Source organism: Pieris napi, chromosome 7, assembly GCF_905475465.1.
Source record: "Pieris napi chromosome 7, ilPieNapi1.2, whole genome shotgun sequence".
Classification (NCBI taxonomy): domain Eukaryota; kingdom Metazoa; phylum Arthropoda; class Insecta; order Lepidoptera; family Pieridae; genus Pieris; species Pieris napi.
The window spans coordinates 7,042,646-7,114,734 of NC_062240.1; the positions used below are offsets into that span (position 1 = coordinate 7,042,646).

General features: G+C 33.6%; 4 protein-coding genes across 4 annotated transcripts in view; 3 read left to right on the plus strand and 1 right to left on the minus strand.

Moving 5' to 3' along the window:
• The window catches only part of LOC125051232 (mitochondrial uncoupling protein Bmcp), a 6,980-nt gene extending 5,989 nt beyond the window's left edge, over positions 1-991 (plus strand). Inside the window, exons 6-7 of the mRNA XM_047651444.1 lie at positions 107-233; positions 634-991. Of these exons, the coding sequence (XP_047507400.1) occupies positions 107-226 (120 nt within the window). The 3' untranslated portion in view covers positions 227-233; positions 634-991. The remainder of the gene's footprint in view (positions 1-106; positions 234-633) is intronic.
• A 3,185-nt stretch (positions 992-4,176) lies between these two features.
• LOC125051301 (centrosome-associated protein CEP250-like) lies at positions 4,177-11,018 on the plus strand. The gene is made up of 8 exons (XM_047651517.1): positions 4,177-4,730; positions 5,120-5,251; positions 6,571-6,662; positions 8,180-8,272; positions 8,432-8,492; positions 8,679-8,759; positions 9,316-9,498; positions 10,203-11,018. The coding sequence occupies exons 1-8, from the start codon at positions 4,590-4,592 to the stop codon at positions 10,374-10,376; spliced, it is 957 nt and encodes a 318-aa protein (XP_047507473.1). The 5' UTR covers positions 4,177-4,589; the 3' UTR covers positions 10,377-11,018.
• Positions 11,019-11,472: 454 nt separating this feature from the next.
• LOC125051300 (putative leucine-rich repeat-containing protein DDB_G0290503) lies at positions 11,473-28,061 on the plus strand. The gene is made up of 17 exons (XM_047651516.1): positions 11,473-11,614; positions 13,125-13,170; positions 17,964-18,056; positions 18,903-19,028; positions 19,400-19,468; positions 20,477-20,557; positions 21,171-21,311; positions 21,500-21,571; positions 21,830-21,919; positions 22,994-23,059; positions 23,449-23,559; positions 23,844-23,940; positions 24,357-24,475; positions 25,456-25,607; positions 26,145-26,490; positions 27,086-27,205; positions 27,568-28,061. Exons 5-17 carry the CDS (start codon positions 19,436-19,438, stop codon positions 27,667-27,669), a joined length of 1,530 nt encoding a protein of 509 aa, XP_047507472.1. The 5' UTR covers positions 11,473-11,614; positions 13,125-13,170; positions 17,964-18,056; positions 18,903-19,028; positions 19,400-19,435; the 3' UTR covers positions 27,670-28,061.
• Positions 28,062-30,689: 2,628 nt separating this feature from the next.
• LOC125051253 (beclin 1-associated autophagy-related key regulator) lies at positions 30,690-36,339 on the minus strand. The gene is made up of 7 exons (XM_047651464.1): positions 36,061-36,339; positions 35,485-35,907; positions 34,916-35,043; positions 34,365-34,512; positions 33,798-33,971; positions 31,832-31,979; positions 30,690-30,916 (listed from the first exon to the last, which is right to left on the minus strand). Exons 1-7 carry the CDS (start codon positions 36,267-36,269, stop codon positions 30,833-30,835), a joined length of 1,314 nt encoding a protein of 437 aa, XP_047507420.1. The 5' UTR covers positions 36,270-36,339; the 3' UTR covers positions 30,690-30,832.
• Between the last annotated feature and the right edge of the window lie 35,750 nt (positions 36,340-72,089).

A 72,089-nucleotide genomic window follows, 5' to 3' on the forward strand; every position in this document is an offset into this window, starting at 1 on the left:
TCGAATTGAAATAAATGATTTGACTTTGACATAACACTGAGGCCTATAAAGTATTGTATTGGAAATCATTGGATTATTTGTCATTCAACCAGTTTATTTATTGCAGACAGTACGCAGTGAGGGTGCGCGTGCGCTGTACAAAGGCTTCATACCAACATGGCTCCGTATGGGGCCGTGGAATATTATCTTCTTCCTCACCTATGAGCAGCTTAAGGCGCTCTACTAAACATAAAGTATGTATTAAAACAATAAAACTATAGGTAAGATAATGGTAGGATAGATTTAAAGATTCAGAGTTGTATTTTATTTTTAGAAAGATTATTTCATACAAAATTATATATTTGTTTTATTTTATTAAAATTTGTAATAAAATTAATTTTACATATGAAAGGGTGATGATATATTAGACAATACTTTGTATACCCCAAAACAATTATATATTTAGTAAGAATCAAACTCGGAACCTCAGAGCTTAGTAATACATATATGATATATCTACTTACCCCTTTATAAATAAAATCAGGCTTTATTTCATTTAGTACTTTTGTCTCTTTCTCTCAAATCGTGTTTATGCTGTGTTGCACTGAGACAAACATAAACATACTTAAAGCATTTTTCTGTTCTGTTTTTCAGATCTCCACGGAATTAGTTCAATTTCTAGTTTAAGTATAATTTTATTGTTTACTAGAATCTGTTAACTAGCCAAATATTATGTGTATTCGAATATACTAAAGTCAATTTAATACCTACACTAGCTAAGTGTAATTACTAAAATTATGAGGTTTGGACAGAAAGTTTAAAGAATTTATCAGCGTTTATCTTTCAATATTTAATAATTCATCAATTTTATAAGCTGGCAACGCACTTGCCTTCTGTGATAGCCAGCCCGTTTATCGCCAGTTATATAAAAAAATCACATGAATTTGAAATAGTTAATTTATATACATATGTACAAACAATAAGAAAAGAGAAATAAAATAGGATGCGTGTACCTATGTACGCGCGTAAGAAGTTATACTTCTTTGGCATCATTAAAAATAGTTTTTGATTGCATGCAAATAATTAATTACAATTAATTAATCAAAGACTGGCAAAGGAGTCATTATAGTCAATAAAGTTCAGTTTACATTTGAAAAATTAAATAAATAAATATTTATTATTATTCTCTTACATTAAGTGTAACATAAATTCTATTATTATTCGAATGTTGTTTTTTTAAATTATGTCCAATGCCGTAGCATCTTCCGTGGGCAACTTCATTCTGTTAATTTTGTGTCACGGTGCGCGCGCATCGTAAAATTTCACTTTCATAAATTTTTCATAACGCGCCTAAAGAAGTATAACTTCAAAAATATTATTTTTAATATTCAGCATAATAATTGACTTTGGTATACACGAAACTATAGATTAGATGCAAACATATCAACTTTATAAGGCACATAGTGCAGTACTTTCTATAATTTTAAGTTCGCACGGTTTCTCCTTGACGCGCTCAAAATTATACTCTAAATTATTCGTATAGAATCTAAAGTTTTTTCCGTTAAAGATACATAAATTTTTATTTTTGGGGGATTTTTTTTAAGTTGTTTCAAGTTACAAATAAAAATCATTTATATAGTATCATAACATTTTCTTTATTTATATCATACAGCTTGACAAATGTAATTCTTAGTATTGTCTTTTATTGACATAACTTTTACACATTTAAAGAAAACATTTTTTCACCGGATTGAAGTAAAGCACGCGAAACGTCGGTTAAATTTAAAATTTATAATAATACATAACTTAAATGCGGTGAAAAAATTGTTTTCTGGAAAAATGTAATTCTTTATGTACAAGAAGGTACAATAATACATAGATATTTTTTTTATAGAACGGGGCAAACAGGCAGGAGGCTTGCCTGATGTTAAGTGATACCGCCGCCCATGGACACACTCAATACCAGAGGGCTCGCGAGTGCGTTGCCGACGATTTAATCTAATTATCTTCTCATATCCTGTCACACAATGGCGTGAAAAACATTATATTACCACTTAAATAAATAATCTTTTGTTTACGTAGATCACGCCAATCAGGAAGAGAGTTATCTTCAGTTATAGAGTTCAGATTCAGAAACGTCAAAATTGATTTTTGACATATGAGTCAAAGTTTGAGCTCTATATGTAAAAAATCCATATAGTGTAAACTTCGTTATAGGGAGAGAAGAAATAATGTATGGGTTGTGTGTAAACCAAACAAATTTAACAAATTTTTACGTTATAGAGAGTTTTCATTATAACGAATAACGTTATAAACAATGTACACTGTATATAAGTCTCGTTTCGACACATTGGCTACATAAAAAGCATTTAAATTATTATTTTCGCTGAGCGCGTCATCGTAGATATTATTATCTATACATTATGTTTTATTGCAACTGATTAAAAAGAAGTTTCCTAGAATAGACTTATTTATTATATTATGTAAAAAATTACGCAAATATACGGGATATTAGCTGAAGTGATACCTTTTATATGTATTTGTGTTTTTACAATAATTTATTGGTGTTATCGTATTTTTATTATTAACTAAATTATGCTTTTTATGCTGCATTTTTTGGGTTTTTATATACATATTTGTACTTTTATGTATTATAGGATTGTTTTACGTCGGGGTTCCATATTTAACCAGTCGTGCTTGTTGTTGATTTTTCTAAACTAATAGTTGTACGATATGGATAATTGACGTTTAGGGCGAGGTCCCACTGCTGCGTTACGCTGCGTTGCGTCGTCCGTCAACGTTTCCCATATTATTTTTTATACATGCCCCATTACACCGTTGCGTCGTCGCGCGCGTTGTTTCAACGGATCGACGGACAAGCGACGAAGCAGGGGGGAGGGTGATCTACATTTCTTAATGCTATCAGAGGAGATATCCAGAATCTTCTATGGTTTCTAAGTTTAATTCGGCGGTGGCGTAATAAAATCAACAAAAGAACACGTTTGTGTCTGTCCATTGCGAAGGCTGAGACGCTGATGCGACGACGTGTATACTGTATACCCTCTTGCGTTGCGACGTAACGCGTGACGTAACGCAGATGTGGCATACAATGCGTCGATCCGATGCGACGACACATCGCAATGCAGTAGTGGGGCCTCGCCTTTAGTAGCGATATTACTACTGATTTAGAACCATATATGTTACTAATATTTTGAGATTATACTGTATAGTTTATACTACAAAAAATTGTAATCTCATATTAAATTATAATATGTATATATTTTTATTGTATTTCAAAATTTTGAAAAGGCTTTTCCATATTACATATACACATTACGTTTTTCATTTATTATTGAGTATGCAAAAAGCCATAGTTTTTATACAGATAGTCCTTACTTTTGCAGTAACAAATAAAATAAAATTTATACATTTTTCAACAAGAGTATTGTCTAATTTTTCAAATGGTATTTAAGAAATATTTCAATCTTTTAGACAAGTGTTGCTAAAATGTTTCCTTTAATTCGTTCGTCTTCTGGTAATACGATATTGTACAAAACATAGCAGGTAAAGTTTAAAACACAATTAATTATTTGCCCAAATATTTTGTTGCTGGCTCTGTTTTTCTACAAGTCGGCTAACTCCATTAACTATTTCACTCAGCCAAACGGATTGTAACTAGCTTCTGCGAAACATTCTTACATCAGCGTATTAACCGTTCTACGTCTCAAAAGAGTATTTATTATATCGTTTTACAGTTGCAGTCGATCAAAAGTTATAGCAATATATTTGAAGAATTTCACAGCATTCACTTTCTAATTCTTTGGTTTATAAGTTTAATAAATAATATATGTTTTATAGAATGTATCTATAGATTTCTAATTATAAATATTGTATTTATAACACTATGTATATTCTAAGAATATTAATTTAATGTGGCACAAATGTAAAAATTGAGCTTGTAAGCTTGTGTGAATAATATTTAGTCGCTGTTGTGTCAAACACACGTACTAGTAGGTACAAATTGTTAGCCAAATGTTATAGAAATAAATGGATTTTTAATTTAATGGCTGTTTTATTTTTATATAATGGATTCAATGGATTCTAAATGCTCTCCTAAATCTCTTTGCGTAATTTTCAAAGATTTAAAAGAGCGCGAATCACGAGCAAATCTCTTACCAAGTAAGACTTTCCAAAAGAAGGTCCTTAATTTATTGGAATAAGGTTGTGGTCCTTTGATTTCAAAAACCCTCATGTACCGCTGGCTTTGACCCAAAATGTGCTATGACCTTTGAAACGGGAAACTTCCAGCGCCCATTGTCAATGCCAATTTCCGCCATTAGCTGCAGCAGATTCCTCCATTACTCTGTCAAAAAATCCTATAATGAAATTGAAACGAACATAAGTAACCTTTTTGTAACGTATTTACTATTAAATCCACAGTTCACTCCTTGACTGATGTCTGATGATTTATATTGACGATAAATTAAACAGTCGATCTATGGCCATAATCTCTTTGCTTCCTAGAGCATTCAAAAGCGTCAAAATTAACATTTTGTCAAACAGAATTTTACACTTAAGCAATGTCTTACATTTATTATTAAATAGAAAATATGGAATCAACTGTAATAGAGAGCGACGGGCGTTGTGCCTGTGAGGTAGGTCCCTCATTGGCTGTGCTTAACGATGTGCACAAGGCCTATGAGGAGAAAATGGATCTCATAAATCGGACTGCCGGCTCACAGAAACTGCAAGTAAGAGATATCCCTCTGTTAGCATAGCATTGTATCTCAATTTAACGCTCATGACACTTATGAGAAGCACGATTTGCTATCTGGGGTTTATATAATTCAATTATGAGCACTTTCAGGGGGAATTGTATGAAATATTTTGCTAGAATCTTCATATAACTTCCGTACGTTTTTGTTTAGGAGATAATGCTCTCACCGTGCATGATAATAAAGTTTGCGAATTATTTTGCTAAGTATAAACCTTTCTTTTTCTTTAAATAAGCAGTTACTTTTTCGACAGTAAATTGCGCAAATGAATTGCTACGTTCTTTGGATATCCATTAGCCACCTGTTCTATACAAAAATGCATTAATACATTTTGAGTAAGTTTAATATGTGAAATTGATTTTCAGAAGCAAGTGCAATTGCTACAGTCGTGGGTGGGTGACCTTGTCGCTCAGAACACCCTTTTGGCACGTACCGTAGAGGAACTGGAAATTGAATTAACATCCCGTGTACTGAGTGAACGTAGGAAGTTCTCCGAGGTGGGTGTATAGAGCTAGCATAATGACTAGGAAATATGCTAAGAATTGGACAGCTCAATTAATTTTCTCATAAAAATACGAAGTTACTCTGTGGTATATGCGGTATATCTAATATATAAAATTCTCGTGTCGCGGTGTTTGTGGTTAAACTCCTCCGAAACGGCTCGACCGATTCTCTAGAAATTTTGTGTACATATTGGGTATGTCTGAGAATCGGACAACCTCTATTTTTCATCCCCCTAAATGTTAAGGGTAGTCCTAAATATTTTTTTTTATTTTTAGATGTTTTTTCTGTTTTTACTTTTTTTATGATACAGCATTAAAAATACATACAACCCTTATGTTTCACGCCTCTACGATCAACCCCTATTTTTTCATTATAAATGATGTACATAGCAAAACGACGTTTGCCGGGTCAGCTAGTTTTCCTATAATAATTTAATACGTATAACGGCAACGGACGAATTTATTTGAAATAAATATTGAATATAAAAGCTTTAATCGTTAGCTACGGAACTGTTAAAAGTCTTTTGCTAATGCTTTGATTTTTCGGATAAAATTGTTGGTATATGACTCGTTATTTTGTTTATCGGGCAAAAACTTATTCGCGTAGATGGTGTCTGAATTGCGTGTTGAAGTAACATCTCTCCGGCGACGACTGGCGCGCAAGGACTCAGACCTTCGCGGTCTACTGGAGGTGCTGCGAAGACTGAGAGAATTTGATTATCGGGCCCTTGACAGCATTCATTTTAACGAGGTCACACAGTCTGACATTTTTGGACCTGTCACTTGGTGAGTTTAAGAATAGTATACTTAGGCTTAGAGAGAGGTGAGTTTTTGTCAAGCATCATCGGAATCATTTTTACAGTCAATGACGTATTTTCTTTTTTTACATTTAAAGTAAGTTAGATTCCAGTAAGATCATTTTATAATTTCAGCCTAAATTGTGTTCAAAATCTATCAATGAAATTAGAAATTTTTGAGTGATCTCAATACTTCTGGAATATGTTATATTGTTGGAAATGAAATTATTTTACTTAAAGTGAAATTGTTAATTCCAGGACTCCAACGCCAGAGCAAGGCGATTCGAAAGGCAGAAAAATAGCAGCAAAGAAGCAAAAAAATAAAATTAAAAATTTCATGTTTTTGTAAATACATATTGATGTTTTGACAATTTGTATATTTTTTACATTCTTTTAATATATACATTTTTCTAATTGGTATTTTCTTTAGTAAATTAATATTAATTTATTTTTATTAAAAAAATTTCAAATATGTAGGTATACAGAAACTTGAAATTCATGATCAGTTTTTTTCAGAAAGATAAAAGCAAGAATGTAATATGCGATGAAGTGAGTGAACTGAAAATTAAGATAGACTCTTTACAAAGGGATAACCTTAATAAGGAGAGGTAATTTGATTAAATTTTTTCAACTAAACAGTAATTTTACATTAAATACTTTGGTATAAAGTATAAACCTATTTGAATATTAAAACTTATTTATAATCTTCATATAGAACGGACATTCAACACTTTTTTTAGTTTATTTAACTATACAATAAGGGTTATTTAGATACAAGCGGGTGTTTAATAGTTATGTAGATTTCACGTTCAATTTCATGTTATGCAACAGTTTCAAAAACTTTGTTAACATTTATGTTTATTTATTTATTTACACTTTGTTATATTTATAGAAAAACAAATAACATAACTCATAACAATTATGAGGGATGCAACGGTTAGCCTTATCGCTTACAAGCGATGTCTTCCAGGCAACCCTAGTAAGGAATAAAACTACAAAAATAAATATGTATATATACCAAATCTTATAAAAAATTATAGAATCACCAACCTTAAGCGATAATAATAGATTTTTCTAAATAAAATAACTAAAAAGCTAATCTCACGGATTCATGCATTGCGATGCACGAACGAGAATTACAAAAGTAAGATAGGATATGGTTAAGAAATTTTTATGTAGAAGAGTTTTAAAAGATGTTAGGGAGGTAGCCAATTATATTAAGTCGGCCACTGACGATACGTCCATTTAGTAGACTTCCTTTTGGATGCACTCCAAATGGAAATTTATCGAGATACGGTACCATTCACGATACTTCCATTTGGATGCATGGCGTCACTTTGAACTTTGCAATCGTACGGAAAGGAAATAAATAATACTATGGATAACAATACTTTGCTGGTGGCAGCAGTTGTGTGTATTTTATTAAAAAGACAAAAAAAACCTAAGAGAAGGTGGATGAAGGATTGGTTGAAACAAAGAAATACTTTTATTTATTTAATAATATAAATATATTTATTTAAAAATAGAAATACTTTTATTTTTTTCTATTACTTCCAACACAAAGTCACGCGCGGACAAAGACATAATAAAAAGAAAATTATAACGCTTGACAAATACACAGCACATGCACCACCATCGACATCAAAACATAAACTGAAACAAAAACCTCAAAAAAATGGACGCCGTTTCGCCCATTCACGGACAATTCGGACTGCTTCCATATGGCGTGGCGCACGTTTCTGCCATTGACGGACGGCCACGGATGACGTCCATTTGGCCTGGACGCATGGATTTCAATCCTTTTGGAAATCCAGAGCTGGCTGACGTCCATCCAAATGGAATACTTTTTTACCATTCCTGGGACGATTTTGGACGACGACTACTCCATTCGGATTAATGGACGTATCGTCAGTGGCCGCTTTTACATATGTAGTTATATTCATTTGTGAATAGACTGAAATTCGACTGAGTTTTTATCAATAAATAAAAATTAAAAAATATTTAACTATTGTACTCTTATGGGTAATTTCTCTTGAATTCTTCCAAGGCTATATAAGTCAAAAGCTTGTTGTTGATATTTTATATCATTAAGGGAGGAATTTATAAAAAAAAACCTATGTTATAGAGAAATACGAAAGCTGAGCAAGGAAGTGCAACAATACGAACAGACAATCAATAGTCTCCGAAATGATATATCGATGTCGAAGTACCACACACCGTAAGATATTTTAACTTTAAATTAAAATATATATTAACTTAACTTTATATCTTTATATCGCTTATATTACGCGATATATATGTATAAGTATGTAGTTGTGTATGAGAATAATTTGAAAGACTGGGATAAGAAATTGTACAACTATTTTTTTTTTTATAGGGATGTAAGTAGAAAAGACGCCGCTGTTACAGTGGAAATATGCTGTTCCGCAAATAAAGAGGTACTTTTGTCATTATTTTACATTTCACATTGGTCCAAACATGCATAAAACCTATAAATCCATATATAGTGATTATTCGTTGTTTTTAACTCGTGATCTCGTTAACTTGTAGAAATGGAGTCAAAAATAATTTAAAAGATGCCAGGTCGTGAGTGTTACAGATTCCTAACGTTATATTAACGATAGTGTGGCGACATAGAACCCGTGAAGGAAGGCGGCGCGAGAGACGAGCACGTGCAGTACCAGGAGCGAATACAACACATGGAGGTCAGCATTAAGGCAGGGCATTTATAGTACAGTTACTTTCAAAGGAAATTATTAAATAGTATTCAGAGATTATAGAAATTTTGTTTTCACAAGCCGTAATAGTGCTTTGAGGTATAGTAAAAATACTTTGGCATTTAAACATATGGTACAGTTTTAAAAATATACATTAAACTTAAACCGCATCGCGTACGATTGGTTTTAATTTTTACACGCTTTATATTAGCTTCACCTGTATGTATGTATGTATGTAACCGACTCCTTCGGACTCGATTTTGACCCACTTTAAACGGACAGATTTTATTGCGCACCTGTCAAAGATCGATGACAATGCAATAATCCGAAAAAAAAAAATTAACTAAAAAATAAATAATAGTTAAAAAAAACTAAAAAACACGCTTTTAAACGCCTTTACATTAAACTAAAAAGTGAAAAATAATTCCTAATTTAGGCTGAAATTTCTGCCTAAATTACGATTTCTGGGTGGAATTAATCCCAATGTAATCTAATTATTCTAAAAAACACATAATAATATATATTTTTTTTATTTCATTCCTAGTCAAGTGGTCAGAATGTTCGAGCCCTAAGAGAAGTTAACGTGTCTTTATCAGAGGAAGTACAAGCCCTGCATCGCGTGTGCGCAGCCTTGGATGAGCAATGCCGTGTGTCAGCCCTGCGAGCGCAGTTCAAAGACGAAATTATACGGGAGATGCGCCGCCAACTAAAATGGGCTAAAGCTAAGGTAATCTTCATTTGTTTTTAAAGGACTTTAGATCAATGGTAACCGGTTCCTTACTCTGATGTCACGTGGTCGTACTCCGGCTTTGCAGCAAGGGACACAATTAAGATTTAGAGCGCGGCCACACGATGCGTTAACGGTGCGGTGCGGCGCCGGAGCGGTGCCGCAACGTCATCCTACTTACAAATTACTATACCATGTCACACGATGCGTTGAGCAACCGCGCGGCGTCGCACCGTAAGCGCGCGGCGCGTCGGAATTGTGACCTGCGGGACGAGGCGGGGAGGTGTAAAATAAATTGCCACACCGCAACGCCCGTATGGCACCCTATAGCTCGAAGTAATTGCGGTGCGGCGCCGCACCGCACCGTTACCACATCGTGTAGCCGCGCTCTTGCTTTTACCATGAAGGAAAACTTGGGAGTCAAACCGCTATGTACCTATTTGAAATTAGAAACGAGTCAGACACAGACCGCTGATCACCTTTACTATAAAAATAAAATATATTAAAAACTTAAACATCTGTCTGTGCCCATTGCCATTTGGGTGTTACGTGATCTTAGACAATTAAAAAAAAAATTTTTTTCGTTTAATACAGATGGTTTATTCACACGAATAGTACATATAGCCTGTGTAGGATTAAAAAGCTGTTATGTATGAAAACATCTAATTTCTAAGATATTTTTTTATAGTATCAATATTCAACAGCTGAAGGAGTCTGACCAAAAGAGCAACACAGAGGCGACGAGCAGTCAGTCTTACGGATCAGTACGTCGTAGTAATGGGAGGGACTTACCTGACCTTGATATGAATCCTGACTGGATATGCCAGAATAGAATCTACGACGGCTCCGGGGACGTTGTTTCATATGGAAGAGATTAAATTTCTGTTCTCCTAAGAAGTCATACTGTCCTATTAAGAATTACCAGTCTCAGAATTCTTATATAATTTATTATATTATTGGCAGCCGACACAGCATATTTGTCACAAGTTATTAGCTAGGCTTGATTGGACCACGATTGGTCCCTTCATAAAAGAACGACATTCAAGGTCATTTGTCTTTTTCTCTCAAATTAGATTTAACCTGATCACGAAAGAGACAAATGAATGCTTGTAAAAGTTTGTTAGATTGATTTAGTTTTTATGGAGTGTCTTGCAATAAATAAGTGTGTAATTAACACGCAATGGCACATTTTTGAGATATGTAATCTAGAAATAAACGATAATGATTTTGGTAAGTAATATGTTTGGACCAATGTATTAGTTTACCTTGTTTGTTTTATATTATAATCTGGTATTGACAACAGGCTGGGGTTTCAACGTCGACCCCAAACAGAAGCCACGAAACTAACTTGCTTGACACCAGCGATATATCCATCGTTGAGAGGGTATGTGAATAATATTCTTGGAAAGTTATATTTTAATCAACGTGAAAAGTTGATTTGTCAATTATGGTTGAAAACATAGTAATGAATTAATAACCCACTAACGAAGATTCTAATAAAAATCTGAAAATTTGGTATAATAGAACCACTAACAACATTATGTTATATACATGTAAGAAAATAATTTTTGAAGTTATACTTCTTTAGGCGCGTTATGAAAAATTGATGAGAGTGAAATTTTACGATGCGCGCGCACATTACACAAAATTAACAGAATGAAGTTAGTTCTAGGTGGCTTGAAAATCGATAATAACTATGTTCAAGTTTTATATTCTAGTATTTTTAAATTTAGAACACGTGTTTCGTAACTGCACAATTAAACAGTGTGAATAAATAAATATTATTTTGGTGTTTTTATTAAATCAATTTCATATACGACGGTGATAGTATTTACTCATAATAATTTTATTGATTAATTTTAATATTTATCGTTTATCACTACTGAATTTTCGTTATTTTTTTTCCATACGCCAAAGAAGTATAACTTCTAACGCGTGTACATAAGTACACACACTCTTTTTTATTTCAGTCTACATCTCCTCCTCTTCTTATAACAGACGAGTCTCTAAATGAAGACTTAACAGTCGAACAAGAGACCTCTGACAGTCCATCAGTACGTTCCCTAGCTGAGGTGGTAGCGCGGCACAAATTTTTACATACTACTGATGCTTTGCGGTGAGCGAATTATTATGATTTATGACGTGCCTTATGATTTATGAGTTTTGTACTTATAGCCCGGTCATTTTAGACATAAAAATAGTGATCAAATAAAGAAAATTCCGACAAAGCCAAATCTTCGTAGAGACCTTAGGTTTACCACAAGGAATAAAGTGTCAAAAGTCGCCATCAGTCCCATGTGAGCTTAGGGACTTATTCGAGGCCCAAGGTCAAAATTTTAGGTTTTTTGGATTTTTCTCGAAAACGGTAAGTTTTATCGAAAAAGTACCCTTGTAGATCTTAAAATTCTCTATAAAAATGGTCCCTATGATTTTTTTTTCTAAGACTCGCTATTTCCCAGATATTGCGCTTGTAAGAATCACGTTCTACATAATATGACAATTTTTATAGAAAATTTTAAGATCTACAACTTTGCTCTGAAGTACTTTTTCGATAAAACTTACCGTTTTCGAGAAAAATCCAAAAAACCTAAAATTTTGACCTTGGGCCCCGAATAAGTCCCTTAGCTCACATGGGACTGATGGGGACTTTTGACACTTTATTCCTTGTGGTAAACCTAAGGTCTCTACGAAGATTTGGCTCTGTCAGAATTTTCTTTATTTCAATTGTATAAAATGACCGGGCTATTATTAGTACGTTTGGATGATAGGTTGTGTCGTTTGCGTGTAGGTATGTAGGTACTATTGATGCAGCGATTCCCAAGTAATTGTTGTATTTTTTTAAATATTTGTTATCATGTTTGGGGGACTAATAAATACATATGCCAAGGAAATTACCACTAGTTATCGTTTTTTGTTTACCTTAGCTGTGTGGCCTAGTGGCTTGAGCGTGCTACTGTCATCCCTTAGGTTGTATGTTCGAACCCCAGCTGCACCAATATTAGAAAAAGCTAATTATCACAAAACCGATACAGAAATCTGATCCAACCCCGAGGCTGTAGATCACATTTTTTTTACAAGGCAAATTTTGTTCAAACGACGCGACGTGTGTTCGAGCTTCCGTTTGGTTCCAAATACGCCCACGTAGCGCTGCCCTGTATTTCCATTCCAATTTTTTTATTACATTAACTATTATGCAAGCTAAGGGTACGAGTTGATTTACTAATTGTACCTTGTCTGGGAAGTGTGGTATTACTATGTATAGCGTAACGTAAATTTATAAAAATACTAGCTGATCCGGCAAACGTCGTTTTGCCATGTAGGTAGGTATATCATTTATAATAAAAAATAGTGGTTGATCGTAGAGATGTGAAAATTAGGGGTTGTATGTATTTTTTAATGCTGGTTCATAAATAAAAAAAATCTAAAAATTACAAAAAAAATTAGGGGTGGAGACTACCCTTAACATTTATGAAAAATAGATTTTGTCTGATTCTCGGACATACCCAATATGCACACAAAATTTCATGAGAATCGGTCAAGCTATTTCGGAGGAGTTTAACTACAAACACCGCGACACTAGAATTTTATATATTAGACTACGTATAATCAAAAAGTATTTGTTTCAGAGGTAAAGAAGTTGAATGTGTTCGGTGTCATTGCAGTGGTCGACAAGTAGGTACTAATATTTGTATTATCCAACAAATTATACAATTAGATTTACACACTATTATGAGACTTAAAGAACTTCGGCTATTCTGCTACGATGTACAATTCTAAGTCGCGTGAAAGGCACAAATATATAAATATCAATAACATGTACAATTTGTTTTAAACTATACTTTTAACCCAAAAACCTTCATTAAAGAAAAAAAAAACAAGAGAATAATTTTGCTAATCACTTACGTCAAATCTGATTTTTATTTTTTATTTTCTTATCTAACCTCATTTTACTGTTATTCATAAAAATAGGTTGTTAAGTCAATAATATTACTAGTTGAATGAATGTAACCAGATTTGAAGCTTTTTACATTAAACAATTGTTCATTTAAATTTCTATTTACTGCAATTTAATATGACTAGCTAGTAGCTGGATGGAGTAACCATAACACACATACAAAAGCAATGCCATTTTGTTTTTGGGTTTAACAAGAAATTCACTCATTTTTACGATTAAGTTACTAACTTAACCAAATAAGTAATTTAGATACCTATAACTAGGTATTGTACGTACGTGTGAAAATACGAAAAAACATAGTCCACATTAATAAGTTTGATTAATTTATACCGCCGACAGCGCTCTAGCGAGCCCTCTGGCCAATTGTGTGGCCATGGGGGGTGGTATCACTTATCATGAGATGAGCCTCCTACATTATTTACGCAACACTTATGTTCTTATTTTTTAAATTTACGTTTACTTTCATGTTTTCTGTATAATACGCCAACGCTGCTCTTCGCAAATAGATTCATAAATTTTGCATTAATGTGAAATATTAGTTATTTATTATCTAGTCTTAGTAAATAAAGTGACTGATTTCACGTTAGCGAAACCATGAAGTAACCGTTTTTGATCTAAAATAACAAATCAGCGGTTTGTGGCGGAAGCGTGAACAAATTTGATTTATGACATTTCAACGCCATATCTGCTGTTGTTTTTAATTGCAATATATGGACACGATCAGATAACTTGTCTATGAAATAATACACATTTATATATTCTTTAACGTAAATTAACGCGAATTGATTACATTATTTACCTACACAACTTACATTATTTAAAAGTACAGGCTGACCTTGGCTACGATACTACGACAGTTTTCGTTTATTCTCGGTAAAGGAGTTGTATTTCAATGTATAAATTGTTATTTTGGTCTAAATTAATGAAAGAGTTGTTATTTAATATACATCATACTGTTAAATTTTATTTGACTCAACTTAAGTTTTCATTAATAAGGGAGCAGTCAAGTATTACGTATTTTTCCTTTTGTAAAGCGTTACGTTGCGGGGCGGGGATTAAATTACGCGTTATTGTTAATATTTTTTTTGACTTACACCACATAATAGTAACTAAAGAGTCACTAGGTGGTCACGAAACGTTTTACTATACTTGGGTACAGTACAGTACTTGGGTACTGAAAAACGTTACGGCGAGTAACATGGGGGGGGGGGGGGGAATAATCTCCAAAAATTGCGTTACGTAATACTTGAACGCTCCCTAATAGAAAAACATGGATGGTTAAGTGCAAAATTACGCGTTACTAATAATAATTAACTAAAAAACAATTATTGCTATAACATAATTATAATGCTAAAATAAAAATGAGTCTGATTTATTTGACACGACTTAACAGTAGTGAGGACGTTAGCATAACAAACGGAATATTCTTAGAACTGCGCCGGAAATACGCTGAAAATAGAGTCTAGGAGAGGGGTGGACCAAACATATTTAATTGCAATCATTCAACTTTCGTCAATACATAGTAACGTTCCGTCAATACATGAATACATTTGCATGTTTTTTTTTTAAAGACAATTCACACCAATTGACCTAGTCCCATGCTAAGCTGGTGAAGCTTGTGTTATGGGTACTAGGCAACGGATATACATACATATTATAGATAGATATACATATAAATACATATTTAAACACCCAAGACCTAAGAACAACACCAAATGCTCATCACATCGATGTTCGCCTCAGCCGGGGATCGAACCCGGGACCCATGGATTCGCAGTCAGGGGTACTAACCACTAGACCAATGAGTCGTCATAACGTCATAAGTTTTAAACTTGATTCATGAATATATCTTGCTTTTAAATTCGATTTCTGATATAAAGTATACTGACTATATTAAAGTGTGACGACATTTAAGATGTGTTTTCCGTGTGTGTGTGTGTTTGTGTGTGCCAACCACAAGTTTTTAAACTAATGAGCTAGTGTATAGGATGTGGCCGTTACAACACTTTTCTAATTTAGAATCACCGTTCACTAATTTATATATCATAACACTAGCTGTCCCTGCGAACTCCTCGTTTCGTCTTAATATGTTTTTTTTACGTAGCCTACCTTTTTCGCACATACATATAAACATATGGAACATTTTTCTATGCTACCCTAAAGAGATTGTTCGCTTTTCCGTAATAAAAACGTGGCTCTTAGGGTTTTCCGTGCAATTTTTCTCTCCATTAAATTCTCAGACTTCAAGAATTAAATAAAGAACTAATTACACGAATTGGTGCAGCCGTCTTTGAGTTTAGAGCTTAGGAACATATTTTGCGAATAATTTTTATTTATATAGATAGACGTTTTCTTACTATATATATCTACTCTATTTTTTTTTTAAGACAATTCACACCAATTGACCTAGTCCCATGCTAAGCTGGTGAAGCTTGTGTTATGGGTACTAGGCAACGGATATACATACATATTATATATAGATAGACATATAAATACATATTTAAACACCCAAGACCAAAGCACAACACCACATGGTCATCACATCGATGTTCGTCTCAGCCGGGAATCGAACCCGGGACCCATGGATTCGCAGTCAGGGGTACTAACCACTAGACCAATGAGTCGTCATTTTTGTAAATTGGTTACACATTATAAGTACATATAAATTTCGGTAGAATTTGGAGAGTTTTCCATATATTATTTATGAATTATTCGCTACCCGACCTATCATCATTAACAATTTACGTAAGCATTTAAAACGTTTTCGTACAACAAGTTGAATTAAATCCATATCTATACCACCACACCACACACGACCATAATAACCAAGTTCTTCAGAATTGAAGAATTAGAATTAGCATTCGGTTGTGAAACGCGTCGCCCTATATCACAGGTTAGAGGGTGCTAAAAGAATAAAGCGTCAGTGGGACAGGGCAGGCGCTTCCGCCCACTCAAATACAACTATTTACGTTGATCTAATTTTAACCGCCCACGCTCAGTGCAACAACAGCACGAGACTGCGTAGTCTTTACGCATGCGTCGTGTTTATACTATAACGCTTAGGTTGAATGAATAAGGATTGCTATTATTGTTAATTAATTACGCGGGTAACATGATGTTTAATGGACTTTTGTGTGATTCGGATTGCAATTATTATTTTAAAGTAAGTATTTTAGTGTGTAATATTTTATATACCTTCGTGGCTAAGGAGTGCAAGCGCATAAGGCTTGATTCCAGGTGAAACAGCAGTGGCAGGTGCTTTATCTACACCTGTCTCTACCCATTTAGATCCCACTCTTTCCTGCGTTTAATCTCTCTTATTCAATTTCATCTCTTGATATTATCATATTGCAAGCAGCTGCAGAAACTCTATATAGTACCTAATATTTGTTATTAATTTGTCTTAACAAAGTTTAGCAATTCTTGCAGATTCCCCTTACTATTTTAAATATTTCCTTAATGGTGGTCCAAATGGTTGTCTGGAAAATATAAGCGATAACGACACCCGTTCGCCCTCTTAATAATTTATGTTACCTAATTGTTTCGTTCAATAAGTGCTCAAGAAATAAATAAATAGAATCCAAAAAAAGGTTAATATAATAATAAACAAAAAGTCAGCCGGACTGTTGAAATTATTTCTAAATAATAATTTTATGTATTCATGAAATGCGTTTGAATTTGGTGGATTCGGGATATTGTCGTAATATCTAAGAGTCTGAACTTAAAAAGTAATATACTTATTTTGATGTAAATCCAATCCGTAACCATTTAAAACTACAATTACCTTGAGGACGTTATTATTGAATAAATCGTGGGCCTCGGGAATTACGTCTATTATTTTTGTACTTGTTTTTCTACATTTTAAGATGAACCATTGTTTTGCAAGTTGATAACGACAATTTATGAAAATGGACATACGACAGTACGATATCGTCACTGTACGTAGAATGATAACGTCGTATGTCAAAAATCCATTAAATTTTTATTCTTAGGGTCTGTTTCACAATGTATGGATAAAGTACCAAAGTGCAACACATAAATTATTTGGAAGATAAATTGTGCTATTTGACACTTCATCGGACTAACTTATGGTCTTTATGTGACGAATAGCGCTATCTGACAGTCGTAAAACGCAACAATAGTGTTTATCCTACCAATAAGTAATAAATAGCTAATTTGGAACTTATGTAGAACTTATCCGTACATTGTGAAACAGTCCCTAAGACTCTTAAATGTCATTTAACTGGTATTATCATAAAGTAAGGACTTATTTATGTTATTAATAAATCAGTCCTTTTTACCATCTAAAACTATGGACAAAAACACATAATTATTTTAACGAACATTGACGAAATTATTATTTTTTTCGTTTCCTGTAATGTTTGGTTCTCTGGACATACGAGGTTATCATTCTACATCGACGTTATAACGCTTGAGGTTAACGTCACATATATTAATAACAATTACAATATTGTTATTATTTAATTCAATGGTTATTTAATGGTTTAAGGGAAGCAGCGGTCCGTCAAGCATAGCGGACAGCGTGAGTGGAGCGGATCGGACGCGTTGCCTACAGGACAAGCTAAATGCAACACTACAAATTGTAAGTTCAATTCTGCAATCTTTAATGTCACACACAGATGACATATTCAGAAATATAAGGACCGTAAAGCGTATATAAAAGATCCTCATGATGTCTCTAGAATTTTTCACAAGAACTATAGTGTAGGCCACTATAGTTCGGCTTAGAAGTAAGAAATATTTATTTTGGTGCTGAATTTATTCCAAAGTATTAAGAGTTAATTGCGAGCTATTTTGGTATTGATTAATATTCCCCATCTTCCATTAGCTTTAGTATTTCCGGCCGCTTCAAAATCACTTAAATCGCTACTTTGGTTATTGAATTTATTAATTAGGTACTGCGTAATTATTCGAGAGGAAGTCCTTCTTTCGATTTCCGGTAAATCCCGATCACCTACTGAAACTTATCTGGTCTATACACGTTAAGTTAGTCAATAAATGTTTGAATAAACTAGGCAATTTTTTTTTGTTAATTCTCTACATGTCCTAATTATATGGCATTAAAATCTATACAATGTTAATCTATATATATGTCGGAGCAATGGCGCTGTATAGATCTACAAATTAACGACTAATTAATATTGGTAAATAAAATAAACCATGTAACGGTTTGACTTTGACGTTATAAATTAATGAAAATCGCAGCTGATACCAGCGCCATTGCTCCGACATATATATTTATTGTGAACGAAACCTACGACATTTAATTCTCGATTATTTAACTACTGATTTAAGCAAAGATAAAAAAAAATCACAAAAATTGCTTTTGTGCTGAACTTCTTTTTACGACGAGTCGACAGTCTGAGAACGACAGTATGACTTCTTATATGCATGTAAGACAGATTAGTGACAAATGTTTATTTTCCAGTTAAAGAACAAAGAGGAGACGGTAAAAGTTCAAGCGGAGAGTCTCGCACTGGCAGAGGCCCGTCTCTCTGCACTCGCTATTCGTACACAAAGAGCAAACACACATCGCGGCCTGCAAGTTCAACCGGTAAATATTATATCTACAAAAATAATTTTCCCTATACAGAAAATAATTTCATAGCAAATGTTAAATGATTGGCTCGATCTTTTCCTGCTCGCAAGGAAGTAACTTAGTATTGAAGTGTGTTATATCAAAATTATCAAACATTTTTCTTGACCGAGGCAGTCGCTTCCTTAATATAGGAATATATATACATTATACATACTATATTTTCTTCACTATAGGAGCTAGTGTAAACTGCGGACATTTATATAAAAATCTAATGATGCAGCCGTGACATAAACGCAGTTAGGGTAACACTGTTTCGCTTATGATAGACAGCGAAAGATTGTTCTTACAAAATGTTTTAATAATTTGATATTCGGTACGATTTTTAGATCCAAAAAGAATCGGGAAACGGATGTGAAGTGGAAATGACTGATGTCTCAGTAACTGCACACACTCAGGTAGGTTTCCTATAAACGACTTTAACTATTGGACAATCAATTATTATTATAGAGATATTTTATATTATTATAGAGAATGTTTTATTTATAAGGATGACTTTTTATCAAATACATTGGATATTTACGCAATTAAACGCATTAGTTTTTAATACATACTTTGGTTAGTCCTTTGAATGCAAAAGTTTGAATACAGATTTAGATAATGTTAGCATAGTATACGTATATTAATTTTTGAAGTGAAACTTCTTTATCGGGGTTGGAAAAAAATTTAGTGTAACATTTTTTCGTTACGCGTCACATTTTTCCGTTACGCGCCATCTTTTGAAGTGAAACTTCTTTATCGATGTATGGGAGAAATTTTGTAGCAGGTTACGCGCCATGTTGCTTTTTGAAGTCAAACTTCTTTATCGGCGTTGGAAAAAAATTTACACACATTTGTCACATTTTTCGGTTACGCGCCATCTTTTTCTTGTCCCTACCACGGTTGATCCGAAGAGATTCGAAGCTATTAGTAACAAAAATATATAATAACGATAACAATGATAGTAATACTAATAATTCTATTACAATTAATGAAATTCTGTAATAATCTTAGTACTACATAGTAGTACAGTAATAAGTTAAAATGAAATAATTGTATTTGTATTCATGTCTATGATAATAAAAGCCTTTTGTTAAACTTTATCTAATTTAACTTTATTGCACCAATTTCTGTAAAGTTGCATATAGTAGATCATTTTTCGAAAAATAAGGTCATAAAGAAGTTTCACTTCTTACGTGTGTACACCTAGTACACGCACACATTTTTTTTTAAATTGTTTGTAGTCCATAACGTTTAATAATGAAATATTAAGTATTTATGCATTTTTATTTATATAAAATAGTTCCCAATTAAATCTTTAAAAAAAACATTTGGTTGACGCGATGTGCTACTTTTATTGATAAATGCAAGAAAAAAACTAACATTAAAATACATTAAAAAGTCAGAATTTGGGATAATTATTTTAGGGAGTGGATGAAAATGTGATGAAAACGCTAAAGGATAAGTTGTCTGTTGTCGAAGATCTTTACAGAGAATGCTTCTATGAAGTAAGTTGGAGTTGTGTAGTCGTATTATTAATTCATTAACTGTATTGTGTATTTTTATTTTACTCGTGAATTTACTTTTTACATGAATAACATTGCTTCGATACTTTGCGATTTTAGTGATAGATTGACTTATTAAGAATTACGAGAAAACTGCAAACTTTCTAGAACTTGACTACCTACCCGGCAATTAATGAGTATTTTAGGTCAAGATTCGGTATCGCGTACGTCAATAACGTATTGAATTTTACGGGCGTCATTAAGCTAAATCTCGACTGGGAATCTTACTCTTTCAGACTTATAAAAGAAGTTTACACAACTGATTAATTAAATTACTCTATCTGTGGGAATAAAATATTATATTTGATGCGAGTATACAATTAAAAAATATAAACGACAAATTAGATATTTATTTATGGTAATTAATGTTCATGATTGATGGTCATAGTTTTCGCACATAACCTTTATTCAGTGTCTTTGGGGTAAAAATTCTGTCTGATAAGACAGTTAGTAGTTATATCTCAGGCTTAGTACGTATGTAAGAACATAAATGTTACACAAAATAAGACAAAAACATGAATTTTGAAAAAGGAATTACTTGCTTATGTTATTGCAGTCGGCAAAGCAGGAGCAGCTTATAGAAAATCTAAGAGGGTCCTACATACAAATGAGATTGATGGAGAAGGAGAAAGACAGCCACCTCACTTGCCTCCAACATGTTGTCGACACTCAGCGATCTTCCGCTTTTGCATATCAGGTATAACGTACTGTAAAAACAAGACAGCGGATGCATGTCTTAATCAAATAATTGTCAAAATCCCTTATTATAGTTGAAGAAAAATTTGATCTAGCAATACCAATCTAATGCAATGATTGAAGATATTTAAATTTAGTAGTTTTCCGTTATGAACACAACAGTTTATTAATATTACACATTTGTTTTAGGATATTGCTTCAGAAGTGGACCATTTGAAGTCTGAAATTTCAAATTTCTTGAACAACTCCAATAATGACTCGGTATTAATATTACATAAGATTCTAATATATATATATCCTCAACTGTTTTATTAAAAAAACAATTTTTGTGAATATGTTCTAATCTTGTCTTATTAAATTAAATTTAGAACACATGTAACTTTATGAGTAAGCGTTTATAAAATAGTTGAAAAATCAATGAAAAAAAAAAAATTTTTTGTTATTTTAAAAATGTGTTTTTATATTTTGATATTCTTAAATAAATGCTCTTAATATAAAATGTGGTTTAACTATATTCAGGGCATGTGGGAAAGGACCGAAGATTGTGACATCACGACTGATCTCCGGCATATCGCTGAACAATTACACCGACTTCAGGATTTGCTAACCGTAATGCAACACGTTTGCATGCAAAGTTTTTAGACTAACTTGTGTTCGAAATTTAAAATACCAGTTAAACTTTAAGAACTACCAAGTGCAAACTATTTTAAATTCATCAAATTATTGTTTTTTTTTGTATAATAAATTAATATATTACAAAAAAATAACAGAAAATATATTATTAAAAGGAGTCCCTTTGGAGGAGGTTTCGATGATACTGGCAGCGTTCCCCCTTTGAATAGCTAGACTAAATCTTGTCGACTAACCTTTTTGCTATTTCCTTAATATTATTTATATTTATACGGACATACGACAAATTGCAATTCCAAAGTGACATTTTTGGTATGTTTATAAAATTTGTCGAAATATAAAACAAAATTAATTGAGAATAGAGTATGTCGTTTTACGTTTGATAACTAGTCCATATTTATGTTATTTGTACAATACCTGGTACAATGCAGAAGAATATAGCTACAATCCAATCTCGTCCAACAACGAATTAAATGCTTACAAGAGTTCTAGAACAATGGTGTGGGTCCCATTTATAATAAATATTTATAGTGCTTAAAACTGCTTCATTCGTACATTTTACATACATTATCATTCTCACCTTCGTAAATTCTTAATATAATTATAAATGTATTTAGAATATTGTTTTTTTGTAAAGTATATTCCTTTGACTTTTTATTACGCGATTGTTTTGCAAACTTCTGCTGTGAAGAACTCGTCAAAAATATTCGTGCTCCTACTGCTTTCAAGCGCCTTTTAAAATCGTTGTTGTAATTGTTTTGTCTTTTGTGTATGTACTAATATTTTTTATTTTTAGTTGTGTTACTCATACTTTTTTTTTTAAATCTTATCTCTGAAACAATTTAAGGACACTTCTTTAAATATAACGTGTGTATATTTTTACATATATTTTATTTGTATTTGTCATGTTTCCTTATTAATAAATAAATAGATTATATCCGCTTACGAAATATTCATTAACAGCATGTTTTTTCTAGGTATATTGTGACCCAATGTTTGGATAATATGTACTTTATGTAACTAAAGATTCTAAAGATAATACATTAATTACAGGAGGATTGTTCCTGTGGTTTAAATGAAGAGAATAGAATACTGAAGCGTGCAAATGAAATTAATGAAGTAAGTTACTACTAATATTTATTGTATTTTAAATGTAACAGTAATACTTGTGGTGACTGGTCGGACTTGAATTCGTGTATGCGGTGATGTTAGTTATTTCGACTATGATTTGCGTGTTGTTTCGAGAATGTAAGTGCGTGCTCCTTTTTCACCATGCCTCCTGCTGATAGAGGACAAATCTTTGTTTTTAATTAATTATTAATTACTGGAGAGTTTATTTAAAGTTCTTCTCTTCCGTTTTACGCCCTTGATATGAGAACTGGCAGTAAATGTAAAATTAAGAAGCATTTAATATTTATTTCTTTTTTGACGTTTTTAAGTGTACGTTATGTTACCTATATTAAAAAAGGATTTTGACTTTGACTTTAAATTTGAGTTTCTTTATTTAGAGGGTGATTGGTGAACTTCGTGACAGTATTAGTAAATTAGAGGACAATCTTGAAAATAAGGAGAATAGTGACCAGCGCTTCGAAACAGTCGTTGCCGAGAAGGAACGTGAGGTGAGTGATATTTAAGATCAACATATAATAAAAATACTATTTAAATAAGTCATTAAAACCATTAAACAAATTTGGAGGCAATACCCCTCCATCTTATACATCGCAATTCCGAAAATCTTGGAGACAACTGTTGTAATTCTGCAATTCTGTATCGCGTTAAAGGAATGTACATTAATAAGTATGTATAACTGTATTTGCAGTCCATTACAGTATGTAAGATAGTAAGAAAGTCTTCTCATAGTTTTGTTGACTACTGTTAAACTTGATTTTTTTATTATTTTCAGTTAAGGGAAATAAGAAATCAGTTAAACGACTTAGAGAACACGTCGCAGCGTTTATGTTGCTGTGACCAACTGTCATTACAATTGCAACAAGTTCAAGGTATTTTTGCTATTTGCGAATTAGCCTGTATAGCCTTCTATAATTTATAGGTGAAAACATTTTTCTTTAAAGCTTATTCATTACAAACATACATTAATAATCAATATTCCTCTTTATATGTTCTATATTTGAATTTCTTTAGGTCTAAACTGTCTTCTTTACTGCTAGGTATATATGCATATAATAGACATACTTAGGCAATGAAATCCAAAGCTGAAACATGTCGTCCACAGCCAATACTTCCTATAATTAATAATTAACTAATCGTAATTATCTATCTATTAAGACAATTTAACAGACGAATTTGATTACGGTACGGAACGGTTGAGTTGTTTACTTGCAGTCGATAAATACTAATTCGGTCCTCACGTTTAACACTATTTCTTTATAAAGTAATATAATAATTTAAAATATAGGGTCTTTGAATGATAAAACGTTGGAGATGGTGCAAATGCAACGAAGATATGAAGAACAAAACGTGACTATCTGCCAACTGAGACAGGAGCTTGACCAAACAAAAACCATTAAAGAAGAGGTACAGTAACATTAAAATTCCATACAATGATATAATTGGAGTTCTTTGTGACTGCGATTACCAATTGTAAAGCCTGAAACTGAAATGGGTTTTTGAAAAAAAAAAATGATTTTTTAAATGTATTTTAAAACTTTATTGTTAATTATATTGATGTTTAATGAAAAAAAATTAAAAAAAATTTTTTTTCAATTAATTATAAACAATTAAAAATTTATGAAATTTAAATAAAAATATCGTGACTATAAACGCGCCATGAATGATCGATCACCATGTTGTGACGTCATAATGTTAAAGCAATTTCAGTACAGCGTTTACGGCTATTATTATATATATATATATATATAGTAGATTTAATATTAATTAACAAAATTAAATAGATCAAAACACTGTAATTATTATTTTTCTATCAACCGCAATGAGTGAAAACTAACATTATGACGTCACACGCGCTCGGGTTTGTTCGGCGTGTTTTCGGTACTAGATTCAAAAATTATTTATTATTTTGAAATAACTTTTGAATTATTGCGAAAAAAAAAAAATAGTTTTGTTATAAAACTTATATATGATCTTTCCCTTTATCACAAAATTTTTTTTTTTCAAAAACCCAATTACATTCAAAATTTGTTATAACAACATCGAAGGGACTACTCATATTTGGTCGTAAAAACCGATAATCGCAACAGCCGATGACGTTGTTATTAAGTACCTAATATAATAGAATTCAGCCAGACCTTTGATTTTGGTCAATATAACCCATATGTTTTCAAAACGATGTCGTCGTAAAGTTTTTTGACTATATTATATTATTAGTATTGGTTTTCTAGTGTATCCGGACCAAACACAAGCCCAATTTTTGTTTTCATATCTGCCACAGATTTTAAGATTTAAGACCAGTTTGTGCCTATTTCACTTGAGGTCCTATAATCTATAAGATATTATGTAACTATTTTTAGACTTAAGATACTTTTGATATTTTCCAGAATGTTTGCTTACAACAGGAAGTAAGCAAGCTGAGATGTGAGGTGTCGTCATGGCGGTCGCAGCACGAAGCCGGTTCGATGCGTTTGCGACAATTACAAAAGGACTTGCAACGCTCACAGCATCGATATAGACATCTGGCTGATCATTACAAGTAAGCTTAGAGTAGCTAAGGGAAAGTTAACTAAATTTGTCTGAAGAATAACATACTGATAATATCATTGACAGGATGATTTTGTCAGCCGATAGTCTAGATGCAGAAATCGGACGCCAAGATCTCGCCATCACACAATTGCCATAAAAATGACAGAAATGAAACAGTTAGCTAGATATACGACAGATACATGTCTATAGTGTATATGTCGCAGTAAAGTAGTTAAATCAGAGAGTTAATTGAATCTCTAGACAGTTAATTAAATATCGATATTCAATCAACTCGCTAAAGTTCCGTCAGACAAGTGACTGAACGAAACGTTTAAGGAGTTTCCTAAACGTTCCTTGACAACAAGACGCATATTTGATTGATATTTGATTGGAAAAAAAATATTTATATATTTTCCTATATATATTGTCGTTTAATATTTCATTATTTAGGAAAATGCCTATAATTTTTTTTTAAATAGTACGAACATATAAAATAATAAATGTAACATTAGATCCTAATAATGTAATGCTATGATTTAATTTTTAGGGAAATATCCAGCTTTGCTCATGAGCTTCAAACTCAGTTAAAAGAAGCACATACCCGCGGAGCCAAGCTGTGTGGAGAAGCAAGACATCTTGTTTGCGCCGTCAGACATAGCCTAAAGAGACAGAGGAATAGACAAAGAGAACAGAATGAAAGGATAAAAGAGCAGGAGACAATAATTCAGGCTCTTCAGGATTCGGATACGGAGAGCGCTCTATTAACTGAACCATGTTGTTCCAAATACTTATCAAGTGCAACCAGTTCCAAAGGGGACAGAAATAGAAGTGTAAGTGAGATAGCATCACCGCCAACACCACCGCGACGTCTACACAATAAGACATCAGCAGACGTAAGATTTTCAAATAGAAGAATATTAAATACCTATAAATTTTGTCAATTATTGTGAAACCTATTAACTAGGGAGCTGGCGAGCGTTTAAGTATATGATTTGCTCGTATTGATAGGAATTAAAGTTTGGACCAATACGACAAAATTTTGCTTAATGATTAAAAACGTACGTCGCTGCGTTCCGAAAAAAAACATGAAAAAGTAAAAAATAAAATGATTAACATTATAAAAATTCAAATGGTCTGCTTTCGGAATATCATTGGGCCTGGGTGTCTATTGGTTATGTTTTTTTTAATAAGCAATAGAAACAACAGTCAAAGAGGCAGACACGAGCAACTGATTTAGCACACATTTTTTGTCGACACTTTTAAAGCGCTCTTAATAGAAAACGCAGCGCTGCGTTGATGCCAGACTATTTTTTTTGCGGTCGTTCGCAGGGTTTTTAAACGAACACTACAGGTCAAGCGTGCATTTCATATATATTTTTTTTAATAAATAGAGATAATTAGCAATATATGTAGATAAGTTTAGCGAGAATTTCAATAAAATTATTGCTGTAATTATAATAGATATTCTTTGTTGACATATGTTGTCAGGAGTGCCACTGGTTCCATCCCAACATTCGAAGTACGGGTGTACAACAGCCAACGCGTAGTTCCTGTGGGACAGGCACAGATACACAACGCCCTGTTCGAGTGTGTAGTTTACGGAACAATGTATGTACTAAAACAATATCTAGTTATTAGTTAACATCTTATACATATACACACTGACCTATATATAAGATTATTTAATTATACTACAAACGCTTTGGAATTTTTTTGCTATAGGGTTGAATTAAAAAGTTATTCTGTATTGCACACAGAGCAGGCAGTTTACTCACCTCACATCACCACATAACTTTTCCTATTAATCTATCTAAAAAATGCTTCCACATCATGCATCTCTTCCTGTTCTTCTCATTTAATCGAATAAGTTAATTTTGAATGTGTGAAACAAAGCGTTATTGATTGAATAAGAATGCTGAAGTCGCTCATTCTCTGAATGTTTTAAAGTAAACTTTACCGTATGTTCGCAGGGCGAGGTGTCCCCAACTGAAGAGTTACTAGAGCGAGTGGAACGCGCACATGAAGCTTTATCGCAGGCGCAACGACGATGGTGTCAACGGGCACCAAAATGACCAACATAGGCAAACCTTAATTATTTCTATAAAACCTAGCACATCGTTGACGTGCATTAGTGGGATTTTAGGTCTTGCTGCCTTTCTAGTAAGCAAAATGTTTGCCTAATTTTTGATGAGGGAATGTAAGACTGACCCCTCCTAGTTGAAAGTACGAACGGAAGATGAGGATCATCTTTCTCTTCTTTTCTTTGACCAGATTTTGATATTTTTTATTTTTTAAGCAGACGCCTCATACGTTTAGAAAATTTGTAACTATGTAAAAGTGAGGGTATTTGCTTAATACGGGTCTAAAGTGTAAATATAGGTGAATTTATTTATGTAAGATATGGTTTGCTAGTCTTACATGTGTTTGTTTAAAATTTCGTTGTACACATTTTTTATAAATATATTAAATAAATATAGTTTTATAAATGCGTTTTACTCGGTGAATTGACATGAACCATTGCAATATGTATAATTATCATGATCGTCATCAAAAACATATGGGTTACCTCAACTAAAAATACGTTCAAAATCAGATATAATTTCGTAGAAATTGGATAATACCGCCTTATAAAATCCAGTGTGTATATTTAAAGAAAACTAATGTTTCTGGTATTCGGATGTGTCAATGTGTAAAAATGTTAACATTTAAACGGAGGAAAATATTTAAAACCAAAGTTTATTCTTTTATTAGGTTTTCATTTGTTTCATTCAGAATGCTTCTCTCTCATTAGTTGTATTATAAAAATAAATACTAGATGAACGCTTTTATGCGTGTCTAAGAAAATCACGTGACAGAGATTGCGCTCAGTACTAAATAGGTTTAAAATAAAACACAAAATATAAGAAAAAATTTAATAAAAATTAAAATCAATGTCACTATCTAATACACTATGTCATGAGTAAGATCAAATTCAAATCTTAACAGATAATACAAAAAATTTAGTAAAAACCTTTGAAACGAGCGTTCCTCTAGACCGATTTCAAAAAAGCATTTTACCTAAACGATTTATTTAGCTTAAAAATAACTAAGAAACATTGAAAGATTTCTCCAATAAGTTTTATTATCACAAGTTACCCGTAGTATTCAACAATCTACTATTTTAGTTGTCAATGAAGATACTTTATCCTCTACAACTATTTAATTTAACCCAAGCGCATTTTTTTAAACTATATTTTTTTACAAGTAAATGTACTATAGTCGTATTTTTAATTAGACGAAGCCAACTGACAGTAGCTAATGTCACTTTGTAAAATAATGTTGCCACATTTAAAGTAATAGTGATGCGTTCAGTTCTTGTTCAATCAGATGAATGAACAATGAGTGTGAATAGTCAATCATTTCAAACAATAAAAGAATATTATTTCTATTTCAAAATTGTATAAAAGTGCTCTGATATAAGTTAGGTACTAGTACTATGTAACTACAATCAGTTTTTTGACGTCTTATTACAAAGCGCGGCGCGGCGACTAGTGCCATCACCGATCATTAATTCAGGGGTTTTTGCTTTGTCACAACACTACTTTTATTTCATTAAAAACTGACAACACCGTAAACGTCAGTTGATATTGTCTAATTAAAAATTCGACTATAGCTGTGCTACGCGAATTCACTTGTTAATTCAGTTCTTACGCCTATGCTGAATGCATGTCCCCTAGCATTAATTACTTTGATATTTTTATTTCTAATAGTCAGGTGTTCTGTGCCTGGTGTAAATTGTGTAATGGTCAATTAGGAGTATAGAATACTTTTATTTTTATTCCGTAGAATTCTGACATTGCATAAGTGTTGCTACAAAAAAAGTTCTTCACCGAAAAAGGGACAAATTTGACTTTTTTAAGGGGTAATAGAAAAATGCTACGTATTTTTCAATGTTTTACCTACAAAAACGTAAATTTTAATATTTTCTTACTCAAGTGACCTAATACATAATAAATAAAATAAATATTTCATTATCACGAACAATATATCGAATTAACTTTAATTAGTTTATTTTATTTTTTAGATGGCATCACTGCCTACTAATTCCAGGATTCTTTACAAAAAAATGTTACTTTACTTGTGCGTTTTTTACTGTTTGTGATGAAAAGGGACGTCATTATCACTCGCCGTTAAACCACTTTTAACGTGGAGCACCGCACTTAATAAAATGGATATATGTACAGATTAACTAACAATAAAATGTATGTCTAGACTCAGATGTTCAGACTCGTATTGAAATTGAAAAATGTGCCCGGCCAAAAAGGATTGCCATCACTACATGTCAAAAAATGATAGCTGTCAGAATTCTACGGAATTAAAAATTAGAGTATAGTTACCCCACGATGTTCTCTACCATATGTACGGTAGTATGTAATACTGCTCTTAAAGCTCGAAATGGTATATGCAAACATGCGCAGATTAGATTATTTAATCGTTAAACTAAAGAAAAAAATTCGTCCGAAAAACAAAATGATGGCTCGCATCGCTTGATTATGTTCAAAGGCATATCTGTAATAGACACGCGAATTTAACAAATCACACAAAACGCGGCATTGTTTTTTGTTTCAAATTGTTACACTTAACAATTATTAAAAATTTATTATTGAAGTAACCGATATCGAGCAAGTTTCTGACAGTCAATTAAAATTTCTTTTTAATAACGTTTTAGTGTTTACAACATAAAATAATATGGATTATTTGAATATTTTCATACAATTTGTTATATAATTACAAATAGATTTAAAAAATCGTAAATATTATAAAAAATATCTTGAAAAATTATACGTCAAATTATGTTTGGTAAATAAGGATGACAGGAAATTTAAAGTGCATATATTATAATCATACTTTGTGTTATAAATTCGAATAAGAAAAAATTCCCGCGTTTTTTAATTTATTTTTTTATTATGCACGCTTGGTTTGCCAGCCAGTAACGTTTTCAATTATTAATCGATCTCTTTGATTGATAGATTTCACAAGCAACATTCCAAATTCAAATCACTTTTAAATAGTCTCAGTTAACACGAAACTAGCTCCTTTTTAATATTGCGTGTTAACTAGTACTAAATTCGTTAAATTTTTTACTATCTATTCAAAGCAATAAAACCTAAATGACTTTTTTTAAGGCGCGTTCTTATAATTGTAATTTAATTATATATACTAAGCACTTTAGTAACGTTAAAGAACGATCAAAGGTCACTTCTTCCAGCCACGCCAGATGGAAGCAATGGCTGAAGTCACCAGAGAGGTTGCTGGAGGCGTGCTGCTCATTTCTTCCACCTGGAAATAAAATACAGGCATTGGAATACAGGTGCATTCGTGGCCGTTACCATGGTTACGAATTAATGTTCATATAAAAACATCGTTACCATGGTAACAAACATTCATTAGCAGGCATTCGTTTTATAATAGGGCCAATTCAATGAGTCCCTGAAGATCAGTTTTTCTATAAAATAATACATATTCTTTGTAGTTTTTTCAACAGTCAGTTGCCACTACATAAAATGTACATCTATATTATTTATTTTCTTAATTTTATCTTTATTTTATATATTTAAAAATACGATATGATGACGCATTTCGCTTGATTGGACTAGAGATGCGTTGATTATAATTGAGTCGTATTTCGTTTTTTATATAAAAAAAAACAGAGGCGCTACAATCTTTTAAGGTCTTGACCAGATTTCTTTTTGATCATTTGTTATTTCTAAAATGCTAGTAGATGATTAGCCTTTTGGGCCTAAGGCGTTTTCCTTTACCGTACGAACGAGTGTTAAATGCGCACTTAGGGCCGGTTTTTTGATCCGTAGTTAACTTAACCATTGGTTAAAATCCTTACTATTAGTTAAATATCAGCAAAATGCATTTTTTGATCCGTGGTTAGAGCAACTAATGGTTAAATATATATATATAATAACCATTAGTCAAAAAAGTTAACTACTCAGTATCGGAGGGTTAACAAAATGGCCGCTGGTTATTTACATAGTAACAGCTGTTTGTCACATAAATAAAACTATGATAAATACGTTTATTACTATCTAATGATGAATTTAAACATAGTCAGTCAACAGTCTGTTGGTACATAGCTGGGGTTGGAACTTACAACCTCATAGATGAAGAGTGGCCACAAGGCCAACACTGCTTTTTTAATCCAAACAGAAAACTATACCTTTCATTGTAATATTAATTTCAAACCTGCTCGTTTTCGGGCCAATGCAGATGTTCTGGCTCTGCGTCTTCCCCTTCCTCACCTCCGCTGCCACCGCCCTCTTCCCTCCCTTCTTCTTCCCACAAATCCTCCCACTCCGCTTGCACACTGTCCGACCTACTCCATGGCTCTACTCTGTAGGAGAAATCTGTATTTAATTAATATTTCGTAAAGTTTTGCCCTTATTGGCGAGATAGAGAACGGCCTTTGCGGAAAGAGAATCGACGCAGAAATTATTAGGTCAGTTATGTTTTTTTTTCATAAAAAATATAAACATCAACGTTAACTATAATATAATAACATTTTTGTTTATACATATTATTATTTATATTTTTTCTTTAGAATTTACTTTATTTAATTTTAGTTATAGTTACATGTTATTTTGAGTTTTTTTTGTTAATGCACTTCTTGAACTTTACCCGCTGTAGGCGTTTCTTTTTTTATCGTTCCATATTAGTGTTGCCTGGACGAAATCGCTTGTTAGCGATAAGGTCACCCGTTGTTTAATAACTTATGTAACCTGTATTTTTTTAATATGTATGATTTTGTACATTATGGTAACGAAGTGTAAATAAATAAAATAAATAAACGTAACAGTGAAATCCCAGGACAGCTTTATTTCCGCACTCTACGAAACATATCTATACATAATATCTTTGTCTCCAACTGTAATTTAAGTAAACATTTGTAGGTAACAAGTCTTGCGTTACATTCTGCTATAGAGTTCTTCCTGTAATAAATTATAACATGTGGATGGTACACTGTTTCTTCAACCTAAAGGGAGAATCCTGGTCCAGTCTAACCACTGACTGGCTCGAAGGCCCCACTGGCTAACGTCGAGAATCTTCAGCGGCCGGAATAACTTCTTTAGCGTGTTTCAGACGTCATCGTAGTGCTACGTAGGTACAGATTATAATTGTCACTACAAATAACCTAAGGTGCTATTTAGTATTCATATAGCCTTTATCTCTTCTCATATATAATATTATATATTACTAGTGGACCCGACAGACGTTGTCCTGCATGATATTTCAAGCAATTAGTAAAGCAAAGTATGAAAGTACCGACTGCAGCGCCATCTGGCGGGCTGATTTGTGAATCTAAACCATTCCCATTGAACACACACAAAAAATTTCATCAAAATCGGTCCAGTCGTTTGAGGGAAGTTCAGTGACATACACACTCACAGAAGAATTATATATATAAAGATAGCCTCTTTTCGGACATGACAGTATTTTCTTTATGTTTCGTAGATTGTTCTTTTGTTCCACTTCTGCGTGTCCGTTTGCCAGGTGGCAAAGGCCTCCTCCAATCTTCTCCATTCTGGCCTTTCTATGGCCACTCTACCCCATGTTGTTCCCGCGACTTGTATAATGTCATCGTCCCATATTTTTTGTGGTCTACCTCTCTTTCTCTTTCCACTTTTGGGTACCATTGTGTGATTATTTTACTCCATTTGTCCGTTCCCCTGATCATGTGGCCTGCCCATTTCCACTTTTGTCTTCTTATTTTCAAAGTTATGTCCTGTACCTTAGTCTTTCTTCTGATGTTGCTACTCCTTACTTTGTCTTTTCTTTTGATCCCAGTCATGCTCCTTTCCATGGCATCTCTCTCATACGCGAATGTTATTCTTAACCGTGACGGAGAACGTTAAAGTATCCCCACGGCTAATAAATGGACGGATAGTTATCAAACAGTTTGACGGTAACCAACCTAAAGATTCAGTTAAATTTTTTTTTGTCGCGCTCCGTACTATATTTCAAATTGAATATTTTACAATTTGTATTCTGTGACATAAATAAACTTAAAAAAACAAAATTTCCATTCCTTTTCTAAAATTGATATGTGTAAAAGTATTGTGAGTTATATAGAAAAATACCTACTAGCTCCATCTATTGGCAATACTTTAATGGAAATAGAAATATAATTATTATTAAAGTCGATAATACTAACCTGCCAATAGCAGGATCGTCGGCGGCGGCGGCTAAGGCTACAGCATGCAACGCGGCCAGACCTCGCGCGCCGCGTTCGGCACGGATTTGTGCGCGTGCGCACACCGCGCCACCTGACAGGCGGAGGCGACGACACACGCCACGACGGGACCCACTGTATGCGTCTACACATTCACTGTAAACGGTTTCATATTAACGCCAGTACTACACATTTAAATGAAAGTAATTTAAAAAGGAGCGCCCAAGGAGCGCTTCTAACGTTTCATATTCATCAGTCTAAGCTTAATTTTTTCTCCCGTGTCACCTTAAACCAAAATCTTGCGTACCTATTTTATTACGATGCAATAGATACTCAAGTTTAATTTATTTTCCACGGTCTCAATTTCCCATTCAATCCCAATATTTCTCAAAATTTATTAACAATTGGTTGCGAAAAAATCAGGAAACTTTAATATTAACGTATAACAACGGCGGCCTTATCACTATAAACATTAAAAAAAAAGTAGGTGCAAGAAGTAAGTTAACTAAATAAAGTCACAAATAAAAATGTAGAAAAATTACTAATTACCTAAGCGAGACTGCATGTGGCAGCCTGACGTCAAGTGTCCAGGCGAGCAAGGCCGTTAGCTGCGCACACAAACCTAATGCGGCCGTAGCGCGGTGCGCGGCAACCAACGATGGAGCACTTGTAATACAAGCCTCCTTGTTTTGATTCACTGAAAATTAACAATTAAAGACAAATTTATTTATTTAATTATAAGTAATCTTAAAGCTAACATACATAATATTACAAAACAAACACTTAGACAGTACAGAAAGCCAAAACAGATTACATAGATATACAATATTATATACGAAAAATAAAACAAATAAGCGCATCAATAGACAAAACTATATAAAGAAAACTGAAATTTAATATTTAAAACAACAAATAATACTAAATATTTCGAATCACTACCTAAACAAAATTAAGAGTCTTCCCGCCTCTTCAAAAAAACAACAAATTTATGAAAAAGTTTTCAGTAATGAGAATGAACAAAAGAAAAACGATGTCGCGTACTGTTTTGATTGTGTTTGTGTACACAACAATGGTGGTATGGTATCAAAAAATAATAATACCTGAGATCTGAATATGCGAGTCGTCTCCTTCAATATCAATATAAGGAGCCACAATATGGAGCTGAGGTCTAGGCGGAGGCTCCTGCTCTGCATCATTACCCACAAACTCCATATCTTCTATACTATCACTGAAAAACATATAACAGGCACTATAAACCTCAACATCATATAATTACTTTTATAAGGTGTGATAGAATTTGCAGCAACTAGCTAGGCTTGAATTTGTGTAAAATGTAATGATTGCCTATTTCATTGTCTACTGCTGATAGAGGCCAAAAGTTTATTTTCTATTTATGTATTATTATGATTAATTGTTCAAATGAAATTTATTTATTTATAGAATTCATCAAATATGTGGAACATGGTGTAGTAGTTCCAAACATCCAATAAAAAAAACTTGGCAACATTTGCCTACACCTACACCTTTGATTTGTGAAGTTTCAGTACAATTTATATTTGTATTATTGAAAGTATGCAGTTTCTGTTTATATAAAATCAGAATAAGAAAAAAGAACTAATTAATTTAATAAAATCTAATTCATGTAAACTGTATATTATGATATTGTTACCTGGGATCATAACTTATGTATACAGGAAAAATGTATCGATTAAGTTGCCGTATCCTAGACCTGCGTAACTCAGCCAAGTCTTGGGCTTGTTCATTGTATGTGTTGATCCTTTTCTGTACATCAAACTGTTGTTTCTGTGCATGCTCTCCTAAACTTGCAACTCTTTTTTGATACCTAGGTAACTTAAGCCTCAATTCTTTATTACTATTTTCTAATTCAATCAGTTTTTCTTTGAGCACCTTAACATTATTTCTCCGTTGATCAATAGCTAAACGTAAAAGCTCTAACTTGTCCTTTGATCTTTTAGTTTCTGTAACTAGTACATCTTTCTTTAATTTAGGTGTCAGCAGCTTATCACAAATGTCCAAAATATGTTGTCGGTTAACTTTTAATCGCATTATCTTTGCTTGTTTGTCTGCAAATCTGGAATAAAAATACAACAACCATTAGTTTTGCAGTCACAAAGATTTAAGCTATACAATAAAAGGGAAATCACTTTTATTAATTAGAAAAGGTAACAAAAGGATAAGGCTTCATGTAAATAAACTGTATATTAAGAAAAAATATTAATTTCACCTGTCTGAGTAAGGCAATGATGAGTGAACAAAATTTCCATTTCTTACACAATCTGCGCAATAAAAGTTTCGTTTCACAGTGAAGCAAAGAGGGCACTTTGTGTAGTGACCATCACTCTCTATAGAAGACACTCTAAAATCGCGTGGAGCTTGGTTTTCAGATAAATAACTCGTCGCCATTGTGCAAACAATTTCCATATAAAATAACATAAAACTCCTTCCAATTTTTGTTTATGACATGCTGAAAAGAAAACACAATATCTGTCATCTTCAGCTGTGTTTTGACACTTGACGGTATGATGACGTTTCCTTGAACTTTATTGGTAAATTTTGACTTCAATTGACATCACGAAGTATTTTATCTAGATGTTATCTGTACCTGAATCTAAGATATTAAAAGGGTGGACAATAATATCTCAATTTACCCGAAAATTTAAATTGCTTTTATGTTAATGTCAATTGATTAACAGATTGTCAATGTTTCTTTGGGGCATGTAAGTTTTAGGAAAAGTAAATCATATAATAAAAGTTGGTAATCGCTAACATAACCTAACCAGATAATATTATAATGATATGTAATAAATTGCGATATGCGCGAGATTATCAAAAATGATGTGTTTATGTATTATGTTTATCAAAAATATGTGTAATGATTACTAGTTAAAACAAACAAATAATGAAATAATCTTGTTTTTAGGGATGGATAAATGTATTTTTAACATATTATAATATGGATATAATATATTTTAGCATTAATCGTTATTCTCTTTTTAATATCAAGATATTGATTTTTTAGCTTACTTCCTCCACGGCCATATTTAAATTAATTGAATGTAACTGTATGTTACATTGAGTCAAACCGAATTTAAACATAAACGATTATCAAAACCGCTAGAACAGCACCTAGTGGTGCCATTATAATTACGATTTGGAACGAGCTGTTTCTACTTAATTTGGGTTTTTATTAAAGCCGTGTGTAAAGCGGACCGCAGGCGTTCGTTAGTGGCCATGATTGCGGCATCGCTAATGGAATTAATAATTCACCACGTCGCATGAAAAAAATTCGGTTGGAGCTCTTCAAATGCTTTGAAAGGTTTTATATTTTAGGAAAAGTTTTAGAATATTTCAAATGCCTATGTAAGGCATAGGAAGTTTCTGTTCTTCTAGCGAGCAGAAGTGTATTGAGCCAGTTACCAGTATTACATCATCGATGTAACATTTTATAACTTCATGCAGTCACGTGACAACTACCATACAAATTCGATTCGCCATAGTCATCTCTGTCATAACATATCAATAGTTATACTAAGTAAGTAACAAATATGGTACATATTGTTAGAAACTAATATTTTTATTTTATATAGTGTATTTTCAAATAATTTTATAACACGATGTACATAACTAACTTACTCTAAATTTTCTCGCTAAGTGAATGTAATTCTTTGAGAAATAAAGTATCTTTGAACCGAAGTAAAACTATTACATAAATATTGTTTATCTGACAATCTCTCAAATTCATTGACATTATTATCACGATTACGTACCTAATTTATTCCACTTAATACCTATGTATATTATAAGTACTTGCAACTTCAGTTCTAAATATTCACACAAAGAGCTGAGTATTAAGAAGTTGTTTCCTAGTTTTAGCTCTAACTGTTAATTAGGTCACCGCATTATAATCCGGCAGCCAGGTCTATAATGCGTTCTAATTAAAGTGAGACGAAGTGGTCAGTACGTCGCGACGCGAATTGCAATTATCTAGAAAGACCTAGACGCTGGTATAAAGACGCTTCGAGTCAATTAAATGGACTTAAATGGACGGAAGGACATATTTGTTTTAGAAAGTATCTATTTATATTGAGAGAAAATTCTAGTAAATGTTAGAATTTTTATTTTTGCTATTTATGTTTTAAGAGCAAATGAATTGAATTTCTTGGTTAAAAATAATTAGCGGTTAGATTGAATGCTATTCATAAAACGTGTGTGGTTAAATACAATATTTTGTAATATTTTGAATAATCAAATATTATTAGTACAATTAAACCCATTTTTATTCAACAATTAAAACAATTTTAGAAATGAAGAAAGAAAAAATTCTGCTCATTTCTGTCTCTGTGTTATTGATAATTTTTAGATTATCCCGGATCAAACGACTTGTGCATTATGCACGAAAAAACAGTGGCAAACCACCTTTTAGCTCTGCGCTTCAGGTTTCTGTACCTTCACTACCTACGCAAGTAGGTGATCAGCCTGACACATGCCGTCGACTTTTTTCGTCTAAAACTTGCCACCTCACACTGTTTCCTTCACCGTAAGAGCGCATGTTAAATGCGTACATAGACACCAAGTCTATTGGTCGAGGATTGAACCTCGGGGATGAGAGTCGCACGCTAAAGCCGCTAGGCCAACACAGCTCCTGTACGCACTTAGGGTGAAACAAAAATCTGGCTAAGTAAAAATTTGATTGCGTAAGCTGTATCGAACTAAGCTTATAATAAAATAAACAATGAATACATATACCCTTTTATAGCAGTTAAATAAGTTTTACTTTAACATTTATTGCTCTAATAAAGAACAAGATTATACGTTGGCAAATGTGGCGAATAATATGCGTTTAGAGAATAATATGTGCGCGGGACAATTGACACAAGTTGGGGATTTGGCGAGCGTCCCCGGGATCGTGCATTGCCCAACCACATAAAAATGATTTACAATAACAGAATAACTAACCTGCAGGGTTTATCGGTTGTGAAAGATTATTATAAATTGTTTCCCTACGTCAGACGATTTATAATCGTAGTATATATATCTTGTGGAGTTTTTAATATAATATTTGTTTATATATTTTACTTTAATAATATATATATTTGCCTCTGATATAAATCCATTGAGACCAAAAGATAGATACGTATATAATTGAATGCAAATGGAATTATAGAAAAATCTTTAAATACTTATCGTGACGCGTAACGCGTCATTAAAAAAAATTAATTAAGCTAATAATTAGCTTATTTAATTTTTTTTAATTTTTAATAATAAAAACATAAAAAAAAAATAAAAAAAAATAATAATAATAAAAAATAAAAAAAATATATAATAATAACATAAAAAAAATGTCTTTAATCTGGGAGTCATATCTAATATCACAAAGATAGGAATGATTATGGAAACAAGAAGAAACTAGTGCAGCAGGCCTTTCAGCCAGGATTATTTACCAAAGGCCAGGCAAAGAGTATGTCTATGAGCAACATACCAAACACCCACACCAAAGAAAGCTCCTCTCAGCTGGACGCTGAAATGCAGCAATCAGATTTAGAAATAGTCACCCAGTGCTCCCACATATCAAAACCACCAGACTGGCAAAGAGTACCCATGTTACGCCATCCAAAAAAAAGAAAATTATCCTCCACACCTTCTCTCGAATTAATAAAAACAACAAATAGCTTTAGCGGACTTCCCATAGATCAACCGGAATATAGGGCGAGAGATGCAAAAGACAAGAAACCTAATAAACCTCCCCCTATAATCTTGTACGGAATTGAGGATGTTCATAAGCTCACTGAACTCCTAGAAACTGCAACAGATAGATCTAATTTCTCTTATAAGATTATTAGCAGAAACCAACTTAAAGTTTTATCAGTGAACCTGGAGATATACAAGAAGGTAATAACTGTTATACGAGAACATGGACTAATAGGACACACTTTTAATAGAAAAGACCAAAAATGCTACAGGATCGTTATAAGAAATCTTCACCACACTACTCCTACTACTGCTATCAAAGAGGCTATTGAAGAGAGTGGCAACACAGTAGTAGGCGAGATTATTAATGGCAAATTTGGTCCCGACAAAAAACCCACTTCTACCTTTTTTGTAAATTTGCTTCAAGGTCCTAATAATCGAGCTTCTAGGGATATTAGATTTATATACCATCAATCTGTTACTATTGAAGAACCCAGAAAAAGGTCCACTGTAGTGCAATGTCAAAGATGTCAGCAATATGGACATACTAAAAACTATTGTATGAAACCATATCGCTGTGTCAAGTGTGCTGGACCGCACAAAACTTCGGAATGCACAAAAGTGGATCGCAATACACCTGCTTTATGTGCGTTGTGTTTAGGACCCCACCCAGCAAATTATAAAGGCTGTGAGGTTTACAAGGAAATCCTATCAAGGAAAACCACGCAACACTTACCACGTAAACATAAGCAATTTGAGTATAAACCTCAAAAAGATAAGGAAGAAACTGATAATAAAACCTCTGCTAATCAGAATAAAGAGGAAAATGAACCACTGCAGCAGCAGAGGAAAGCACATGAGCACAAATTGTATGCCGATACAGCCAGATCTAAGGTATATCAAAATAATACAATCCATCAACCTGACTCTTATAAAGTCATTGAACAAATGTTTATACAACAATCCCAAAAGATTGATACTGTATTACAGCAAATGAGTACATTACTTGAACTCATTGCAGTACTAGTCACTAAGTTAACAAAATGACTGCACTAAAAATAGCTACATGGAACATCAATGGCTTGGCACCCAACATCGATGAAGTGGAAATATTGATCAGTCTTCATAGTCTAGACATTCTCCTAATTTCAGAGACACATATGACAACCAGCAGCTCGATAAGAATTAAAGGATATAAGATCTATTCCACAAATCATCCAGACGGTACAGCTCACGGCGGGACAGCAGTAATAATTAAAGCCACTGTTATACACCATGTGTTACCAAACTACTGTACCGAACATATCCAGGCTACCACAGTAGCAGTCAGTGACAGAAATGGAGACTTTAATATATCATCAATTTATTGTCCCCCAAAACATAAAATAAGTGAAGCACAGTTTTCCGACTACTTTGTAAGCTTGGGGTACAGATTTATTGCTGGGGGTGACTGGAATGCGAAGCATTCGCACTGGGGCTCTAGATTAATAACTACACGTGGAAGGGAGCTGAAGAAAAGTGTAGATAAACAGTTCCTAACTACTGTCTCAACTCCGGAACCAACACACTGGCCCACAGACCAGAACAGACTGCCAGACGTTCTAGACTTCTTCATCACAACAGGGCTGTCTCGACTTTTCTTCAATGTTGAGTCATGCCTCGATAGCTCATCTAACCATGTTCCTGTAATATTGACAGTGAGCACCACAATTCTTAAGAAAGAAGCTCGGCAAACATTGTACAACAAATACACAGACTGGGATAGCTTCCGGGAAATAGTTGACACAGATCTAAGCCTAAAAATAGCACTTAAAACAGAAGAGGATATCGAAGAAGCTACAAAGCATTTTACCACAACAGTTCAAGCTGCCTGCTGGAAAACCTCTCCAGAGCACTTGAATAACAGGCCACGGCAAAATAAGATATCGTTTGAAATAAAAGAACTGATTCTGAACAAAAGAAGACTGCGAAGAGTATGGCACACTAGCAGGCTTTCAGTAGATAAAAGAGCTCTTAACAAAGCAGTCAAGGATCTTAAACTTGCCATAAAAAATGCAAGGGACAAAACTATGGAATGTTATCTAGATTCCTTAACTGCAACAAATGCTACAAACTACTCTCTATGGCGAGCTTGTAAGAACTATAATAGACCGATAGATCCCAAACCGCCGTTACGATTGCAGAATAACACTTGGGCAAAGACAAAACAAGAAAAAGCTGATGCCTTCGCTGTTCACTTAGCAAAAGTATTCACGCCTAATGAAGCTGACCCAGACACTGATGATTCCCTCATAGATTCGGTCTTAAGTCAAGACTTCCAGCTTGATTTGCCGATTAGGCCTACAACGCCGAAAGAAGTCGTCGCAACAATCTCAAAATTGGAGGACAAAAAGGCTCCCGGGTTTGATTTAATAGACAAAAAAGTCTTGAAGGAACTTCCCAAAAAAGGCATAGTTTTTCTTACCATCTTATTTAATGGCATAATAAGAACTGGACACTTTCCATCGCTGTGGAGAGTCTCACAAGTAATTATGATACCTAAAGTAGGGAAGCCAGTGAACGAACTTAGCTCTTACAGGCCGATTAGTCTGCTAACCGTAACTTCAAAACTTTTTGAGTCAGTCCTACAGCACAGATTATTGGAGGAGATTCATCAAAGAGCCATAATCCCGGACCACCAGTTTGGTTTTCGCCAGCAGCATGGCACTGTGGAACAAGTCCATAGAATCTGCTCTGTAATAAGGAAGGCACTAGAGAGAAAGGAGTACTGCTCCTCTGCCTTCCTAGACGTGCAGCAGGCGTTTGATAGAGTATGGCACAAAGGTCTCTTGTATAAAGTAAAAACTCTTCTACCCTGTACATTCTTCCCCATCATTAAATCTTATCTAACAGAAAGAATATTTCAAGTAAGAGAAGAAGATCGTACATCGCCATTTCACTCAATCACAGCTGGAGTACCGCAGGGGTCTGTCCTGGGCCCAGTCTTATATACCATTTACACATGTGATTTACCACAAAGCGAACACGTCACATTAGCAACATTCGCAGACGATACTGCTGTACTTGCATGTAGTAATAGCCCAATCGAAGCTTCAGACTTCCTACAGACTGGATTGCAAGAAATTGAAACCTGGCTTTCAAAGTGGAGAATAAAAACTAGTGTGACAAAATCTGTTCATGTAACCTTCACTCTCCGTAGAGGAGACTGTCCGCCAGTAACTCTGTGCAATCAACAACTTCCGCAAGAAAACTGTGTAAAATACTTGGGAATACACCTTGATAGGAGACTCGTATGGAAACAACACATACAGAAGAAGAGAGAAGAAATCAACCTGAAATACAGAGGACTCTACTGGCTTCTTGGCAGAAATTCCAAACTGTCAGTAGATAATAAGCTACTCATCTACGAAATGCTCTTGAAACCAATTTGGACATACGGGATTCAACTATGGGGTTCGGCGTGTGACTCTAACATAAGTATCATACAGAGGGTTCAAAATTACATTTTGAAACAAATATCCAACTGTCCGTGGTTTATAAAAACATCGGAAATTCATGAGCACCTCAAAATCAGGACTGTCAAAGAGGAGATCAAGACCTGGAGTATGAAATACAAAAAAAGGCTAGAAATGCATCCTAATAAGCTTGCCATGCAACTAACCATACCGGACCTAATAAATAGGCTTAAAAGGCGACAAATCCTAAGTCTTGATAGACACAGTTGAAAGAGAGGAGCAGTCTCGATGGAGATTTTGCTTTGAACGCCTAACAGCTCTCAACACATCTGCTCATAGTCTAGCTGACTGATTGCAAGATTAAGACTTATAAAAAAAAAAAAAAAAAAAAAAAATTAATTTTTTTTATTAGTAACGTTACATACAATATTTGAAAATATTTTAATATTGAATTGTGGTTTGAATTGAAATTTTATATGAATTTGTTATCAAATTATTGGTACCTAGCAATTATTTAGTCCCTGAAATGTAATTTTAATGGCCGCCCGCCCGCGAAATGCTAGTTTTTAATCACACTTAAATAACTTCCATAATATTAAATTGACATAAAATCATTATGAACATTTTTTAATTCTTGATTACTTTTTTTTTATGGCTCTGGCACGATTTGTGCATTAGCCAGCGTCAAGTATAGGATTTTTTATAATTCGTGCTAGCCTTTAGAAATTCGACCGTGTCCTCCATGTGCGGTTTAGCCGTTTAGGCATTCGCCCGGTACCGCACAACCCTCCCAAAGGCCGAGAACAAATTTAAATTAAATTAAAACTTGCCCTCGAACCGGGAATCGAACCCGGTACCCCTCACCACTTGATTTCTTGGATTGATGCGATCTTGTGACATTTATAAATAGAACACGCCTACCTATTTTTAATTTCTGTCTTGATGTTAATCTGTGCCACCACGATATGTCACCAAACAAAACTTTACGCGCGCCTCTAACGGCGAATAATGCACCTTTTAATTGAAACGGTAGATGATTTATATTGTTATAATCTATCTTACGACGTTTCTAGTCTGGATGTGTATGTAAGCTTCTAGTGTGTATGTTATTACATAAAAAATTTATACATATGCGAACAACGTCACGAATCTAATAATAATTTTAAACCTATATTCATATGTAGGTATGTTCTTATGTGCTAACATTTCATTTTCAACGAATAGGTAATATTCACAATAAACAGAATTTACAGAGCAGAGTATATTAAAACAATTAATCAACTTCAATAAAATATTTACTTGAAAATTCTAAACTCAGTATAATGTTAACTTTTCTTATTCTTGAATTTTCCACTTGTACTGCGATCGGCGAACAAAAATTTTATTATAATGAATCTATTCTTTAGGTAGAGGACTTAACGTCGACTATTCAACTGTTGTATGTTTATAGATACTATTATTTTCTACAGAATAATGTAAACGTAAAAATATTTAATTACTCTTATATTCCCGCTTTAAAAGTACTTTTAATTAAAACCAGTGACTCGCTTCACAACACCGTAGAGTAGTATACTCGTAGTATACTATAGTAGTTCCATAGAGTCTAGACTGTGTTGTGATTAAAATGTTAGCGGGATTTTCTGCCCCTGTCCTGAGGTAGGAATTGGTCTACGGACAAGCCTTACTATAAATATTTTACGAAATGGTGAAATCTAATGCTTTATTATTCGGTCACACGCTCGAATTGTATTGCTAAGAGACATTCATAATTATTTAAATTTTTGGAATGTATCCTTACCTACTATATTCTCAGTCGCTGCGACGGCAACTGACGTTGTTAATGACTCTATGCTATAACGACCTTCTGGCCTTTTTGTGGAACTTATTTATTGGTTTTTGTGGAAATTATTTTAAATAGTGGTTGATAATGTCTCCCTCGTAGTCAACCTCGTTTAATGATAATGCACGATCGCTCGTATGTCAGAAACCTTATTGCGAAGTACTTACTTAGGAACGTAAAAAAGTATTAAAAACTTGAACCGTCCGCTCTTCGCTTTTATTTGTTCAATTTCATTTAAAGTTAACAGCATAAGTGGATAGAACTCGCCTTTAATGTAATGCAGTAAATACAAGTAAATAAGATTGAATTTACATCCGCGCTCGACCTCTCAACTTTATTTGCTATGCGGAAAATAACTTTAAAATCTTTGGTATAAAGAAAGCGTATGGTAATGTGTCAAAGAAATTTTTAAATTACAATTTTGACAATTAACTTTACCTTTTTGATAAAATGTAGGCGATGACGTAAAAATAAAACACAACTTAAGTTTCGGTTCAAATAAACGTTAAGTGAAACACTTTGTTTGATAATTTTAAGTTTAATACATGAGCTTATAAATAACATAAAATTAGGGGTAGTGGGGTTGCGATGCTGGATTAACAAAAAACTAATTTGGCTTATTTAAGGGTTCTTAAATCTAAGTGACACTCTAATTTAAGTATTGGCATATATTATATTATCATAATAATGGTTGAAGCTTTACGTAAAAAAAACTGGGCGATTTTAAAAGGGCGAGTGGCGGAGAGTTTATTGCCAGTTATTCTCGTCCGTTCTACGCCCTAGATTTGAGAACTGGCAATAAATATAGAAGCATATTTTTTACTGACGTTCGTAAGTGTACACTGTTACCTATACGAAAAAACACGTTTTTACTTTAAATGCAGGGCTAGGAGAAGAATTCTAAAAAAAAATATATTAATTAAAATAAATGTTCAGAGCTATCGTTATATGAAAAAAGAAACCTTATATTGTATGGAGAACAAGGCAAACTAATCAAAGTTGAGTAATTTCGATGTTTATGGAGTTTGAAGTGAAATCGAGTGATCGTTCGATCATTCGTTATTCGTGCTATTTACTCTATGTGTAATAAATGCTGACACGTCAAATGTATAACTAATTTATATTTGTTGATTGAGTGTCAAATGGGCAAAGAAAGGTGAATTAGGACAGATATTTAAAACACATTTAAAAAATTGGAATCAATAAACTATATTTCATACAGTAAAGGTTCATTTCTTTGTGCTTGGCGCAACAGACGATGACTTGAGCAGAGGCTGTTTCAGCAAAGAGGAGTCAGTGACCAACGTATGCCTGGAATGCGTGACTGTGGCTTTCCAGTGAACAGAAATCCTTCTAGAAGGAGCTAGTTTGGCTTAATTAAAAAAATCTTTGGTGGCAATCACAACCTATTAGACCTATCTAAGGCCGGTTTCCTCACGATGTTTTCCTTCACCGTTCGAACGAATGTTATGCGCACATAGAAAGAAGGTCCATTAGTGCACAGCCCCGGCTCGAACCTATGACCTCAGGGATGAGAGTCGCACGCTGAAGCTACTAGGAGTTTGGCTTAATTAGCCAGGACTTTACGCACAACGGACCAAATGGGCGTCTATGTATGGAAACTGAGTCCACACAACATACATATGATAGCAAAATAACTGTAACAATAGTCTTACAAGAGTATTACACAATATAGGATGGGCCACTCCGCCGTTAACAGGGTGAACGATGTATCGATCAAGGTTCAAACTTGCGACGTTGCGTCGCGAACACAACATCTAATCAACCTTCTGTTGTACAATCTCACTGTGTATTGGATGCGGCATAAATAAATGTTTATTAATATATAAGATAGAGGTATCACTTATTTCACGTCATTTAATTTGAATCGGTAGCCATCCCTACTCATCGGCAAAGAAGACAGTGGGTGAAGGCCGAGAGAAAAAGCCGGCGTAAAAAGCTCTCAGTACTCTTTTAAAATAGCAAATCATCATACAAAATGATTTTGGCAAACAACACTTATTTTAAAACAAATATCGCAAATTAATTAGAAGTAGCCTGTCTAGCACTAGTCCCAGGCCCTTTTATCAACTAGATAATCGTTAACTTAATAGTAAGCCTTTTTACACAGCTTTTCTTAAATATATTTCTTAAATTCATTAAAAGACAGATATAAAAGAGATTTTATTAAAGAAAAATATCCCTTTTCCCAAAAAAGAATTATGTACTAACTTTAGATAGTCTAGTACGGGGAAATTGCAGCCTGCGTTTGTTCCGAGTATTAACATTATGCGTATGTTCCATTCTAGTAAACTTATCACTATTTTGCATACATACATAATGTTTTCATAAATATATTGTGAGGGAATGGTAATTATTTTCCTTGAATTTTTCTCTCAGAGATTCCCTACATTTTAAATTATAGATTGCACGAATAGCCCTCTTCTGCAGGATGAAAATAGTTTCGACAAATCTACATATATATACTATGTGGGAATAATATTGCAGGAATCATTAATTCGCCAAACTCCGATTGTGTTTTTTCGAGTATATATGTATAATATACTAGCGGACCCGACAGACGTTTAACTGTGAATATTGATTTCAAATTGGTATAATGAATTAAAAAATATTTCAGAAACAAAGTGTTTATTATTCTAATGCTTTATATTATACAACATTCTTTGTTTGTTTTTCTGGCTCGCATATTATTATATTATCAATATAATAACTCCGATCGAAGCATTTATTTTGAACGATATTCATTTTTCTTACATCCTCTGACTGATGCAGCACAGCACGCATTCTGTTAATGTTGTGTTATGTCAAATGCCAAAAAGTTCGAATTGTATGGTGGTTAAGTATTCTTGAATTTTCTAATTATCCGCGCAATTTTTTTCTTTTTTTCTTTTATAACCTTCTCCTCACAATTACAAACACAACAAAAAAAAAATCAGACAAATCGGTCGAGCCGTTTTCATGTGATGTCGTGACAACGGAAAACGGGTTTCATTTTTATATATATAGATGATGTGTGGGACTCATTCGCTGTCAAATTCCGTCTTCCGTGTAACGGCTTAGTTCAACCTGCTTCACCACCACGCCTGCTAAGCAAATAGAAAATATTAGAAGGTGAAGATGTTTTTTCTAAAATCCGTATATTTATTTTAATTTCATTCTTACTTGATTTCAATGCTAAATTTAATCAATTATAATTGTTATAAAATTAATTATTAATTGTTTGTTTTATCAGTCGGATTTGTAAATACGTTCGACGTCCGTATTATTTATATTTCCGCCATTTAACATATACTTAAGTTTATTTAGTATTCAAGACAAGCCATATCCATTTGTAAGGACATTCCTATACATTGGGGCACTTTTCTTATTTCCTATCTGCGCCTGTTGTTAGAACCCATCGTTACGATTCCATCTCGTCTCCCGCCGTCTGCTGCGAGCAAATAGTTATTTACCTTCATATTACTGCTGGCATTCTATCAATACCTTTTCTTCCTGAACCTAGCTTTGTTATTATTATAATGTTATTAACGTATCTTTATGTGCGTAATTTATAGAATACAAAATATGTTTATAGTATATTAAATAGTATTAAGACTTTGAAATCTAGAAAAAGTCTCGTCGCTTGCGTGTTAAATGTTCCTAGTAGAGTTGTTCCCTCAATTTCTTGAACGAAACTTTAAATATAAACTAATGCGATTGAAGTCGTGAGGACTAGTCATACACATTAGTAGCGTTTTATGTTTTTTAACAAATAATTCAAGATGTAATATTAAAAATATATTCTGTAAAAAATGTTCCGTTGTTTGTTATTTCTAAAGCGAATTTGAAAACTTTATAGTTTCTTCACTGTATTTATTAACCTGTCGTAACAAAATGTTTTATATGAATTCTAAACATACAAATAATACTGACGAATTGTCGGTATAATATTATAAATAGATGTTATTTACGGTCCAGTGATAAACGGAAGTACCTAACGTGAGAAATAAAGAATTTTTATGGCGACACTTTTTTATGGAAATCCGGAAACAGCCGGCAGTCCCAGGAGGGGAGGTGGGCCCCACCTACCGGGATGATAATTTGGATAATTTCAACTTTATGCCTCACTGACAGTTTATTTTTGCCGTTGGCTATGTTTTAATTTCTCTTTGGAGTTGATTATGATGATTTAACGAAATCACAGCTTTTTATTTTTTCGTACAGCAATGTTCGTCGTCATAGCCCAATTATGATTTTACAGGCAACTTTTACAAGTCTACTTGAAACACTGCATTTTTATTAAGCCAGTAAAATGTTAAATGTATTGATTGTATTCCACAGAATAACTGGCACTATAACTTTGATACAAAACATCCCTTTATAATTTGAAACGTCAATAAAATACTCAATAAATTTATAAATAATTAGAAATATTGCAAATTTAAATCCACTAGAAGCCATCAACACGATCATCACTTTGTGTAATGGAATTTTCAAACAAATACGGACAAAGAAAAATTTAAAAGTATCTTTTTTGATTACATGAAAGAGAGTATTAAGAAGAAATTACTCAAAACGTCATTAAATTATAACTGACAGGCGCGCCAAATAAGGAAACTTTGAATGGAGTAAAATTGGTCTAATACAATTAGGATTATTATTACTTTTTGTACAAATTTTATGGTAAATTAAAATTGTAGTACCACTAAGAGTAATTTATAAGTACACTGGTATTATAGGGCTTAATAACAATTGATTTAAATGTTATTTAGCTTTTTAACTAGTGCTTGCTACGTTGTAGCGTCATAGCGTTGCATGAGTGTTGAGTGAAGGCAGCCATTGACACAAAAAATATTATGATTCGCAGCGCGTCTCCGTAGAATTTGGGGCAAACCTTAAGGCTCTAATCTGCACCTGTCTCGGGGGATTACCACCGATCTCCATTACTAAGAGCTATAAGCCTCACCTCAGATAAAAGATATTATCATTTTACAGCCCGTGCTCGTGGCTTTTATTACTTGACAAGAACACTGGATGTTGCTAGTATAATACCTGATAAAAATCCTTTTTTCGGTTTTAATGAGAAGGGTAAACATTTTAATGGTCTTCCGCCGTGCTTTGGCAACTCATGTAATAAAAGAAAAATATGACACTGTAGCTTAGTATATTCACCGAGTGTAATTAAAGGACACTGCGTATAATTACAATGCTGTACTAGCCGTATCCTTATAGTATTCAATTTCGCCTTCTATTTTAGTTGTATATACTTCGAATATTCAGGCACCTGATTTATAGTAAAGTATTTTAGTATAATATCGCCTAGGCCGTAGATATTATGAATTTATAAGGAAATTATTTTAATAGTGTCTTTAAAAATACATAACTGATAAATAAATAGAATAATTATTCACATACAAGGGTATGAAGATCCTGAGATCTTTAGACTGGATTTTTGAATATCATGGTTAGGTAAATCATATGAAATGTTTAATTAAGATCGTTCCAAAACGTTACGAGAGACGAAAATTCTTATATGCGGGATCGTTTTGGATAGTCATAATTTTTGTATATCTGAACTGAAACTGTTTCACAGTGATTCTGCTATATAAATTTTGGCAGATTCGTCTTTTATGTGTAGCAGATTAAAACTTTTTTTCAGTCACCTTAACGCCGTAGGGAGCTTTCAAGTATTACGTAACGAATATGAGGGGGGGGGGGTTCCTTTTGTAAAACGTTACGATACGGGGTGGGGGTTGAATTACGCGTTATAGTGAATTATTTTCGACTTTCCAGTACTTTACACCACATAATGGTAACTTTTAGCTATTAAGAGTCACTGGGTGGTCACGAAACGTTTTACTATACTTGGGTACATAAAAACGTTACGGCGCGTTACGTGGGGGGAGCGTCAATAATCTCCAAAAATTGCGTGACGTAATACTTGAACGCTCCCCTATCTAAAGAGAAAATACTGAAATTCACAATATAAATAAATGGCGAATTAAGTTTCCAGAGTGCGTTAACAATTGAACCCTGTCAATAGCAGCCGCTTGTTAACCGAAATGTGGTTAAACATAAATAATGATAAAACGTAACGTCATTTTACTACGGATACACAGTTTGATACTTCTCTTCATACTTAAAAAGATAGTGAGACTTTTCCATGGGCCATTACTTAACATCAGGTGAGCCTCCTGCCCGTTTGCCCCTTGTTCTGTAAAAAACACCAAAAGAATCTTATATGTCTTGTGCTATGCGAGTGTATCTCCGGAATTGAAATTTAAGGCAAATTTAAGGTGTGGTGAGCGGCAAGAATATAGTAAAATGGCTTAAAATTTACCTGAGCAGTGTTGGCCTAGTGGCTTCAGCGTGCGACTCTCATACCTGAGGTCGTAGGTTCGAGCCCCGGCTGTGCACCAATGGACTTTCTTTCAATGTGCGCATTAAACATCTGCTCGAACGGTGAAGGAAAACATGGTGAGGAAACCGACATGTCTTAGACCCATAAAGTCGCCGGCGTGTGTCAGGCATAGGAGGCTGATCACCTACTTGCCTATTAGATTAAAAAAAATATCATGAAACAGATTCAGAAATCTGAGGCCAAGACCTAAAGGTTGTAGCGACACTGATTTATTTTTTAAATATACCTACGAATACATTTGAAATACCTATAAAAAAATTAATACAAAGCAAGTTTACACACAATAATTACTCTGAAAAGTATAATAAATCATACCTTAATAAAAACAAATACATCTCAATGTTCAAACAACAATAAAAAACAATGCTTACTAAAACAAGGGTATTTACATAGAAGGATCGTAGACAAATACCCCGGGCTACGGACCGGACGAACAAAATATTCATAATATAGTGTCCACTACTCTCTGTAGAGTTGGCACAGTTGCTCACATAAAAGTAAAAATCACTGTGATTTATGATTTATAATAAGTGGTTGCGATAGCTGCACAGTATCACAGTAAATATTATATTACGATGCTATGTTTTGTAGACTATTGTAATATTATTTAGGTTTAAAGCTGTCAGGTTTAAACTTTTTATTTCTTCAACTTTAAAAATATGTCGATAATATTTTTCCTATAACTGTTATATCAAAACTATATTTACTTTTTGGTGGCGCACTTCTGAACAATGATTTGGTGCTTTGACAAAACGAATGCTGAAGATTCTTCAACCAAGACGTGCGTCTGCGGCCTGGTCTCATTGTATCTGACACTGCCTTGAATTAATAATTGAAGGATCTCGTATTTTTTGGGTGGTACGTAAGACGGACTTCTGTTATTTATTATTACTAATCATACGCGTAAAGCAAGTACAATATTAAATACTTGTTGCTATTTTAATAGCAGCTCCTAGTATTTGTAAGCTCTACGAACTCGTTCGACCTGATATATCGACACGATCGACTACTGAACTGATACGTATTCACCTGCACTCCCATTTTGTTTACAATATTGCTCTTGCATTGTTGATACATAATACTCGTTAATATTTCAGTTGTTGATGGCATATATACGACTTTCTCTAAGCTCTATTTGCTTTTCATATACAAGCCACAAGCGTATTATATTATTAGCGAAATGGAAAAATTGAGCAGTGTTGGCCTAGTGGCTTCAGCGTGAGACTCATACCTGAGGTTGTAGGTTTGATCCCCGGCTGTGCAATAATGGACTTTATTTCTATGTGCGCATTTAACATTTACTTGAACGGTGACGGAAAATATCGTGAGGGGTCTACGGCGTTTGACAGGCACAGTGCTGATCAGTGATCACCTACTAGCCTATTAAGGTGGGAACTGACCAAAGTTACGAGGTGTAATGTAGCATTCGCATCAAGCGTGTTACGCATCGAGCATGTTACGCTGTGTTCTAAAATCGGCGTAACATGCTCGTCAAAACTCTGTGCTCCACTTTCGCCGCCAGTGTTCACGAGATGTGATAGTGATAATGTTGATATCTTTCATTTATTTCATTCTATTGTTTCATCCAAATTAAGAAGAAGAAAAAATGTTACTGGACATAAAACTTATTTAAAAAGGGGCGTATGAGGTGGTTTGTTATTGATTTGAATATTAAAAACCAAATGATTACTGGACAGTATAAAAACTTTGTACGCAAGTCTCGATTTTGAAGAACTGTTGAATTTAATTGGACCAAAAATACTTAAAAAAAGATACAATTTATAGAAAATGATAATCATGATCACTCGCGACGTGCGACGCGTAATTACTGAACCGCGTAACAGTCAAAGGATTCGCTAAAAAACCGACAGCCGGGTGGAGCACTCAAAGCGAGCAACGAGCGGCTCGTTGCTCACTGGTTTCTCCGTAACACGACGGACTGACTGCACGAATGCTCGCTGTGTAACATTACATTACATGTTACATTACACCTCGTAACGTTGGTCAGTTCCCACCTTTAGATTAACAATTGATCATGAAACATATACAGAAATCTGAGGCCCATACCTAAAAAGGTTGTAGCGCCACTGTTTTTTTTTTTTTAAAGAAAGACTAATGCCATGGTAACATACTTCAATATTTTATCGTTGTATAACAGTTTTGTAAAGTATATTTACATTTAAGCACTTCTTGTTTTTAATTAATATAATACATGGCCCATAATCTTTTGTTATAAACCAGACACAATTCTGCATCTGTTTTATTGCTGTTAACTTTTGTCTATATTATAGGTAAGACTAAAAAGCCTTACGATATTTACGATAATCGTACCAACGTCGTGTGCGAAATAAAGATCCATTCGTCGATAGCCGGGCATCGTCACAGACTAGAGACGCACATTTATCCCCTACGTGACTACTCCTATATACATAGAACAAATTAAAACACTTAGAATGATTAAATCAATATTAAATCTATAAATTAGTTCAGAACCTAATCACTTGAGACAGTTGTGTGCAATATGTGTGCATCACTTGTGTTTGCACTGCATTTAGCTGGGATTAAGCCGTGTGCACACAGCGCTCGCTGTTTGCTTTGATATCGAAATCGCGCCGTGTGAATGGGGCCTAGGTAATGAGTGTTTGTAATTATATTAATTGCTTTTAGTAGGTCAGGTGTCTGGTTATTAGTTGCTGCTGATAATTGAGTTTCAGTTCAGCCAATAGAGTTATCAGGTATTAAAGTCATATTTGCGTGTGAATTTTGTATATTCAAGCGGGGTTTTCAGTTCCATTTATTCATTCATTGTTAGATGAATGATTTTTTTGAAAATGTTTAATATCGGCAAAATATTTTTTTCTTCTTTGTAGTTTTCTGCATATAATAAAGACATTTACTATAGAGCAGGTAGTATTTACAAAAGAAAATGTAGAAATTTATTGTTCTATTTATTTTATTTTGTTTTTTGTAGTGTCTGAAAAGTGTCGCTCCTAAAATCTAAGCTACGACACTAACGTCGTAATGTGACTCCATTTTTATGTAAGACAATTTTCCTGTTTGTTTCATATTTTCGTAGATTAATAAAAACATTGCTTTAAAAGAAAAATATGTTTTTGTTCGTAAGATTATGTGAACAATTTAATATGCCTCGTGGCTGTAATCTTCCTATATTAGCTATTTAATTAATTTATTTATTTGTCTTTAATATTTTCTTAAATAAAAGTGAAAAAGTATTTTACCCTCATGAAGCTGTATTAAATTAATCTGTAAATAATATACATAGCTTGCAGATTACCGGAATGTGTTAGCTAATAAGTATTATAAGAAATACATATTTTTTATGTAAACTGACTCTTGACTGAGACTGAGTCATTGTTGGAGATTACAAACTACCCTAATAATATAAATAATAAAGGTAATGCCCAATAACAGTACTTTCAATCTCTATTATTATCAATAGGGAAATCTGTGTTCTAATCTATTATATAAAATTCTCGTGTCACAATGTTCGATCTAATACTCCTTCGAAACTGCTCGACCGATTCTTATGAAATTTTTTATTCATATACAGTAAGAGAATCGGCTACTATCTATCTTTCAAACCCCTAAGTCACACCAAACATTGGTTTTTTTATTTTTAAGACAAAAAATTTGTTTTGATTTTTTTATGACACATACAAAAATATATACAACCTCTCTTTTTTCACCCCTCTACGATCATCCCCTATTTTTTATTCGTTAATTATGACTTGAACTCTAAGGCTTAATTAAAATCACCGAACAACCCATAGCAAAATGATCCATGTTGGTATGTACTAAAGAGGTAGGCTAAGTAAAATCACATTAAGGAGAAACGAAGTTCGCGGGGGCAGCTAGTTGTTCTATATTATTAACAGTAATCTGTTTATTTTTTAACACTGACGTGCACGATCACTATTCACTAATTAATAGCACTATAATAAACATTAAAAAACAATATGAGTCCGCGCAAAGTACGATGTATAAAAAACAATTAATTACGCAAACCAAATCTAAACGAAACTATTGGGATTTGTAACTAACAGCGGTTGCATGGCCCTTTGTACCGAACAAATGAGCGGCTAAACCCGAATCTTTAGGCCTATAATACTATAACGACTTGGGAATATTTACACTGTATACTATAATATTAAAAATAGACGCGAAACTCATTGTTGTAAAGGATATGTCAAAGTCTAAATTATATTAATTACGATCAATAACTTTGTACAGGAAGTGCTTTCCTTTAAGGGATCATACTGAAGAAGCCAAAGGAACGGGATCAAACAGGAAATCCACCTTTACAACTTTACACTAAAAAAAAAAAACTTGACGGTGACACCGTGACCACGCACGCTGTAAAGCACGCGAAACGTCGGATAAATTTAAATTATGTTAAATAATTGTAAATTTATAATAATACATAACTTTAATCTGGTAAAAAGTTTTTTATTTAAATGTGTAAAGGTTAATCAAAGACAATACTAACTTTACACTACTTCCACGTAAAAGTTGTTGTCGATTAACATAACGTAGTGGTCACATTAACAATTTTATATTTCTAGTAAAATTGTCTTTATTATGTCGAAGTACAATACACGTAGGTATTATATACGTTTATATTATAAAGAGGAAATATTTGATTGTTAACATTCTATAGACTCTAGAAACTACTAACTAATTTGAGATATTTTTTAACCATTATTATCCTACATTTTCCCTGATGAACATTGTAAATAGAATATTTTCTAATAAGTTGAGGTCCATATAAAAATTTCGATACTGTAACAAAGCGTAAAAACATACTAATAAATCCCTTTATCGATTACGATGCGGAAACTATTGACAATAGAGCAAAGTTATGTACTGCAGTTTTATAGAAAACATAGTCTACAAAAAAGTCCAGTGTACATTATTAGTATATTACATAAATAATATACACATAGTATATTATTTATGTAATATAAATATCCAGTCATACGAAGCCGAGACTGAATTCTATACCATTAAAGTCGCTGTCATGAAATATGGCATATTTATTTGTCGCTAGTCTAGTAACAGCCTAAATAGTGAGTTTCAATTAAAGCCCATTTCTTGTCACGTGTTTTTACTCTTTGCCTTCTACATTTGATATCTAATATAGTTACCCAATAGTTTTCAACATTCAATTTGGTTTTTAGAAAGCAATTAGTGTGAATTATATGTAATATAGTCCTTAATAGAACAAATAACTAAATATTAATAACAAACTATTAATTAAAAAAGTTTGTTAATACGTTAGAGGATTTGTCTTAGTTTTCGTAGCAAAACTAGTATTCAAAATATAATTACTTCGAACACGAGGTAATGTAGCACAGTTATACTAGCGTAGCACAGTTATACTAGCGTAGCACAGTTAAACTAGCGTAGCGCAGTTATACTAACTTCGTAGCAGTTCTACAGAACCTGAGTTTTTCTTTCTAAATACGGAATGTTCGATACATGTAAATTTTAATCTTTAAATCATAAATCACCATTTTGCTTAATTGAATTTTTTATCGTTAGAAAAGTATTTAAGAAATTTTTAAAGCATCTTTAAAGTAGTGACGGCAATCCCAAGACACAATGTCTAGACGAAATAAAATTAAATATGGTTTGAGCTGGAGTTGAATTTACGTTCTATCAAGTTATAAAAATAAAATCGTACATTTTATTTTATTTTCTAATAAAGTTGTTTAAATTTAAATTTAAAATTTAAATTTGGTTTATAGAAGAGCACTCCAGAATATACTACACGTAAATTGAATTACGTGAGCAGTGTTGGCCTAGTGGCTTCAGCGTGCGAGTCTCATCCCTAGGGTCGTAGGTTCGATACCTGGCTGTGCACCAATGGACTTTCTGTCTATGTGCGCATTTAACTCGCTCTTACGGTGAGAAAACATAGTGACGATGCGGCCTTAGATCCAAAAAAGTTAATGGTGTGTGTAAAGGCCTGTATTCACTTTGATTAGTGCGAGTGTAAGTGATTAGTGCAGGTGATTAGTGATTACGAGAAAACAAGTGTGGACAGCGATTGATTAGTGCAGGTGATAAGTTGCCTCATGCCTGCGTAGTAAAGTGATTAGAAGCGTGTTCTATTTTTTTGCGAGTGAACTGCGATTAGTGACGTCGCGTGCGCCCTCCCTTCCCCCTCACTCGCAGCGTGCCTGCAAAATATGACAACTGAATTTACTTAACGGAGCCACTAAACAATAGTTGGACACTACTTGCACTACACACTAATTAATGTCAATTACTAATCACTTGCAATCGCACTAATCAAAGTGAATACTGGCCTTCAGGCACAGAAGCTTAATCATACTTGCCTATTAGATATGATCACGGAACAGATACAGAAATCTGAGGCCCACACTTAAAAGGTTGTAGCGCCATTGGTATAAAGTGAACTACGTAGCTACTTCAAGCAAAGTAAACTAACATAATTGTAATATTAAATATATAATTAACTAGCTGGCCTGGCGAACGTCGTACCGCCTAACAGTCGATTCTTTATTTGTTTAAAATACTTATTCTGCTATTCGGGACACCGGTCTAGCTAGTAAGATAAAAAAAAGAAAAAAGATGAGACAACAAATACATTATGTCAAAAAATAAAAATTTACCTTCCCGGAACCCCTCCACTAACACTTGAACTTTATGCTATGGTATTAAAGTTAAAATTGACTTTTAAGTATTATTACGAATATTTTGTATGGGAATATAGAAAAGTGTTGTTTTTAGACTTTTTCACTCATTTTTTTTAATTTTTCTCCGTAAGAACCATCCTCGTACTTCAAGGTATATTATAAAAAAATCCGACAAATCGGTCAAGCCGTTTTCATGTTATGTCGTGACAACGGAAAACGGGTTTAATTTTAAATATATAGATTAAATGTTAAATGTATAATATGTAAATAATACGATTATTAATCTAGTGGTGCCACAATCCCTTACTTGTAAATACAAGTGGGTGTGGGCCTTCTGTTCCTGACACACGTCGATTGCCTTATGTCTTCCTTTATCGTACGAACAAGCATAAATTTTGGATATGTGCATAGATTCGACACAGCGATGTTGCTATTATCGATTCCCATCACGAAGATAATCATACATTTACATAATTTTAACCTAAGCGATAACATACATTATAACTATATTTTTTGAAGTTATACTTCTTTAGGCGCGTTATGAAAAATTGACACAAAATTAACAGAATGAAGTTGCCCACGGAAGATGCTACGGCAGTGGACGGCAGTCTACGGCAGTGGACATAATTTAAAAACAACATTCGAATAATAATAGAATTGATGTTACACTTATTGTAAGAGAATAATAATAAATATTTGTTTATTTAATTTTTTAAATGGAAACTGAACTTTATTGACTATAATGACTCCTTTTCCAGTCTTTGATTATTTAATTGTAATTAATTATTTGCATGCAATCAAAAACTATTTTTAATAATGCCAAAGAAGTATAACTTCTTACGCGCGTACATAAGTACACACACCCTTTTTTTTCATAGCACACTAGTTATCAACAGCTAGTTGGTCAGGTTGATGATTCAGATTAAATAATGTGAAATACAATTAAATTAATACATTAATAGATTTAAAAAAAACAGTGGCGCAACAAGCTTTTAGATTTGCTGATGGGTGGCAGGTATGTGTATCTGTTTCGATTTCATTTGTTTTTTCTAATAGCGATGTAGTCAGCCTTTTGTGCATGACACACTCCGTCGACTTTTTGGGGCTAAGGCATGACATAGATTGGAAGTCTATTCGGGGTTCAAACCTACGATCTCGGGGATGAGAATCGCACGCTGAAGCCACTCGACCTGCCACTCACTACTCTCACTACTCACTCTCACTTGTAACTAGTTAAAGTCAAATAAATTAATGTACAATTAAATAAGTAAATGGTATATGCATATATATATATATATTCTCTACGACCACTTTGGGAGCGTTCAAGTATTACGTCACGAAATTTTTGGAGATTATTGACCCCCCCCCATGTGACGCGCCGTAACGTTTTTCTGTACCCAATAGTAAAACGTTTCGGGACTATGTGACTCTTTATACCTAAAAGTTTCCATTATGTGGTGTAAAGTACTGGAAAGTAGAAAATAATATTAACAATAACGCGTAATTCCCGCCCCGCATCGTAACGTTTTACAAAAGGACCCCCCCCAAAATTCGTTACGTAACGTACTTAAACGTCCCCTTTACTGATTATGTAACTTTTTTGGAAAAGCAAGTTATCCATCAATGGTCGTATCGCTGGAAGTCCAGCCTAGGACTTCAATATCTCCATGGTGGTTTGCAACAAAAAATGTATACTTAAATTTATTAAATAAAATGAATTTGAAAAATGAAAACCTAGCAATACAAAGCTCAGTACTACAATATAACAATTTGTCAGACTTATTTGCTTGATATTCAAGTTTCAGGCCGTAGACACAGTAACAAGAGAAGTTTAAAATGTCAGACATAACAAAGACTGCGATAATATTTACTTTGATGTACTTCAGTAAATAAATACAAGCGACGATAATAACCTCAGGGCCTTGTTTTAAGCAGACACTTAAGACCTATAGAAGTTTCAAACTTGTAGCAATTATCAAAATTAATTGATAAACCAAAGGTTATTCGCCTCACGTACCAATTATGTTATAGTTCAATAAACAATTTCATTTATTCATCTTTTTTTCGGGCAGGAGGCTCATCTGATGATAAGTGATACCGCCGCCCATGGACACTCTCAATGCCATAAGGCTCGCGAGTGCGTTGCCGGCCTTTTAAGAATTGGTACGCTCTTTTCTTGAAGGACCCTAAGTCGAATTGGTTCAGAAATACTTCTGCCTCGACGTCCGATGATGATGATGATGATCCTTTATTGAACGTACTAGAATAAAAATATAACATTAATAAACTGAAAAAAATTCAGAATGTGAAATGTGAAGAGATACAAGAGAACGAAATTAATATAATGCTTTACCTTCGTTAAGTTACTCATTCGTACAGTCGCATAGAGGCTTGGAAGTTGAAGAGCAACTCTGAATAAATACGTTTGTTTGACTACGAAATTACGAAGGTAAAATCACGCTTGAAATGCAAACGTAGTTAAAAGAAAAACTATAAAATTTAATTAACTCGCAATCCACTACCGACACCTACGGGTAATAATAGAACTATTACGGACTCCATTACTGGGGCTCGTAAAACCGTCTTACAGGTTCTCCGAGTTTCATTTTAGCAGATACAAATTGATTAGTTCGCTTTGTGTGACGCCCGCGCCCATTGTACGGAGGTTGTACCTGCTATTTTTGTTTTGAAATTCAAGTCTTTTGAGAGCGAGCTAAGAGTGCTCTTTTGTCGATGAATACAAAAGTAACACAGGTTTCAAAATAGAATATTGCGTCTTATGCTTAATGAAAGTTATTAGATGGTTTTCTTAATTTGAAAATCGAATTTATGAATTGAAATATATTACATAAATAATGGCCTAAGAGCCCAGGACGGCCAGACCTTCAGTTCAGTTATTTAATAAAAGCTGAAAGTTCTTCTGTGCGCGTCCCCTATACAGATAAGAACGACCAGGGACTATAGAGTTTGGGTAGTGGTTACTTGGGAAGGTAACAGGTAGTAAAGGTATATAAAATAGTACCTTAAATTCGTTAAAGTATAAAGCTCAATTTATTTTATATTTTTTTTAGGGATAACTTTAGAAATCTCGTCATCCATTGCCAGACACTTATGACAGTTGCTACCCCCTGCCAGACACCCCTAAACATTAATAAATTATAATTATACTTTCGTTAGAATATAAAAGCTAAATTTTATTTATGTTATTTGGGGACCTATGAAAAATTGTTACCTCAATAGCCGGACAGTTTTAATGGTTTTTACACCTTGCCAGACACGTTGAAAGTCCGCTGTAGGTACGAGCGCGAGGTAACGACTGTTCTAGCGGGTGCGAGTGTAATATAACACCTGTCTCTGAAAATTATAAAAGTATATTAACGTCAATTTATATTATTTTAATAGTCTTTAACCCAGTTTCCATTTCCTTTAGAAACATATATACGTCGCATGCCTTTATCCCAGAATTATTTGTCAACGAATTGCGATGCGCTTTATAAAGAGGTCAATACATTATAGTGATGTCGCCTGGAGTGCTGGGAGCATGTAGCCAAGGCAAGTGGCCATGAGGGTTGGGGGTAGAGGGGTGGAGGCACACGATTTATGGCTTACATCCGAGACAGAGGCCCACAAATTGTAAGCATACTTTAAGTGGGGAGAAAAACTCTAACATTGATTTATGTCGGTATTTCATTTATGAAGCATGGAACATTTCAATAAATGTAGTTTTAATCTAAAAGACCCTTGATTTAGAGGTGTAATAATTATCTGGCCTTAGCTTTAGAAATTTTGAAATACTTATTTTTCATAAGAAAAACTACGGCTCGTAGGTAATTGATGTATTGAAACAAAACGCTGGGTTTCTTCAAGAATAGAGCTTATCCATTCTACTGGACAGCCTTGCGATTCTGTAACTCACTTTTCGAACTCACACAGCGGTTTTCGCGCTCAAATCAGTCGTGAAGCAGTCATTTTACGATTTGGCATTCTGATAAACAATAAACTACAAGCTCACTCCGCTTGTCAAGACGTAATGTGAATTTGCTTAACAGAATACTATGAGATTCGTAAAATTAAGTGAGTGACCGAGGTGAACTCACGGATTAACAGAATCGCACGGTAGCATAGGAAATGCGAGCCTTCTGTCCAAAAGCGAACGTATACTTTAACTTACCTAACCTTCTGGCCTCTTGCTTGTTTTATCGAACATCTTTTCTAAAGACTCTTTCGAGACTGTGTCTTCGAATGCACTAAAGTACTGGTTTGAATTATTTTGTGTTGTAATGGTCCATTTATCGAGGAAGGCCGTACAACAATCCGCTTTAATAGCTTGTGTGGCGATAAGATAATAAATATTTTTTTTAATACTAATAATAATCTTTATTTCTTCTCTCACATATATATTATACATACAAGGTTATTATGATTAAACTAAGATGAGACAATAAGAAGTGTATGTGAGAGACTGGTCTCTGTAACAGGAGACCTGAGTGACAGATAACCAGCCTCTCCACCACCGGACCGGAACACGTACAATCAGGTCATTGTCATAAGATACAATAGAAGAAAATAAGTAAGTGCTAAAAGAAAACATTGCAAACGGAGTCGTAAAAATAAATTTGGTGTATGTTTGTGTGTGTGTGTTTTTAATATACATTTATGATTACATTACATCTTGCAATGAAATAGAATTTTATTCGTAAGTAAAAGATTGAACATCTTAGTTCAGATTACGCCGTCCGCGTCCCCGACTGAGGGTATTCGGATTTTATTTGATCACATTTCTTCAATGTAACGGTTTATCTAACCTTTATTGCTGATTTTAATCTCGATTGCTTATAAATCTTTAAAAGTTTAATTTGGTTTTCCTTATATATTTTGTTATAGATTCCTATATATAATTAGCCTAAAAGATGCCTCTTGATTAAAATAAAATCAATGAAGTAATACACTTTTAACCCAGGAATAGCGGTATATTTTTTCATAATTATGGAGTTTTGATCGAGTCTGCAGAGATTTGCATACACACTTTGAAGCGAGTGGAATTTCTCATTTGGAGTGGCATTTCTCAACCTCCCTCTGAGGTTTTTCATTTGTCTCATTTGTCTCTTTCTATCCATTTTAGTTATCGATGTATTGAAAAGAGACAGTATTTTATTAAAATATTAAAAAGAAATGAATACATAAAGTGATTGACCAACCTAAATATATTTTTGTCAAATAAGAAATACGACATAAAAACATATTCTATTTACATATATGTACTTTATAATTTAATACTAACATATATATAATAATAACATCTAAGTTACGAACCTCGTTTACGTATTTAAATAGACAGAATCAGAATGAATGGTCATAAAAATTGTCTCATTTAATTTCACATACATGTAAATTATGGTGCTTGGCATAAATGTTGCAATATTTTTTTAAATTAAAGGATAAACAAAAGGCTTGATCGCTTGGTTTATACAAATAGGTGTTCAATGGAAGTAATGAATACAACTCAATATATGTTAGTTTATTTCGAATCAGCGCGGATGCACTCAATTTAATTATTTTCAGCTTCTATAATAATTTCACTAATTGTATCAGATATAAAATTATTATATTTTTGCATTATTAACAAATTAACGGTGTTGGTACGTTCGACGCTTATCACTCAGGTCACTCAGGTCAGGGTATATTTAAATCCCGGCTGTACACCTTAGACGGACGGACTTTCTATTATTTCTATATTGTATGGACTTTCTATGTGCGCATTTAACATCGCTCGACAAAATTTCTAGGAAACTAGAGGCATGCTATAGATATTCTCTTCTTTTTCTTTTAGTGCCTCTCCATAACTGGTTGGCCGTCGGTCTCTTGAAGCGTGTCTTGTCCTATGCCAGATGCAGCAACTCTTCCGCAGTCGCAATACCCATTCACTCCCTAACCTTGCGAAGCCATGATTTCTACCTTCTGCATGGCGTTAACCCTGGATTTTACCCATTATAATTGAAGAAGGTGATAGTGGTAGTGATACTATTCAACTTCAACGGTATCGAAACCATATCACTTGAACACATTTTATACGTACTACACAAATAGTCGTAAAATGTCTAAAATGCATATTGTGAACAAGTAGAACGTCTCAAGTTGGCGATAATGTCGCCTTGATTGTATTCTTGCAAGCACAATGCACTGAAGATGGGACAAAGACATTCAGTTTTGTACAGCCGTAGCCGTGGTGACACTGCATTTGATAGCCACTGTCTTACCAGACAATGCTAACATTCATTGTTTATTAAAATAAACTTAACAGTGAGAAATAATTTAGATCTTTTATAAAGAGTTTTCTATAGAAACAAATCATATTGTCAACATCCTACTTCGAGTTTTTAAAGACTGAAAATACATTGTGTATGAACGGTTCTAATGCAAAATATTCACGCAACTAAACCAGCCAGTCTTTACGACTTTAAGTTATAGTATAAACTTACTAATTTCTTACCAGAACTTACATCTCGTTGACTAGCATTACTTTTTTGAAGTTATACTTCTTTAGGCGCATTATGAAAAATTGATGAGAGTGAAATTTTACGATGCGCGCGCACCGTGACACAAAATTAACAGAATGAAGTTGCCCACGGAAGATGCTACGGCATTGGACATAATTTAAATACAACATTCGAATAATAATAGAATTTATGTTACGCTTAATGTAAGAGAATAATAAATATTTATTTATTTAATTTTTCAAATGTAAACTGAACTTTATTGACTATAATGACTCCTTTTCCAGTCTTTGATTATTTAATTGTAATTAATTATTTGCATGCAATCAAAAACTATTTTTAATAATGCCAAAGAAGTACGCGCGTACATTACTTATGTACACGCACCCGTTTTTTCTAAAAATTCAAGGAGGCAATTGACATGATTGGAAAATCTTATACATATTATCGTACCAGAGAGTGGTATTGGCCTAATGGCTTGAGCGTGCGATTCTAATCCCTGAGGTGCGTTACGGCTGTGCACCAATGGACTTTCCATTTGCGCATTTAACAGTCGCTAGTACGGTGAAGAAAAACATCGGCATGTCATAAACACAAAATCGACGGCATGTATAACACAGACGTACTTACCTATAAAGAAATAAATTATCGTGAAATAAATACATAAAACTGAGGCGAAGAACAATCGTTGTAGCGTTGTGTTTTTTCTAAATCATGTTGTGATTTGACAGACTACGCGTCTGTTCATAACCTCGTTAATCTTAGCTTAATAGTTGTGAATTAATTAGTTTCATACAATTCTAATTGCCACATTCAGCAAGGAAATGAGCAAGTTGCAAAGAGTGCACTGAGAGCTGGAACATAAATTAGCGTGAGGCATTGCTAATGTTAGCCGAGATATACTACCTAACGACCGCCACACTTTATTCCCTCTGCTTAACGAGCTCCAAATCTATGAGAAACTTGCTCAGTCGTTACTGACGTTGCTACGAAGTAAATCTTTGTTTCTTTACGATTTTAGCCAACGTAGAATGTGTGAAGCGCGAGGCTGTTTCGCAACTTAGGGTAATATTGATTCTAGACATGCAAAGGGAACTCGGTCTCCCGTATATGAAAATCCATTTTTTATGCTAACTATAATAGTCTGTGATCTAATATATTATTAGATTAAGGACTTAATAGGCCATTCCTGCTTGTGTTTGATTAATTATTAAATAAGGCCTGGTCCCCTGTGTCACCAAAGTCTGTATGTATGCTACCAGATAAGAGGACGGATTGAACGCGTAAAGTTTATTTTAAAATGATTAGTTGTACAAGAATATTAAGAATACAATATAATGCGTCTGAAATACCTATAGCAAACGTTATATTAAGGAATATTTCTGTAATACATTGTACGGTTCACGTTGGCGTACATTCAGAAATGAATAAATTAAAACATTGACAGTAAATATGATAATTCTTGATAATTCACTGTTCGTCACATATGTTCGATAAAGTTCCGCGTCGAGTATCGAAATTGGCGCAGGAATCCTTTGGCAACAACTGGTCCATATTAACTTATAACAATAATTTGTATCGAATGAGGAACCGTATTATCGAGTAACAATTCGCAATCGGCTCGTTGTGGCTAATTTAGCCTGAAGCCGGCGCGTGCGGTCGAGTAAATCATCGATTTGCACCATTACACGCAAATTGTACCGCGCCCTCTGCCATGCTCGACAATCTCTGATTTATTTGGCTTGTTATTGTTGCTACTGATTTTTCAGATGTCACCGACACAGCCGCCGGATGAAGCCGGACTTTTACATATCTTCGTTACAATTAGACGACATACCTATACGTATATAGGCAATATCGAAGCAAAGTAACTAAAAACAAAATACGAAAAAAAAATAATTCGAAATAAAATACTTTTGTACAAAATATTGTACGTCTTCTTAGCAACTATTATTTTTATTTTATATAATTTTTTTTTTAAAAGTTTCAAACGATGTACCTACACACTATGTGAATGTAATTCTTTGAGAAATAATGTATCTATGAACCGAATAACTGTTTTTCAGCTCGGGCCATATATAAGTACTCTGCGGCAGGAGTGATTTGCTATTGTATAGTGAAAGATTGAAGAATCTTAGAGAATGGTTTGTTCAAAGCACCAAGTCATTATTCAGAGGCGCGGCAAAATTAAAGTAGGCATGATGATCGCCAACCTTCGAAAGGAGATGGCACTTTAAGAAGAATTTTAATTACTTATTTATTACGTGTCATCTCTGTCGTAAAGTATCAAACATTTTTGGTTTTAAGTGTAAGACGTACGTCGGCGACCAAACATTTTTTTATAGAACGTGCAGGAGACTCATCTGATGTTAAGTCTTGTCGCTGTTCATGGATACTCACATTGCCCTTTAGTGCGTTGCCAGCCTATTAAGAATGGGTACGCTCTGTACTTGAAGGATGAATGATAATTACGTCTCAGCAGTTCCTTTGTCACATGTGTACCTACATAGAAGGTTCCTGAATTTTCATGTAATTTTAGAATTTGTATTTAATTAAAATCACTTAGTTCTTTGACAGCTCAAACGAACATACAATTAGTAAGGTTAACCACACGGATCCTCTAAAACTATCTTTTTCGAAGATCAAAGGCTGCATATTCACTGAGAGAAAGATCAGTGTACTACTATTTTTCTTTGAAATAAATCTTTTAACCGCAGTATGCTTCAAACGAACAAGCATACAAATAACTGAATTACAAGATATTAAAATGGATTTCACTTACCATTCAACTTGACAACAGTGTCTCGTATATCACCCCGAACTAAGTTATAAGGAGTCTCACTGGATAAATATTTATAAGGACATCCAGTATTCCAATAACAAAAATTTCCAATAACACTACTGATACAAGACAAAAATAAATTCGTACTTCAACTCATATTGTCATATTTTTGAAATTCCCTTTAAAAAAACCCTCAAATATTCTTTCCCCCTATTCTGCCCCTATCTCGGTTGAGAAACCTCTAAATCTAGGGGGGAATCTTCTGATCTGGCAACACTGAAATCACGCCGAGTGTGGTGGGTCGGCCGACGCGACGCTTGCAGGATCATCACGTCCGCCAGCGTCGCGTCGCCGTCCCGCCCTGTCCGCTGTCTGACCAAACCATTATTGTTTGACGTTCATAAGTGTACATTGTGTTACCTATATGAATAAATGATTTTGAATTTTATCAAAAATTTCCTTTACGTTTCAGTATAAACTGTTGAACTAAATTATAACAATCATATGTAAAAAAATAACGAGTGACATTCATTCGTATCTACGTTCCATATATTAAATAATTGATAATGCAATAAAAACAGTCATTGTATTCACGTCAAAATAAACCAATTATTTCCATACAAACGTGGATTGAAAAAACTTTCCAGTATAAAATAATGTTTTAATAAATACATTCAGGTTCGATGTATCGAATGTATGCGGATCACATAAAAGTAAACAAAAGCTTAAACAATAATATTATCTACCATTCATATTATGAATCGGATTTGATACAGAGAATTATTTTAGTTTAATTAACAGATGAAAAAGGGAATTCATTTGGTTACTTCATTCGATGTTTGACTGACTACAGCCGTGGCGGTACTACTAGGCACAGCGAACAATAATAGCGAACCCAACTTCAATTCTTTTCGTAGCATTGATGTCACAAACTTGAAATTGCATTGTGACAAAACTTAAGAGTAATAGAAAAACCTTTTTTTTATAAAACAGTATCGTAAAGCAGTCGTTTTACGATTTGGCATTCTGATGAACAATAAACTACAAGCCCCCTTATCAGAATGCCAAATCGTAAAATGACTGCTTTACGACTGATTTGAGCGCGACCGCCGCTGCGAAAACCGCTGTGAGAGTTCGAAAAGTTAGTTACAGAATCGCAAGGCAGGGGGCAAACGGGCAGGAGGCTCACCTGATGTTAAGTGATAGACACTCATTGCCTGGAGCTTGCAAGTGCGCTATTAGAAATTATATATGATCAGCCCAAGCTCCGCGTTGATTCCGATAAAGTAAATAATTCGGATATGCCTTAAATAAAAATTATTATAAATATATCGAAGCCTAAAACTAGATAGTATGAAAATGTCTGTCTTTATTATCTATGTTAAGCAAAATACTATAAAATATGTGTATGATAACAGTAGAAAAAATGTAATTTGAAATGCTCATTTTTCTTGTTTGACACATCTGACACCAATGACACCTATTACGGCAACAAGCTCGACACGTAATGAACTGATGCCGAGATTGATGGACTAGGAAAATGGTATCAAAGGAAAGTAAGCTTAAAACAAAAGAAATACAGTGGAGTTTTCAATGTGTCCTTATTATGAGTAACAAGAAAAGAAAAATGCTTGTTGTTCGGACTGAATTTAAAAATTTCAGGAGTTTCTCCGCTCACTAATGCTCACTATAATTTGTTTATAAGGCTTTAATGGAAAAGATGAAAAAGAAGTCGCTTGGTTTACGAAATCTTAAAAAGGAAGAATGTTTAATTATAATCATTAATTTCAAGTAGCACAGTACAAGTTTTTTAGTAAGAACTGACGAGCTAAGTTCATGACGAAATCCAAAAAAACAAAAACCAACTACATTATTAAAGAATACTAGCTGACCGGCAAAAGTTGTTTTGTCATGTATATTATTTCTAGGAAACACTATTATAAAAAATAGGGGTTGATCGTAGAGGGGTAACAATTAAGGGTTGGATGTATTTTTGTATGCTGTATCATAGAAATAAAAAAAATAATCTGAAAAATAGAAATAAAAATTTGGGGGTTGACCACCCTTCACATTTAGGGGTTTGAAAGATAGTAGCCGATCCTCAGACTTACTGAATATGTATAAAAAAATTCATAAGACTTGGTCGAGCCGTTTCGGAGGAGTATGGTAACGAACATTTTGACACGAGAATTTTATATTAGATTTACAATAGTACAAACTTACCAAACAGTAATTAAAACCGTAATTTAAGCAAAACTACGCTAGGATATTAGAAGGTAAAACAAAAAACGTAAAAATACTATTCCGATTTATTATAAACATTTACATACAATAACGCCATTTACAGCAAACCGTTTAGCGGAAACGACCAATAAAATCAAAGTATATTTAGTAAGAAATTTAGTGATGCTCATGATCACGTAACAGACACTATTAACTGATATTGTTATTACACGCAATAATATGGTACAAGGGTTGGGAATGAGTAAACTTTTTGTTTCAATAGCTGACAGCGTTTCGGATACTTCCCAGTTCCCACTCACTTTGTTGTTGTATTATTGCTTGGGTTTTATGTCTTGAAAATAAAAACTTAAAAATATAGCTTAAAAAAAAACTATAAACACGCTTTTAAAGCACATCAAACTAAAAAGTGGGTTGCTCGATAGAAGAAAAATATGGCACAGAGCGCCCCACGCTTTTTCACAATAATACCAGTATTTTTTGTTCATTACCATTTTCAGCCTAAATTAGGAATTATTTTTCACTTTTTAGTTTGATGTGCTTTAAAAGCGTGTTTATAGTTTTTTTATACTATATTTATTTTCCACTTTTTAGTCCTAGCAGCAATACGTGTTGTCTCAATTTAATCGTATTGCTTTGTGGACTTAAAAAAAATTTCATTGTTTTTTCGAGATAAACCTATGAAATTATTATTATTATATTGTCGCTGATTCTTTATAAGTGTACAAAGTTTGAATAAAATCTGTCCGTTTAAAGTGGGTCAAAATCGAGTCCAAAGGAGTCGGTTACATACATACATACATACAGGTGAAGCTAATATAAAGCGTGTAAAAAGCGTGTTGACGCCTTCGACCACGATTGCTCAAAACGTAGAATTATGTAAATAATGCGATGAATTTGCGTATACATCCGTTGTTTCTGACTCCTGCCACGTTATTGATGCTAGGGTTCGCGGAATGGCTTAACGTGGCATATTTAACTGTTAGTCTGTCAGCTCCAATTCATTTTACTTTTAGTCTCTGTACGAAAAAAAATGTTTTTTTTTTCTAAATTTGTTAAGGGTGACCCGTAATATTGATGGACATGACATGTGATTCTCACTTGTTTAACCTTAGTTTTGATTTAACGCTAGTTTAGTTGCACTTGAAATTGTTGAGATTTGTGCCAATTTTATCTGGGGGCGAAAGTCGAGCAAAAAAGCGTTACGGCCGTGCCATTCTTTTCTCGAAACAGGCCATTTTCGACCTCATAACATCGTTGTAGATAAAATTAGAACCTAGACGTTTTAGAATTTAGATTCAGAATTTAGTTACCAAGCAAGCAATGTATAAATATCTTAATCGGTATATAGTCAAATTTCTTAATTTTTTCACTCACTCACATACTGACCGATTATCATAACTTTACCAGACATAGAAGCGTCAAATTTAGCATCTTGTATTCTAAATGTGTTCTTAGTGTATAAGTCAAGGAAAAACTGCCCAAGTTAATTGAAGTTAATTAGAACGTAAAATAATTGTAGTATTGATCCATATCAACATAGTGACCATTCACTATATGATGTTGTTAGGTTAGCTAATTACGTTATAAGTTATGACTTAAGACAGAAGTCCCTTTAAAGGAGCTGAATAAATTAACCGACTTGGTATTGCATGGATCTTACAACTTTTTACGCTAGATGAACATCGTAAAAAGTTGTAATTTAGTATCGTCTTTTATTGACATAACTTTTACACATTTAAAGAAAAAACTTTTTTACCGGATTGAAGTTATGTATTATTATAAATTTACAATAATTATTTTACATAATTTTAAATTTTTCCGACGGTTCGCGTGCTTCGCGTGGTTACGGTGACTGGACAAAAGGTGTTGAATGTCAAAAAGTATAACAGCTGTAGAAAAAGTTGTATTATCTGTATTTATTTCGGTAGGTAAAAAAGTGTTTTCTTTAAAAGTTCTACTTTATTTTCCTTCAAGAAAAGAGCGTACCAATTCTTAAAAGGCCGGCAGCGCACATGCGAGCCCTCTGGCATTGAGTGTCCTTGGGCGGCGGAACCCCCTGCCCCTGTTCTATAAAAAAACTTAAACATAAGTACAATGTACAAAACAGTTTATTAATTAATTTATAGTAAATAATAAATACCTTGAGTAAACACACCTTTAGAAACTTTCCTCAAAACTCAACAAAATAAGCAAGTAACTAAACAATCGTGGCTATCTACTCCCATCCTACAACTAATTTCATACAAGGAATAATGATTCGAATCTTGATGTAATAGAAGCTATATTTGAGTGAATGGTTTCCAAAAGATAAAAGTAGGTATGTGATATCGTGTAGAACCGACGGCTTCAATTAACAGTACAAAAGCATAAGTTTCTTTGATGGGGGCCTGGTCTTAATTAATTCCCTTACAAAACACTCTAGTTCACCGCAATTAATGTTTATTTGTCTGTCACTGCGCTACGTGTGATTGGAATTAGATATCTCTTTAAATGTTATTGCAGGCTTAATATAAGGATGTGCCATACTGATAGCCGTAGTCGTTAAGTTAAATCTAATAACAGATCAGTGGCGCTACGTCATAGGCGAAGTCACCTTTGGAGGTTTTAAATAAAATACAAATTTATTAAGTTTATGTATAGTTCTAA

Coding starts and splice junctions, on each gene's coding strand:
- LOC125051300 (XM_047651516.1), top strand. CDS start 19,436: ATGACTGATGTCTCAGTAACTGCACACACTCAG. Junction 20,558..21,170: donor ACAGAGAATGCTTCTATGAA/GTAAGTTGGAGT, acceptor ATGTTATTGCAG/TCGGCAAAGCAGGAGCAGCT. Junction 21,312..21,499: donor CTTCCGCTTTTGCATATCAG/GTATAACGTACT, acceptor CATTTGTTTTAG/GATATTGCTTCAGAAGTGGA.
- LOC125051301 (XM_047651517.1), top strand. CDS start 4,590: ATGGAATCAACTGTAATAGAGAGCGACGGGCGTTGTGCCTGTGAGGTA. Junction 6,663..8,179: donor GATAACCTTAATAAGGAGAG/GTAATTTGATTA, acceptor CCTATGTTATAG/AGAAATACGAAAGCTGAGCA. Junction 9,499..10,202: donor TAAAATGGGCTAAAGCTAAG/GTAATCTTCATT, acceptor AATATTCAACAG/CTGAAGGAGTCTGACCAAAA.
- LOC125051253 (XM_047651464.1), bottom strand. CDS start 36,269: ATGTTATTTTATATGGAAATTGTTTGCACAATGGCGACGAGTTATTTA. Junction 33,972..34,364: donor CCACATGCAGTCTCGCTTAG/GTAATTAGTAAT, acceptor AACCGTTTACAG/TGAATGTGTAGACGCATACA. Junction 31,980..33,797: donor GACGATCCTGCTATTGGCAG/GTTAGTATTATC, acceptor TTTCTCCTACAG/AGTAGAGCCATGGAGTAGGT.